This window comes from Lolium perenne, chromosome 4, assembly GCF_019359855.2.
Source record: "Lolium perenne isolate Kyuss_39 chromosome 4, Kyuss_2.0, whole genome shotgun sequence".
Lineage (NCBI taxonomy): Eukaryota > Viridiplantae > Streptophyta > Magnoliopsida > Poales > Poaceae > Lolium > Lolium perenne.
In genome coordinates this window covers 129,594,954-129,667,042 of record NC_067247.2, presented here as the reverse complement: position 1 = coordinate 129,667,042, position 72,089 = coordinate 129,594,954, and the positions used below count along the sequence as shown (strand labels likewise).

At 46.2% G+C, this 72,089-nt stretch overlaps 2 protein-coding genes, 1 long non-coding RNA gene and 1 pseudogene across 3 annotated transcripts; 3 read left to right on the top strand and 1 right to left on the bottom strand.

Annotated features, from left to right (window-relative positions):
• Positions 1-27,225: 27,225 nt before the first annotated feature.
• Positions 27,226-29,487, top strand: LOC127293890 (uncharacterized). Its single transcript, XR_007846216.2, has 2 exons — positions 27,226-29,159; positions 29,243-29,487. It is a non-coding gene; the product is annotated as an uncharacterized lncRNA (long non-coding RNA).
• A 7,014-nt stretch (positions 29,488-36,501) lies between these two features.
• LOC139839118 (F-box protein At5g49610-like) lies at positions 36,502-37,883 on the bottom strand. The gene is made up of 2 exons (XM_071829164.1): positions 37,164-37,883; positions 36,502-37,080 (listed from the first exon to the last, which is right to left on the bottom strand). Exons 1-2 carry the CDS (start codon positions 37,881-37,883, stop codon positions 36,502-36,504), a joined length of 1,299 nt encoding a protein of 432 aa, XP_071685265.1.
• A 6,997-nt stretch (positions 37,884-44,880) lies between these two features.
• On the top strand, positions 44,881-47,952 carry LOC127293889 (glycerophosphodiester phosphodiesterase GDPD6-like; annotated as a pseudogene).
• Positions 47,953-53,557: 5,605 nt separating this feature from the next.
• Positions 53,558-56,254, top strand: LOC127293888 (glycerophosphodiester phosphodiesterase GDPD6-like). Its single transcript, XM_051323597.2, has 7 exons — positions 53,558-53,746; positions 54,101-54,284; positions 54,407-54,481; positions 54,723-54,832; positions 54,957-55,175; positions 55,262-55,417; positions 55,487-56,254. The coding sequence occupies exons 1-7, from the start codon at positions 53,561-53,563 to the stop codon at positions 55,721-55,723; spliced, it is 1,167 nt and encodes a 388-aa protein (XP_051179557.2). The 5' UTR covers positions 53,558-53,560; the 3' UTR covers positions 55,724-56,254.
• The last annotated feature ends 15,835 nt before the right edge of the window (positions 56,255-72,089 follow it).

Genomic DNA, 72,089 nt, shown 5'->3' with positions numbered 1-72,089 from the left:
ATTCTTACATACATATGATAATGGTCACTTGTCACCAAAATATTTTCTTCACCACTTTACCCCTCTGGTTTTCTTATTTCTTAAACTAAACTTGGTCAACCAAAGCCATGTCATCCAAGACCATGTCAAGGTGAGTAACTTTGATGTTGACCACCATGGCTAGAGTTGACTAGGTTGACCAAAGATATCTGAGATGACAAGTAGGGATGCTGAAATAAAGTGAAGATCATGTCACATTTGCCATTTTGCAAAACAACTCCAAATTAAACCCCACCACCACCATTCTGACCCATAATTAATATGTTTAAGATTCCCCAAAAAGAAATTCGAAATTCAAAGGTTTTGTTCATGCGGCCATTGTGTCGAACAGGTGGCAGGCATGATTTCAGAATTGAGTTACACTCTATTATCCTCTGGTTTCTTCCCTAAACCCCTTTAACCTGTGATCATTACACTCTCCTACAGCCCCTGCATCATCCCAGTACCTGCCCTGGTCGATTAAAGTGAGAGAAGGGGGAAAAGAAACCCTAGACTATGCATGCCGTGGCCATGTCGGCCACCTTTGGCCACCATCTCTCTGGCCTCCCTCTCTCCTCAAATTCTTGTCCTGGAGCATCTACCCTGCACAAGGATGATGACCATGCACGGCCGAGCCTCGCGCACGCACAGCATTGGCCAGGAGAGCCGCGTCCAAAACCATGCCAGTACACGCCCGTGCACGCGGCGACCGCGCTCTGGCCGCGCCAGGACGCCACGCACTCGAGCAGCCTACGCCTCCCCTGCAAAGCCTACCGCTGCGTCGAGCACCGCCTCTGCGCCCTCTAGCTACTAGACGTGATCGATCGACTGCGGCCGCCTCGTCACCGTCGTCCTCGTCGAAATCTTACCGCAAGGACCGCCGCACTCGAATCGACCTCCTGAGCAATCCTTTCGTCCTCTCACTGCGCCAGCTAGTCCTCGAGCATCGCTAGGACGATGCCTACAAGATGCTGTCCTCGCCTTGCCCTTTCGATCGACGGAGAGGCCACGCCGTCGACGCGCCCTTGCAGCACCTCACGACCACCTTCGCCCGCTATAAATAGAGCACCTCAGCCCTCAAGTTCTTCACACCATCTGCTCTCCTCTCCTCACTGATCACTCTCCCCACCTCAATTTGACACCACCTCGTCGGAGCAGCAGCAATTGGAAGCTGAGGTCCGCCGGAGCCCGCGGAAGCCCTGCTTCGATTGGAGCCTCCCCGAGCGCCGCCGCTGCCCCAAGCTCTTCCTCATCTACTTCCACTTCTCCGCGCACCTTTGCCAGGACTCCTGCAACGGCCTGGTAGGCTCTCCCACCCCCTAGGCTCGCCGCCAGTGAGCCGTCGCTCGTCGGAGACGACGATGCTCCAGCACCGTCGGATCATGTTCTAATCCTACGGCCTAACGCGCGCGTACCGCTTCGGCGTTTAAAGAGCCGCTGACAGGTGGCCCCCACCTCGTCAGGGCAGCCCACCCGCACCAGTTGCTAGTTGGGCTGCGAAGTGAAATTTAAATCTGTTTCGGCCCGTTTAGCTTTCCCGCCTAGCCCATCAATTCAAATTCGGATTTAATCTTTATTCAAAATGTCCTGCTGATGGTTTAGTAAAATTTGAATATTTTGAAATCTGCCAAACCAAATGTAGCAAACTTTATACCGTTGGAAAGCCCATGAAATTATCTAACAAATGCCACTGGCCCCACCTCCAAATTCATAGTAGATTTAATTTGATAAAAAAGACAAGACAGGGACTTTTGAACATTCAAACTTTATTTAAAATTTAACCAGAATAGATTTTGAATTGATTCCAATTCTAATAAGTCACAAATGATGTCCTCTAATTGATTATGCAATAAAATAGACATGTTGTTTGTATGATCATGGACTAGATCAAATAAAATGGCTATGTAGTCAATTCTAGAGCATTTGAAAGTGGAATTCAAACTCAACACTAATATGAGAGCTACCTCTCATTTAAATTTTGATCCTAAGTAATATAACCAGGGGGGATGACTTAGGCTAATGAACCCTTGAGAATTATTACTTAGAGATTTTAATTCATTTAAATGTCAAGTATTAAAACTATGTGAAGTGTAGCACTTCAATTAAATTATACTCACATATAATAGATATGAAATGTTGACTTTGGGTCAACCTATATTTCATACCTTATTATTATATGAAGAGATTAAATCTTAATAAGATGTAATAAGAAGAAATGAATTCCTCTAAGGATCTACATACCAAATTTAAGAAATAGGAATAATAAGAGGAAATTATTTTCTTTCTAAATAAAGACTAAGCAAATAATCCACCATGCCATGTTTGATTGATGATAGGACTAGAGTGTGAACTCTTTTGAGTGTTTCTAGTTTAGTATGTGAGCTTGGTTTAGTATTTATACCTCGTATTCGTATATAGACGCTAGTAACGAGGAATACCAAGAGGAGGAGGCCTACTCTCAGGAAGAAGAAGAGAACTTCGATAACTACTCAGCTCAAGGCAAGCTAACCCTTGCTAAACACAAGTGCTTAGCTCTACAAGAGCAAAGGCACCATCACACTTTACTTTTATGTATTACCTATCCCATGTTTTTACTTACATTTACTTTTGCTTATTTATTTCAAAGTACTTTTTGATTTATGATTCACTTGGTCTAGAGTAGAACAATAATTGGAATAGATTAGCACAACTCAAAGCTAGATAGTACCCCTCATATAGTTGCTAGTGCTAATCAATTAAAATTGACTACTCTAGATGGGAACATGGTGAAGTGAAATGACTTTGAAAGAAAGTAAAGTGGAGGTGGATTTGAACAAGAGAAGATGGTGATTTTCGATAAAATTGATGATTGGGTCTGAATGCGATACCCTTCCAATTATACAAGTACCCCCACAATACCTGATTATGGGTAGGGCTTAACTAGAAACTTGTGTAGTTTAGTATGGGTTCCCTCTGAACAAACATCATAGGGGTTACGCTGCGGCTGCCTCCGTTAAGTGTGGAATGATGTTGAAATGAGGTGAATGTACGGCCCAAGCCCTGTGCAGTTCCCGGGTTGACTGCGGTTTTCACCGGGAGGCCAAGCTCATGGGGAGAGGTGCTCATACTAGCATATATAAGTGAAAGGTTATGGTTGATGATCCGCGTACTGTGTTACGATGATTCGGGGTTATCCTTGACGGATGTAATCAAAAGTTGTGGCACAAGAGTACAACCTCTGCAGAGTGTTAAACCTATTCGAATAGCCGTGTCCATGGTTACGGACGGTTGGAAAGGCCATACTATCTCCGTCATCACTAATAGGTTTTGATCTTAAAAATGAATGGTGAATTGAAAGGTGATATTGTGGTAAATCAATATGAGTTGTGGGAATGACACTAATGTTCCCACTTGAGTTAGTCTAGCACATGATAAGGCTTTACTAAATGTTTACTAAACTAAAACTTGGCTTTATGCAAATAAACCTAGAGCTTAGCACCCCCTTATTACACTTAATGAATAATTTTTGTAGAGTTAGTTTGCGAGTACTTTAAAAGTACTCATGGCTTTGCCCTGGCTATTCAAATGCCAGACTATGAAGGAGAGCACCAGTATCAGGAGGACGGACAACAGGACGTCTACGATAACTAGGATCGTCTTCTAACGTCAAGCGTTGCCTGTGGAATAGATAGTCCACTACTACTTCGCTTCCGCCACTATTTGTGATGTTGAACAATATATTCGTGTAATATTGGATCATGTGATCTATGGTTGTAAGACAATATGTGTTGTAATAAATGATGACTCTACGCTACTTACTATTATGTCTCGCAGAAACATTATTCCTGGGATTGCGATGTACGGCATAATAGGCATCTGGACTTAAAAATCCGGGTGTTGACACTCGGCCTCACGCTTCGGTCGAGCAGGTCATCTCTGCCGGGTTCTCTCTGCAGCCCCGCCTCACCACTGCTGCCGAGCGAGACTTGGTTGAGGTTCAGGGCATTGTGCGCGCCACCGCCCTCTCCGACGGTCAGGACCTCCGCCGCATCGACAGTCCGGCCGCTCCTCTCTTCAGCACTCGGGAGGCGTACCGTCTGTTGTCCCCCTCCCAGCCCCGAGACGCGTCGGCTTGCATTTCTTGGGGGCTCAGGCTGCCCTCGAAGGTTCGGATCTTCTCCTATCTCGCCGACATCGATAGGCTCAGCACGCGGGCCAACCTCTTCGCCAAGAACTACGCACCATCCGCCATCTGCGCCGCATGCCATCTCCCGGAGACAGGGAGACACCTCTTCTTCGACTGCGCCTTGGCTGGGGAGGTTTGGGACCGGATGGGTACTACCATACCCGAGAGGTCCTTCTCTCTCTGGGAGTTGCAACCTCCCGCCGGGGCGATGACTCATATCTGGCACTCCGGTCTTGCGACGATCCTGTGGTCGCTCTGGACGGCGTGAAACGACCTCGTCTTCAACGCCAAGTCCTCTACAGCGAGTGTGGTTCTTCGTCAGGCCGCTGATGACCTCACTCTTTGGAGATGGCGATATAACATCATCGATCGTGGGAGGCTCGACGCTCTTCGTAGCTTCCTCTTGTCCTCTGCCATGTAACTTGTATATGTCTCCCCCCCCCCCCCCCCCGTGTACCCTTTCTTCACCCTGTACTAACAGTTCCGGCTGCCAGCCGCGTCGAGTAATATAACAAGCGGTGGGGAGCAAAATCCCCCCCCCCCCCGTAATTCTCGAAAAAAAAAATTGCTGAAACTACTCCCTAGTAGTGTGGTTGGTAACTGAAGACTGAAGAAAGAACACATAATTTCTAAATCCGGCAGCCCACTGCCTGTTGGAACATATGAGTAATTTGCTCTATCGGTATTCTCTCTATCATAGTTTTCTTTATTTAGAATCTCGAAGCTAAATTGATTAGGCAGCTTTAGGTCCTGTAGCTAGCTTTGGGCTTGAGAGGTGGCAGTGGCGAGGTGCAGATTCAGCGAGCTGAACTCTAGCGTCAGCGTACTGTTGCACGTACTGTCAACAACAATAGAGAGCAGATAAAAACCAGGTATGTTTCTCAATGCCCCTGCCAATTTCCATCGAGTCGTTCTCAAGTTGCAATATAGTGGACTAAAACTCTAAGATCACAGGAGACCTGGACCACCGAGGTGGGGTTTTGCTGTCGATTCTTGGACATGGACCCGCTCATGCCTCGACGTTTGATGGCTTTGACAGTTTCACGGAGCTCTCGTCTCTGGTCCTTGCTTGGTGACAGTATCTCATCGTATTTCAGTGTTTAACCTGGGCAGCGGTTGATGCACATCTCACCTTCATCGCCTCCTGTGAATTTGGAGGCACCTGGTGATGTTTCTATTACTGATGGTAGTGATTGGTCTGACCGTTTGTCCTCCCTGTGTAAGTTTGGGTCCCTGTAACAAATGGAGACCATCAGGTGCTGACCACCTCTGAGCAGTCCTCCAGTTGACTATTTTGTACAAGAACTAATTTGATCTGTTTGTTTTCTCCACGTGTGACTGTAATTTTCTGTAACTCCCCCGTTAAATGCACTGTACCACATTTGTTTACCGGTATCTGTGATGTATTTTTGGTTTTTGCAAGGGATGGTACTCTTGGCTAGTACTACTGGCAGCTTATCGATACTGAAAAGTGCTCTTGGGTTAGCATTTACAATGTATTGAAAAGTACTCTACATTTTTAGCACAACTCGGTGACATGCTTGACTGTTTTCTGAAACTGTGGAATCACATTAGTACCAAGAGTGTTGTTTATTGTTCTTATTTTTCTTGAAGTGGCGCGAGACAACAAAATAGAGAACGAATATCTCCAGTCCATTCTCAAAGAAAATATTAGATTGAGGCTTGCCAATTACTAGGCATTATGCCTTCAATTCTACAAGAAATTCCAAACTAACAAAAATGACTTATGCCTTCAATTTGCAAGTCAGTTTTCACTTATTGTCTGCTGGACTGCTTTGGCGTAGTAATTCATTTATAAACTAGGACCGACCTAGTACAACTAAAAAAACACATAATCGTCGACGACAACCTGTATTCGTTCATGGCAAGCACACTATAATTCTAAAAGAAAAACACACATAATATTCCTTCATGGCAATGAAATATCTTCGTCCTTGCCACTCTGGCCGACATCGAGGTAGGCACCAAAAAGGGCATCATCATTCCAACCATCATCGTCGTCCTTGCCACTCTGGCCGACATCAAGGTAGGCACCAAAAGGGGCATCATCGTTTCGCCCATCATCACCATCCTGGCCAATAGCATAGTAAAGTATTGAAATTAATGTACAAGTAATGCATGCAAAAATACAAGATACAAAACGTTCAAGATTGGCAATATAACCTACCTTGCCACTTGTCTGATGTAACCATCATCTGGAAAACGATGATTTGTCACAAGGTAGAAATCACACTTTTTTGTATCTTGATGGGCTCTCACCATTTCATCTACATCCTCTTGATTTAAGAGGATGACCAATCCTTCCGGCATTTTCTTAGCATTTTCTTCAATTTTCAGTTGTTTTCACTTATTATTTGAGCGCTACTACTTCTAAGCAACTGTTATAGCTTAGAAAATCCTCGTGACCGTCAGCTATTATTTTTAAGCTTCCAATAAGTTTCAAGTTGCTCAAGGGTTCTCATATTATCGGTAAGATTGGTACCGCAGTTATCCTAAATAAAAGTTGACTATATCACAATTCACAAGCGCCAAATGCACAAGTTCCAACTTCATTAGAAGGCATTGTTATTGTTTCACGATACGGGCTTATGACAAAACCATGGAACCCTAGTTCTAAATACTGTGTCAAGTTAAGTTACCCACCTACAGGTTCCAAGTGCCTACAGGCAGATACGATGTCGAGCTAATTGATATAAGCATAGTAAGCTATTTGCTGCAATCACAGATGATCTTACAGGTTCCTTTAGCTAAAGTGATTTGGATGATTTTGCACCTTGGCCTCATAACAAGTTTGGTGTTTTCATGGTGATGTCTGCCTACAACTTGACTTGGCGTGTAACTAATCCTTTGCTGTTTTCCGAAGCAGGACTCGGTGTGGGATGTCGTCAGATTCAGTTTTTGGAGAAAAATATTGAAAACAAATGTGGAGTGTTAAAGCCCCAAGCAAGATGAAAATAACTTTGTGGCGTATTGCCCATGATTTTCCTGTCAAAGCTAACTGTCTTATGTCTGTAGCATCATCAGTTTCAGTAAATGTGGCTCGACATGGGTAGTTAGTTTCTACTGTTAGCAATGGTTTTGAATTTGCTATTGGAGAACGTCAATTCCAAAATACTTTCAGGAATTGGATCTTCCAAATTATGATGTAATTTGATTTGTTAGCTCAACACAATCCTTGACAGCACGTGTAACACATAAACATGTGATTATGATCAATTCAACAAAAAAAGCTAAAAAAATTGGAAATAGAAGAAAAACTAATTAACAGCACTAGAGCGCCATCGCCTACTGCAAGCGGACGCGGTAGCAGTACAGCGTGCTAGCCAGGAAGAGCTTCAGCCAGAGAAGAGGACATACTTACATGACTAGTAAGTTTGCACGTGCAGCGCACGTCAACTAATACAAATCAGAATAATAAAAAAATATAAACTAAAAAATGAAAAACTCCATAATATATATATTAGTTTGTACATGTTTCAAAGATGCAATCTTGTATTCCAAAGATGAAATCTTGCTTGAGGAAAGGATGCAACTAACGCATGGTTGCGAGGCTTGATTCATGAGCAGGGCTCATGCATATCTAGGAAATGACATCCACAAGATATATACAATTAAAATTCAGAATATTAAAAATCTTTTACTTCCAAGCGGTATATGTCATCATCAGCTCACTCAATTTAACTGAAAAACCATTCTAAGAATGTTAAACAATATATGGTAATTTCACAAAATATAGCCATGCTAAAACTTGCTCGTGGCAAGTGTGGCTCTTGTCTCTTGATATGTATCCAGGAGGATGACAACAAGAATGGGACACTCAACAATTTTTTGGAACCTTGACTCCTGGAGAAGGGAAATGCAAAACATTAAAGACAAAAGGAGATATTTCATATCCATCTGACCAGCTAACCACACTGTTAGAACCATAAAGCAGCGCAAACAAGTTAAAGTATTACTAAAGCCAAAAATTTATACGAACAATTTTCATGTAAAATAGCAATATATTAATATATAAAATTATAAGAACTATTGCATAAGCAGTTTGTATTGAGCAGAAAATTATAATGCTCAAGATGTACAAAGGATTGAGAATTTAATCCCTTATGATGGAGGGTGTGACTGTAATTTGAAGGGAAAACTGCAAGACATTCTTTTGTCAAATATGAATAACTCTTGTTGGGATGCTAGAAGGAACTATGAAGCATAATGCTGCCAAAATGTGGTTAATAAGTGGTGCTAAGAAAACCATTCGGCAACTTGTACCACTGCAATTAAAATGATTTGAATTAAGTACAGCGCAACACACATCCACCCCTGCATCTCCTAATAAGGAAAAAAGACTCGTTTGATAATCATGCCTGTACATATAACTTAATAAGTTAACAGTTTGTAGCATAAGAAGATGTAAGGAAAAATTATATTGAGGCAATACTATACCTTTAGCATTAGCAGAAACTAAGATGGAGAAAAAATGTGCACGTTCATCTTAATTGAGAGTCTGAGACAGCTCCCCTGGAGCAAGGGTGGATCCTGGAGGGTTTCCACTAAAATTCTCCTGCAAAGTATCAAAGTAAATCAAATTCATAATATAATTTAAGAAAAATCAAGCCGATGACACTGAAAGCTTCTTTTTGTTTTGATAGTTGCTAGATATACTTAAAGACAAGCACCCTTCCACAATCTGCAAACTGCAGAAGAAGCGTTTAAGCCCATCTCCCAAAAGTGTATATTAACTCTTCTAGGGCAGTATAACAGTGAGGCATGATATATCTATCTGATACATATGTACGGTTGTGAAGTTTCGGCAGCACCTCGTGTAAAACATAAGCTATGCTTCGAATATTCAGAAAAAGGTAACAATGTCATCTTCTTATTAGAGAACCTGGAAGTGATATCTTTTGAAAGCAATCTACATTACCACAAATATTAAAACAGAGAAGACATAGCTAGTAGCAAAAGAATTCTAGATACAACAGAGTCCGATGCCTAGTTGCGGGCATATTACGAAAGAAGTATATATCATTATTACTTAGGTTACAATTGTAATCATAGCGTAAACTTTGGTATTTCCATGGACAGTAAAATGTACAGAACAACAACAAGTATTTCTACAGATCAATCGCACTGACATAATTTTCTGAACCTAGTTTGCAGACATATTTTGGCTATTGGTACAGCACACATAAGTATTTAGGAAGTTATCAGAAAGGAACATATGTTTGTCAAATGCCCGCCATTCTTGGTCCTCAAATTACTTCCTTGCATTAACTAAGATGCCTAGAATGTATTAAAAAAGGAGCAGGACAGACCCATCGGGATGGCATGGACAGGAAATCCTTCACCATGGTGTTCGCTCATGGATCCCTCTTGATACGCTGCCCACCTATATCAGCACCAAATGCTTCATCACCATTAAGTGTGCCACCAAAGTGAGCAGGATGCCATCTACAGGAATCCAACGATCTCTTCCTTGTGAGCCTGCAATATTTTTTCGAAAACAAAAGGAGAGCAGAAATCCAGTGCCGTAGCACAGGTATTGGAGCAGGGCTTCACCTGGTAGATGAAGTGCCAGACGATAGAGGCAACAACATGTAGTGTGGCGGCGCCGCAGCCGATGCGGTCCGGAATAGCAAGGCGGCGGTACAGGCCGGGAAGCGCCGTAGGAGTCATGCGCGAGCGAGCTACATGTCATAGAACGCGACCAGCTCGAGGCTGGCGTGAGAAAGAATGGCGCCCGACGGCAACAACCTCGTCGGGGCACGCTTCGGCAGCTGCAGCTGACGCCCTCCTTCCGCAGCACCGCCGCCGCCTCTCCCACCGCCGTATGCTCTCTCCACCGACGTGGGGAATCCATCGTCTTATGGCAGGATCAGAAAAGGAGCAGCCACACAAAGGTGTGAGGAAGATAAAACTGGAAAGAGAGAGGATTTGATCCGGATTTATCAGCGTTAACCATCACTTCTATGATTCAGTGGGATTTGATCCATGAAATCAGGCCATGCGGGCGGGGATCCAAATCTTTGGAGGCGCGTCAGCGTGATTTGGGGAGGGAGGGGAGGGGGAGAACAAATGATTTCCGGTCGTTAGATGAAAGTCTACCTACGGTTCAGATTTAATTTTCCTACGGCACTTCGTGCCTTTATAAGTAGTAGAGATATGTGAAGTTGAGCCGCCGCGGCCGCCGCCCACTCCTCCTTCCTCGCCTAGCTTCGGCGGCTGAAACTCAGCCACCGCCGCCGACCTTTCCTCCCCTCGCCGGCCATGTCAGACGCCGCAACCGCCGTTCCTCCCCTTGCCGGGCGCCTCCACCGCTTCCCTCCGTCGACGCCCCCTCCACCCCGCGAGTCCCTCCGTAGTCCCTGCTCTCCGTCGCGGAGATCGCCAGGAGAGGCCCTCCGTGGACGCCTCCTCAGCAGCTTCACTCCGTCGCCGGGACAGATCGGTTCGTCGTCTTCCCCTCCCCTCCGTCTCCTTCCACTCCCCTCCGACGCGGCCAACTCCCCTCCATCCCGGGGCTCACCGGGAAAGACCCTCCGTGCCCTCCCCTCCGTTGCCGGGACTGTCGTTATGCAGAAAGTAAGAGCATGTCTAACAGGCCCCGTATTTCGCTGCCCCGTATAAGTCTCTTATTTCGCCCCGTATCGAAAAACTGCTCCATTTCGAGCCATTCCGTCTAGCAGACCCCGTATTTCGCCCCGTATTTTCAAAAATAAAAACCCCGGGAAGTTCATCTTCATTGATCATACTAGGGATCATACATACATATTGATCATACTACGGATCATACTACATCTAACTAAGCATCAACCTACGTCTAGTCGTCAAGGATGACGTAGGGGATGAAGGCGATCCTCGCCGCCTCCTCCCGCGCCTCCCGCGCCTGCCGCGCCTCGAACTCCTGGACGGCGGCGATGGCCGCCGCCTCCTCCTCTGCCTCCGCCCGAGCTTTCTCGGCGGCATCCGCCTCGGATAAGGCGACCGCACGGCGGTAGGCCGCCTCCTCTTCCGCCGCCTCCTCTTCCTCCTCGCCGCCTCCGCTTCCTCCGCCGCTGCTGCTGCCGATGGTCGCCCTCCATGCCACCAACGCCGCGCGGTCGCGCTGCCACTGCGCGCGCCATTTCTCGAACGCTTCGCCGCTCATCGGCTTGAGCGGCGGGTCCTGCTTGTACCACCGCCCACCCGCGGCGTACTCCCGGAGCGGCTCCGGCACGTACAGCGCGCCGGCGTACTTGCAGGCCGCGCGACGGCTCCCAGCGGCGGAAAGCTTGCACTTCAGCCGCCACGCTTCCTCTACGGTGTCCGGCGAGCGGGATCGCTTCGATCCGCTCGCCGGCGAGGCCCTACTGCGGCGGCGGGAGTCCATCCTAGCTTGGGGGTGGAATGCGGCGCGGGGGAGCGGCTAATTGCTCGCCGGAGCAGGTGGAGGAGGCGGCGGCGCGCGGCGGAGCTAGGGTTGCGAGTGAGGGGTTAACCCCTCACTCGCACCTGCGCCCACTATATGTACGGGGCGACGGGGCCGATTTCCTGGGCCCCGTATTCCGCCGAAACGGGGCGGCCCAAATACGGGGCCTGCTAGACGGCCCAAACCGCGCCTGCCCCGTATGTCGCCGGAATTTTACGGGGTGGGCGGGTTATACGGGGCCTGTTAGACATGCTCTAAGAGATGAGAGACGGGGATGATGAAGTAGACAGCATCGGTGAGAGATGTGTGCACGTGTGATTAAATTTTTTTGTTGCTTTAAGATTTGTAATCTCATCAGATGATTTGGCTGCTTAAAAGGATGTCCGTCTTTTATATTACTAGGAAACTTGTCCGTGCGTTGCACCGGGAGAAAAAAATTCACTTTTAAAGAAATATCGTTGGTACAACCCTAGCCTTAGTTTGCGCTTTCACCTTAATCTTAAATTTGTATTATTATCTTTTTATTTGATCTAGTCCTTTATTTTTTGTTTTTATTTGATCTACTATTATATACCTAGTTTTTAATTTCTTTCCAAATCTACAAATCACAATCTTAGGAGAAATCTTAAGATTCAAAAATGATAACTCACCTGAAAATGAAATCCCAATTAAAACAATCACAACGTAGAATATTTTTGTGTGCATCTGGCACCCCGGGTGGGTGGTGCAGAAGGCGGAAAAATGTGAATTCATATTTAGTCATCTAGCCTAATAACTTGTCACATTTTCAGAAAAAATGCAGGCAAAAATGTGTCTAGATTTATTGAATCTGTGACAAATATTTAGGACCATACGGAGTACCCTACAATTAAAAAGAATAACTAAGATTCAATCACTGCATGATTTTTTTTGCATAGCCGATATCTTAAGAAGAATCGTACAATTAGATTCAGGATTTTAATCCTCCAAATATGTCATGTAAACTGCCAAGGAAGCAATAAATCAAACGGGTATACTTTCAGTAAGGTTGGCTAATTATTATACATGTAACTGACGTGAAAGGCTATAGCGAAGGGCTCTCTCAATTTTTAATAAAACACTCATAAACACGAACCTTCCCTGAACCATGGCACGAATCTTGTATAATCGCTGGCTAATGACTATATACAACATATTTTATAGTCGCTATATCAGAAATTATAAGCTACTACTTTCACTTCACTGAAACCGTTGCATGTTCTATTCGTAAATTCTGAAGATTGCACAATGTTTTCAGAACGACTGCAAATTCAATAGCAAATCCACAAGACATTGCAATTCTCAGATGCTGGCTTATCTGGCTCTAGCTAGCTATGTAAAGATGGATCTTTTGCTTTTATGCCAAAGAGCTGCGTTGCTGAGTCAAATGTGAGCGAAACATGCAGCAGGTACAGTAATAACACAACTATTTTCTTTGCAGTTACTGGTAGTCTGAATCAGCGAGCCTGCACGGCGACCCGTCCAATGCTCACGGTGCCGAACTGCCGATGGATCCTACCATTGGCTGCGCTCAAGATTTAGTACGGCCACTGGGTGGACTGGCAGAAGCGGCACATGGACGAGATGCGTGGCGCACGCAGGTGACGTCGGAGCTGGAGCTTCTTATGCTCGGCGCACTGCCGCGGCGCGGGCTCAACGACGGGCTGATGCCCCGTAGGCTTAATCACCGGCGCCTCACCATCTGCTCGTGGCCATCGGCGAGTTCGTGACTGGCCGCTCCCTGTCCTGCTTTCTCTCTGTCGATTTGGATCTTTACGATGAGCACGACCATATCGATCACCAAAAAAAGAAGCGAACCGGTACACACGGTGGCATCAACAGTATTATGTGATTTGGTGGGAGGGCAAATCGGTCCAAAAAAGTGTTGGACCAAGGAAACAATCCTCCCTTTATTATTACTAGCACGAAACCCGTGCGTTGCCACGGCCTCACATCAAAATAAACAACTTTATATTCTACTACAGTTTAGTCCCTACTCATTGTGCATCTTTACGGGTTGTCTTCTTTTCGGGAACAAAATGAAAGTTGCAAAATTTTTGTTTTTCAAAGAAAAAACAGGAAAGTTACACTTTTTTACTAAAGTAAAGCCCTCAATTGTTGAAAAAAAACAAAAAGATGAAAGAAAATCTTTTTTCACATGATTGGAATGCATCCCCTTTGTTTTTAACTCGCGAAATATTACAGATGAGTTGCTCATGCGTCGATCCTTTGCTTTCCCAAATGTGCGATGAAGATGGTGTGAAGCATTTTTTCACTTAAAGAGTGACAGTGGCTATAATTTTAACTGAAAATATAGATAAAATAAAAGAGACGAACAAATGGGGAGAAGCAGTCCACTTTTTAATGTTAGGAGTATAGCAGTAAATATTGGCACATAAATGATTTAATAACCAATTTAGTCTTTCCAAATATGTAATTTAAATTTAATTTTCTAGCTTTGGTAAAACTGAGAATTGCAATCGTCAAAAATAATTTTTTTTTGCAAACAACATCAGCTAGGCCTAGCAAATTGGAAAGAGACCTCGTGCATGGGGAGTACGTGGATGCAGTGGTGCCGCACCTGAGCTGCCCGTTGTGGAAGATGGACAAGGCTCTTGGTAAGTGTGTGTGTGTCTCCGTCGCTCGCTACGAACGGATTAAAGGAATGTGTTATCTGTCTGACTCAATTTTTTTCTCCGAGAAGGCAATCTTGTTTAACTCGAGCTCTCTTTGCATATCCCCGATTAATTTAGGCGCTCCACTATTCCTTGCATGTAAAGGGTCCCCCGTTTAATTAGGCCATATAGGCCCCGCTCTCTCCCGTCGGCCAAACGACGGAGGCTTTGCTTCTCTTATTCCCAAGGCGGCTTGCACATTCCTGGCAACTTGCACTATATGAATCGGTGAAACTCGTTGCAACGATGCGATGTGGGACTATTTAAAACAAGTTAAACCAGTCAAGAAACCAATAGGAAGAGCCTAGTTAAGATGTGGTATGGTTCGCAGGCCATAAAAGAAGCCCAGTAGTGCAGAGATGTTAAAGGCTAGACGGATGGTTGTTGGGCTCTCCCTGGGTTGCTAAGCGATCGTTCGGCCCACCCCCAGCAGTCGTGTTGGGCCCCTGTGAGCAATCGGTGATGGAACCGTAACTACTGAAAGCATCGCGTGAATAGGTACGGTGATACGTCGAACCGGTACGTTGGTATTTAACGTATTATGTATTTTGGTGGGAGGGTAAAACGGTCCAAAAAAAGCGTTGACGAAACTTTTTGGCAGAAACCTTAGCTCCTTTATTATTAGGTATAGACTAGCAAAAGTGCCCGTGCGTTGCACCGGGAAGAACAAATAGTCAAACACTGCAATAAATCATCTATGTTGTGTATCCTAAATTCGATTGGTTCCAATAAATTTGTAGCCGTTATCTATACCATCTTCCCCCGTTGTTCTATGTAAAACCCACTCGTCTACCACTACTCTTTTCCTGATTTATGCATATTTGGGTGTTGTAGCTGTGCTCGTCTTCCCGGTCTCCGGTAGTAAGGTTCCGTCGCGTCAATCTCCTCCAATTTCTCGTCACGGTCCTCCACCGGTTCGTCACCATCTTTTCGTACATTTGGAGCTAATTACCCTCACGTCTCCGAGCCTCGATGCATTGTATGTGTGCTTTGAGCACACCACCTTTGATAATGGCTTCACACTCGGTTTTCGGAGTTGGCTAGCAAGGTACGCAGGCCAGAACTCATCTTGTTCAGATCATCGACGAAGAAACCTTAAAAAAATCATATTTTCATGACTCGCCGGCGAAGCTTCTAGTGATCGAGGAGTCAGTCCATCATACATGTTCTTCATTATATATATAGAAAAAATGCCCCTACGTTGCAACGGAAGATACATTGTTAAAATATTGTCATGGCAGTAAAAACAGGCTATGAAAAAACATGTACTAATATTTTTGTGCGTTTTGACTTGCTCACAACATCCTAGTCGACACCCTTCTTGCCCTTCATCGTGTAGAATGATGCGAAGGCGTATAGGCCATTGCCTATGATCCTGCAATGGAAACCTGACCGTTCACCGTTCGTGTGATGGGCCACAAGTGTGCGTATAGGCTCGCTAGATACACCTTCGAATAAAATAAAGCCATTGTAATCATCTTTATTCAGCTAGTGCATATAGGCAGCGCCAGACGAAGGAACTCCTGATTGTGGATGGCATGAGTATATCAGTATATCTTCAACACGGCTAGCAGAGGCTACGCACGGTGGGCATCGTGAAGGGGCGCTGGCACCCGGATGCCGGCGTGTAGGCTTTTTTCGATGGCGACCATCAGATCGATCGGATGGCGTCAGCTCTTCTCCTTCATGAAGAAGGAGGCTGGCCAGCTTGTCCGGAATACCCGGACGGGGTGGATCATGGTGGAGATCAGCCTCGACAAGAGGAATCCTCGCACGAGTTCGTCTTGTGCCCACGCAAACGTTCAGCGTTCAGTGCCTTGGAATCGACCGCGCGACAGCTGCGTCATCTACGGCGCAGCAACGCCTGTACTCATGCTGGAGACGATCGGTGCCAAGGAATCTACGTTGAAGACGGCTCTGAACGTAAGAGGAAAACCGGCATCACTACCAGCGCCTCGCCCTGTCACCGCGACGCTGTCTCGATGTCTCGCACCCATGATAACGCCAAACCACCGACGAGCTCGAGCTGGAAGCCGTCTCGGCAGACTACTTGTATCTACCGCGGCCGCCTGTTTATCCCCTTGCCGGCGCGCTGGGAGCTGTCTCGGGTCATAGATGTAATTAATCGGTCATCTCCTCGGATGCGATCTGACGAGCTGATCATGACGACCAACACAAGCACAATACATTGCTTCGCTGTTGTTCAGCCATTGGACGCGCGGGACGCAGTATCAGGAACTGGCCGCGGGAGGCAGCCGTAGTTGCGTCTACGCCGCCTCCTGGTTCTCCGCCGTGTGCCTGTATCCATGTTAGCTGCTCCGAGAGCTAGGGTTGAAGATCTAATTAATAGCTCTCTCTGGATGCGATGCAACGAGCTGACCAGGGCAGGTCGAGCACATATATAGAAACACACTGTTTTGGTTTGGATTGGACTCTGTTCATTGGACGTGTCGTGTAAGCTACGATGACTACGTACAGGCGGCGACTCTACTCGATGGACATACGCTGCAATGGCTCCATCGATCGGCCCACCCAGCGACGCGGCCACACAATGGAACAAAAGCCCACACCAAGCGAAGCCATCACCCAGCGGGAGAAGCGGATGGATCGGTCCATCCAGCGACGCGACTTAATTTTCCCAATCGGTACGGACGATGGCAAACCATGTATTATGCGGTTTGGTGGGAGGGCAAAACGGTCCAAAAAAAAGCGTTGACGAAACTTTTTGGCAGAAACCTTAGCTCCTTTATTATTAGGTATAGATATAGACTAGGAAACATACCCGTGCGTTGCACTGGGGCGGAAAACCAAGAAATACAATGGAACTCAAAATCGTAACATTAGCTCCTTTATTATTATAGGAAACGTGCCCGTATGTTGCACCGGGAGTGAACATACAACTTTTGGTCGGCACTATCTAAATTTGCCTCAAAGTCAATTAAATCTTCAGGTCCTGCCTTCGAAGTGAATCAGAACTCTAATAAAATGGTAGTAGCAATATTTTATATGTGATGAACTTTGAGAAATTTAAATTTTCAGTACTTTTATCTATTCTTTGTACTACCTATACCCGACGGGATATGTGGTGTCTGGTTCATTAACCCCCTTGTTTAGCTAATCTTGATTTCTACCTCACATTTCTGGTTGCTTCCTTTCTTATTTTTCTTTCATCTAGCCAACGAAATCATCGGAGTATTTCTCACAAATCGTGTAAGGATCAGAACATGGTCATCATCATAGGAAAGTCTCTCTTTTGAAGCCGGACTTGCACTTAGAATTGAGTTGGCCTGCAAATTCGGTAGGAGTGTCATCTCTCTTATTCCTCGAAACCCCCTCTTGCCGCCTAGTTATAGTACCCTTCAGGGCAACACCAAAACAATTTGTATTTTAATATTTAAGTTTATCTAAAATAATTTTGAAAAAACTTAGGCCGCGCTTAAAATAAAAATTATTATCTCCGTTCTAAAATATAAGCATTTTTAGAATCTTTCTAAAAAAAGGCTTGTATTTCAGGAGATAGTAATTACTAATTCGCAAGAACACTTCATGTTCGGACTTCAGAATTTAGAGAAACACTCATCTTAATTTTAACATTACATTATAGTTGCGTTTGCAAATATAAGCTCGCATCAGAGGTAAGTTGCATAAACCATGTTAACTTGAATAATATTTGAATTATACATATGTTATGTTTGAATTATACCTCGATTTTGGTTGCATCGATCATTATTGTTTTAGAAGTATGTTGCTTTCACCAGAATTTCAATTTTCTCAGATTTTCCACTACACAACAATATTGACAAAAGTCTATACTTAATATTAATAGGAGGAATACTTCTTCTCGTATCTATCTTGTTGCTCTGTCATATAAATTGTCAATCACCTCTATATTGAGCATAGAAAAATAAATAAACCAATACATTTACATTGCTTCCAATATCACCGTGGAAAAAATTAAAGGCAAGATGATGCATAGTGCTCACTAATTGCACTTGGGAATATTTGTTAATGAAGTAATGTTTTCATGATTATTCACGAAATGAAACATTTACAGAAATTTAGGACCAGCAGACAACGCATTTGTGCCGCCGCACATTGCATCCAGAGCCGAGTATGATTTTAGGCAGATAAAATGACCCTATGAACAATTGTGCAGACTTCAGGGGCAAGAGCTTAATCAACAGACTTTCGGTCATCCAGCCTTTTACAAATGAGACGGAAAAGTAATCCTTGCAATCGAAGAAGGAAAAAAAATTGTGACACATGAAGCTTACTACAGTCCAAGGTGGACTCGAAGGTATTGACTCGTTCCAGAAGGCGACCAGCAGCACTATCCGCGCGCCGCGCGAGCCCAATCCTGCGTCTGCGGCCACGGACTGCCACTCCATGGAGGCGTGCCGGCAGAACTAACACGGCCAGCACCACTATCCGCGCGCGGCGCGGCGCGAGGCTGTCCTGCTCCTGCGGCTGCGGCCACGGACTGCCACTGTTGAGGCACTGGCTGCCGGCAGCAGCCAGCAGCAGCAGCCTCCAAACCGGCCAGAGGACCCGGTCGAGGGAATGGGCCGCCGGCGAGGATAACCAGGTCTCCCGCGTCCTCGTGGCTCCGGTGGTCGAGCAGGTTGGGACAGCAGACCTACGGGCGGGTACAGTTTTGGGGCGCGGCGCACGATTCCGCCGCCGCCGTGAGGGGTTCCATCGCAACGTCGATTAAGGAGAAGGGACGGCCTACTCCACCTCCTCAGAAGCATACTCCCGTCTTCCTCCACGACTGCCTGGACAAGCGCAAGCCCGGCGCGTCGTCCGGGGTCATGTCCTCGAGCTGTTCCGGTTCCTGATGCAAAGCAACGACAATGTCCTCGAGCTGGACAAGAAGACCAAGTCGGCGCGCGTGTCCGCGTGAGCTGGAATCTCGACTCCTCCGACGGGGCTACGGGATGAGGAGCTGCAGATGTGACTGGGATCTCACTGGCCGGGAGGGTCCTAACCGGATTGGATCTTGGAGTTTGTCCCTCCGCCCCCGAGCAGCAGTACGGCGGTCCCTTCTCCTCGCACGGCCTCGCCAATGAACAGCAGCAAGAGAGGCGCATGGGAGCATTGAACCCACCGAGCAGCAGCAGGATCAGCGCATTGGAGCTGGGCCAGGAAAGCGGCGAGATGGGGAGAGCGGGGCCGGGGGCGGCGCAGCAGACGGTGAGAGAATCGTTCTTTTGATTTAACCTGGCGGCTGCAGGCGGTGTAGTATCCCTAACTGCAGGGCGGGAGCCGCGCAGGAAAGGCGCTGGCGGCGGGGCCTGGCCGGAGGCGGGAGGAGCGCGGCTCGTGTCGGTTGAGGCAGAGCTGTACTCTGCTCCAAGCCTATGCGGAGTAGAACAGTGAAAATAAAAGATAAAACGAACCGGTACATGGCATTTTGCTGTAATATGGAATTCGGTGGGAGGGTAAAATCGTCCAAAAAAAAGTTGGACGAAAATTTTGGCAGAAACCAACGGACCGAACCACGGAAACGTTAGCTCCTTTATTATTAGGTATAGATTAGGTACTAGGAAAATACCCGTGCGTTGCAACGGAAGAACGGATTTTTTTAATGAAAATCAGGCGCATCCCAAATTTAGCCTGCTTTGACTTGAAGAAGAAAGGTTATATAGTAAAATTGCTGGGAATTTCTTTTATTGGTGTAACATTGAACCACTACGAAAAAACAGTGGTTGATTCAATGCTTTAATCCATTTTCTCCAATCACGAAGAAAAATAAAGAATTACACATATAACAACAGTCCGCACCCATAACCAAAAGTTCCAGTGTAGAAGAAGACAGGGAAGTCACCTGAAAGCCTCATCTTATCAAATACGCTGAATAGTTGGGCAAGTGTTGCTGAAAATTAAATTGCTTAAAGTGGAGTAGTTTGCCTAATCAATGTGCTTCTCCAAAACTATTATGAACATGAGTACCTACTGTTTGCTGAGTGACACGCCGCCAAATCTCGAAATAGACACGCCAAACTTCTTAAATAAACCCATGCTCTCTTTGAACTCCTGAATCAAAAGAATGCATGTTAGAATACTATATATTATAGTAAGTTAGTAACCATGGTAAGATACATCAAATATTGTATGTGAGGGATCCTACATAGTGGATATTTAAAGCTAAATACAAAGTGATCTCGTGAAGCTAGCTGCTGCTATTGTCTCTCCGGCAAGACATTTTATCTTGAAATATTGGAGTACCTCTTGCATCAGATTTAGCATAGGCATGTCTTCGTGATTAAGGCACTGATTCATGTGACAACATGTTTTACTGATCAATTAGCAAAGGTAAGCCCTACAGAGTAGCACGTGTGATTGTTGGAGATTTGCATTCAGGTGATATTTCAGTCAAACTTGATTATACATTCTGAAGGTCACGGAGCTGCAGGTCGTCGTCATTGTCGCGGAACGGCATGCGTGGTATTCTACTTGACCCTGTGCTCATTCAAAAAACAAATGAACGCCTTTCTTCATTGCATATCTTGCAGATCAGGAACAATAAAAACGAAAACCGATCAAGGTAAAGAACATCCGTTCCTATGTTATCTGCAGCAAAATTTTCGGATCTGAGTATTTAATGTTAGAAAATTGAATCCAATTTCAGCCACCAATCAAGGGGGGACGCTGGGATTGAACACTATGGAGATGCTGGACTGAGGCCCCAAACTTCGATGCCGACCCAGGATAGAGGCGTCTCCGTTCAGCGACATGAAGATGGATGTGACGGCTGTGGAGAAAAGAAGTCGGCCATGGTTTGGAAAGATAATCGACTCCGGCGTCGACCTCTCGTCCATCCGCCGACCGCTAGTCCCTTCTTCCCTACCGGGGCGTGGAGTCCAGCGGTCACCGCGTCTCCAGGTTGAGGAAATCATCGTCCGCGCCATGCAGAACGCCTCCACGATTAACACGTCAAGTACGTCATGACGGCGAGGCCGCGTTGTCCAAAGTATCCACCTGCCCCGTGCGGCCTCTCCTTTGCGTCCGCCACGGATGTTGGTGGCGGCGGCGTGTTGCAACTTCGTGGTGATCGATTTGATTTGGCGTGACGATCGTGCCGAGCCCCAATGCCAGAGTTCCCTGCGCTGCTGCCATCCCGTCCGTGAGCCACCGCCCACCTACAAAGTCGAAATTGCCGCTTGATTCCGGCGATCTGTGTAGCGCCGCAGGAGGCACGACTCCTGCCGGCGAGATCGATCATGAGGTGAGACTCAGCGTGGCCAACATATTGTCTACTTATATACACATCACATAATGCTGAATCAGGTGGAAACTCTAAGCCCGGTCAAGAGTTGTACTCGGGTTGCATGCAACGTTAATTGGCTGGGCTGGGCCAAGGTGGAACCGGTTTTGTGAGCGATTGAGTACGACAAGGACGGACGACGGAGGAAGCAAGAAAGGACGGACGAAATAGACGGACCGAACCAACCGCCCACCTACAAAGTCGAAATTGCCGCTTGATTCCGGCGATCTGTGTAGCGCCGCAGGAGGCACGACTCCTGCCGGCGAGATCGATCATGAGGTGAGACTCAGCGTGGCCAACATATTGTCTACTTATATACACATCACATAATGCTGAATCAGGTGGAAACTCTAAGCCCGGTCAAGAGTTGTACTCGGGTTGCATGCAACGTTAATTGGCTGGGCTGGGCCAAGGTGGAACCGGTTTTGTGAGCGATTGAGTACGACAAGGACGGACGACGGAGGAAGCAAGAAAGGACGGACGAAATAGACGGACCGAACCAGAAACGCTTCTCCCTTTATTATTAGGTATAGATAGATTCGTAAAATATATTTAAGGTTCCGGTCCCGTAATTTTGGTTCCATCAGTTTGGTTCCATCTAATAACCACCGTTAGATCGGGACAAATTGACGGTTATTAAAAATGCCAATCACCCTAAAACTTATGCTTCATTATCTGTATTTTTCCTCTTTGGAATATTTACCCTTATCATCTGCATCACCTAGAAAATTTCTTGAACTTCCTCCGTCAATAGAACCATACGGATCAACATCAAAATCGCTTTTCTGGTCCGAATCTTCTTTCTCCTCCTGGTCAACCTCTTGAACCTCATCCTCCTTAACTCTCAGCTTCTACATACATCCAATAGATATTAATTATCTATTCTTCATAGAAAAAGAAAGATAATTTCGGAAAACATATAAATATTCGTGTATTACTGTGCCTTCTTTGCCACCACCTTCGGAAGAGCCCTGTCCAACAAAGATGTGCTCCTGATGGATCCGCAGTATCCATCTAGGGTCAAGCAACACTCTATTAAACAATAGAACACACACTTTCCAACTGATATAAATAAACACGTAAATGAATCATTCAAAACGAATTGATGCATATATACTAGTTCATCCTTGTTGAATGAATCAACAAATCCACCAAAAAGAGTTGATACAAATAAGCAACTAGAGGATGGATGGATGAATCTACCGAAAATAATCGATGCATACTACTTCACCCCTATTGGATGGATCATGGATGGATGAATCAACTAGAAATAACCGATTTATAGTCGGCATGCATCTATGATTATATAGCTAGGCAATCTCTACTAATAAGTTATGAATCGGTGATGTTGGTCGGTTAAAAAAATCAAAATAATTTTTTATCCATTAAAAAAACCGGCTTCATCCTCGTCCGTCAGCGCCACTCCTCGATGCCAGAGTCCCAATCAAACACTTGGTACGTAAAAAAAAAGCCATCTCCCATCGTTCCTTTGTTTCGTACCGCGAGAGAAAACCAGGAGTAATAAAAACCGGAAGCCATCCCGAACGAAGCCAATAAAACATGAAGCCAACTAACCCACGCCGCCCACGATCCCGCGCCGAGAGCCCCTGGGAGTCCACATGCAAATCCGTGCGCCAATCGATTTCAAAGCTTTTTATGACAACACGTATGTATCAGCATTTGTTTCAGCTCCGGTCTCCTGTCTCCAGAGTCCAGATCGACGCCTCTATGTAAACGCTGATACTACGATACTACCTTCGTTTCAAAGAATAAGACGCACATGTATTTCAAGATAAACTTTGACCATGAAAAATGAGCAGCAAAATCTTGATTATATTATATGTAATTAGTGTCGTTGGTTTTGTTTTGAAAAGCACTTTTTAATGATACCAATTTCATACAAACAATATTTCTCTGTTTGAAGTAATTCTTGGTCAAATAAAAAAAACACGTAAAACGAGGGCCATCGAACGCATCGATGCCGACGTCCAAGTCCACCGAGGAATTGTTGAGCATGTCCATGTACGATGTTGTGGACTCAACATCGAACACCTTGTCTACGTCCATGGAGGGTGGCGGCGGCGTGGGCGTCGCCGCGGACGGAACAGAGGGAGGAGAGGCCATGGCCTTGGAGGGCGGTGGAGGCGTGAGGCCGGTGCGGCTGACTGCCTTTGTCTTCACCTTGGACGGCGGGGCACCCCTCGGCCCGGCCGCCTTCGTCTTCGTCATGCCCCCCTTCTTGGCAGCTCCAGCAGTCACAGCCGGCGGAGCTGCGGCCGCCGCAGGGGCTTCACAGAATTGCTTCGGGATTCTCTTCCTCTACAACGGGATGGTGGCGGAGATCATGGCCGACACGTCACCGGCGTTTGGTGGACCTCCGACGGGGACATCAACCACCGCGGGCGAAGGTGGTGCACCGCTGGCGGTCGGCGGGCCTTGCGGGGGATCTATGGCAGGGAGATCCATCCGCGTCGTTGTCGGGAAGGGCGGGGCGGAGGTGATCGGCGGCGGTGGCGGCGGTTGGGTTTCGCTGAAACCCTTCGCGCGCAGTGGAGGGGTGAATAGTGGTTTGACCCTCTATTCCCCTTCCCACCCCGCACAAGTAGGGGGCGAAGAGCCGCCCCGTAGCCAAAACTGAAAAAATTCGATATGGGGGGCTGATTTACGGGGTCTGCTAGACGGCCGGGTAGAGCTCTACTCCGTATATCAGCGGTTATTTTACGGGGTTGGACCTTTTAGGGGGTCTGTTAGACATGCTCTTCACCTAGCAAAAGAAAATAGAGTTACTCATCTACGGACTGTCTGCTGCTTTGAGTTCCGGACTACCACGCGTCTAGCATTGGAGATGGTTCACGCAGATTAGGTTGTGGGCCTGGTCCGATAGGTTTTTTTCTCCATCGGTGATGTCTCCGTGCACTAGCCGGTGCCTTCGCGGAGTTTCCCCCTTCGTCCAGAGCCCAGATCGAACAACGCAGCAAATCGAAACCGGATTGTATATGACGTGCAGCGCACGGCCCAAAATTATTACACATGATATAAACCAACGAAAAGAACTCGCGTAGCAGAAGAAATCAGAGAGACAAAGCAGAGCCGGCTCGAAGAGACAGAAACCCTAAACCCGCGGATTCCCAAAACCCTTCTATCCGACCCGATCGACGATGGCGCCTACACCGCTGCAGATGCTCAAGAGACTCTGGGACTCCCAGGTCATGGATGAGGGGCAGCGGATGTTCAACTATGTATGCACCCCCTCTCCCCGCTCCCCTTAACCTCTTCGTTTTCCAGTGTTTTTCGCGTGCGATTGCGCTGGTACTTGAAATTGCTTTGCTTGGTGCGTTCGACGTCCTGCTCCTGCACGTAGATCTTAGTCTGTCACAGAGCGATTACATTGCTCATGGCTAATCTTAGACTCGTTTAGTTCCTTCCTTTCCTTTGTGTTTTCTTCAAACTGGAAAGAAGATTATTACTTATTGCTGATGCTAGAGGATTTTTTTAGTCATAATTGGCTCATCATAATCACGTCTTCATCATAATTATTTGTTACTCCTATTTTCTGTTCCATATTAATTGACTTAGATTTATCTAGATTCGCATGTGTCTACTCACTAAAACAAGTTTAGATACATGCATATATATATAGACAAGTCTACGTTAATATTATAATTTGAAACGGCGAGTAGCAGTGATTGTAACACCTATGTGTAGGAAGATCGTACAAAAGGGGGGCAGCTGTCTATAAATAGCCTATGTTTTAAGTAATCTTCTTTCATGCTTCATGAACATTGTATGCTAATTATACTATTTTTTTTGTTGCTTTGGATTTACAGAGATTGCTAAAGGCTGCGGGCGTGTTTGCTGGATCAGCCCTCCTGATGTACAACTTTGGTGACATGATGACACCTGAAGGCTTTGCGGAATTTTTGTCCCAAGACTTTTGATATTTGGAGCATTTGCTGTATTTCTAGCTAGGGTATGAGAAAAGAGAATAGGAGTACTTGTTTTTGGTTACGTATGGAGCACTGCTTGTGTCTTATAAAATTATAAAAAGAAAAATAATAGATCTTCATAGCACAACTCAATCACTTGGACAAGTTTTTTTATATTAGCAGGAAAGCTGTTAAATTCATTGATTAGATAGAATGTCTGTTACAAGCATTAAAAACCGAAAGAGGGGTGAGGTGGAAAAACAAAGGCAGAGGCCCCAAGTCACCCCAAGAGACTCTCATTGAACTAGAGCAAGAATATTAGAGCAACACGGACGAAACACCTCTCTCCAGCCATCAGATGAAAAACGAAGCATTCAAAGGGGCATCCTGCGGTGGTGAAAAGAAGTTATGTCGAACAAGGCTTTGCTTGATGCTATGTGTAGGTAACAGCGTTGGTCCAAAATTGTAGAGGACAAACACATCCCTCTGCTCGTGGACAACCACACCACATCCCGACTCTCATGCACCCTGATTTCTGCCACCGGCAATTTGACATGGTATTTATGGGACCAGACCTCGCTATCATAGTCCTGCATCACTCAGATATCAACGGTTGTCATGCTATCATTACAGCTGTAGATGCCGAGTGCGTCATCCAACTCATACAGATATGCTCTGCTTGTCTCCATGATTGGAGTGCTCATCAGGGGGAATGACTCGGTTGTGGTGTCGAACACCGTTATTGTCTTGCCACTCTGATCCTTCTTCACAGGATGCGGCCACCAACTCCAATGCAGGTTGCCACTGACCAGGACAGCTGGTGCGTCGAAGAAGCCCGCAAGCTCAGCGGACAGCCGATGCACCTCTGCTGTAGCAGACGGTGCTCGCCTGTAGGCGGATGCCGGTATAGCCCCGTGGCTCTGAAGCCGTGTATCTCCGGGATGTGACCAATCTGGCGCGTAGTTGGGTTACAGATGAAGTAACGTTGGGTATTAAGGCGTGAATGTACGAACCGATAGGAGGAGGAGGCCATCGCAGGACGCATCCACCATGATGGCAGTAGAGTCGTCGATCCGGGCGAGGGGCTGGAGCCGGACCTCACCGGCGTTGGCGGCCAGGGACGAAGCTAGAAATTTGATCTTATGGTGTCAGAAATAAATAGTGATTAGTGTAGATTTAGTGACAGATTTGTAAAAATCACTGGTGTCAGATTTTTTCGATAAAGTCACTGGTGTCAGATGACGTACACCAGTTCCAATGAAGCAGATCCGTCCCTGGTGGCAGCCCGATGGTTGAAGGCGCGGAGGTCACCCCATTGCAGCGGTGTTGGGCGAGGAGGACGAGGGCTGCTGGCGTTGGTGTGCCAGGAGGTAGTCGCGGGTGGAGGCGAGGCGGCGCCAGGAGCGGCAGACGGCCCCGCAGCGCATGAGGTCCTTGGGGGGCAGGCGCACGAGGATCTCCTTGGGGAGGCCGATGCATAGTGGATTTGGTCCAATTCTTGGGTGTCCCGCGATGGTAGCCGGATGGATGTGGAACCTGAACTGATCTTAGATCAAGGGCTCAAGGCCAACAGCCTCAGGCCTTGTTTACTTGTCTGGTATTTTTGGGGTTGGGAGGGGGAAATACCGGCCCACGACCAAATTCCGAAAGTTCCCGGATGGGCTGTTTACTTGTCTGGTTTATTTCACGAATTTCCCGGCCCATCCCAGATCTTCCCGATCCAGTAAGCTTCACGCCCAGGTTTTCTCACCCACGAGGTCAACCCCGTGTTTTTGGTCGTGGAAAGCCGACAGAGGGAGGCGACGCGACGGCGGCGACAGACGGCGGGGAAAGGAGACGGCGGCGACGAGATCCTGCTCTGGCGACTGTCCCCTGTAATTCCTCGCGCCCCCTCCCCTTTTCCCCTCTTCCCTAGCTAAGTTTCTTGGTGTCGCTGCCGTCCGCAACGGAGCTCTGGGAGCTCGCCGTCGCCTCCCTCGAGATGGATAACCTCTGCCACCGGTGAGTCCGTGCCAGATCGACGCGCAGCAGCTCTTCGTCGAGGCTTTCCTCGGCAAGCACCCGCACCACAAAAGGGGCAAGCTCGCCTCCTCCTCGGCCGCTGCCATGTAGCAGGATTGATAGCTTCAGCTCCGGTCATTCAGCTCACTGCCTTTTTCTAGTTCGAACCTTGTACTGGTCCAACCTTATTTTGTTCTGTTTCTTCTACGGTGGCTGTTCTAAACATGGATGTTTAAGTTATACTCACGGCCTGTCCGGAAGTGAGTACACAAGGGAGCACAATCGGTGGATAAAACTAGGTGGGAAATAATCTTGGCAGGGATTGTGGAGGCCTGAATGATCTTACTAAAGTTACTTTGTGAGCCAAGTAAAATATGGAGGATTCAATCAGCTACTCTTGAAATAAGACTAATCCCTGACGAGATATTTTGTAGAAGGATAAAGCAAGATATCCTGCTCTTGCTGCATACTAATGTCATTTGCAACCTCCTGTTTAATTTATTGGAAAGGGTAAATTTCAAGTTTGTAACACTTTATTTGTGAAGTTGGTTCTCAAATAAGTGCAGTATTCTTGTAGCTCAGATCATCCTTACCTGACCAATTTCATTGCATATGTCAATTAAATTACAAATTATTTGTGTGAATTTGTTGTACGTTGCTCAGAAGAATCTCCACACAAGTTCAATTACTGTTTTCAGTAGTTTGGCATACTCTCATGCACTAATAATTCCCCAAATTCAGAACCAACCTTTATAATTCTGTTCAAGATAGCACATTTTGTTTTGTGACATGATATATTGAATTGGCTGACCATAATACAGTTAGATTTACTTGGCTGCATCGACAACACTATCTTCTCGGCTTTTGAACTGAAGTCTTATATATTCATGCTTTATTTGGCAGCTGTGCTTGCCTTTGCATATACTGAGCTATGAAGAACATGAGTGCAATTATCACAGAATTACAAAAAGAAACAACTGATTAACTTAATCTCTGCCCCTGTGTTTTTAATTTAGAGGGTCCTTTAGACTTTTGATTAAGTACGGAGTAGCTTTTTTTTTTTTTGATAGATACCTACAACCAGTATGTTCAATGATTTACTGAATTGTCCGGTGATCCTTTCGGATCCACCTGCTATTCTGTTAAGCATTAGTAGTTGCTGCTTTATTCTATCATTGTACCATTTTACCTTCCTGTGTTTGACATGCTCTGTATTCGAAAATGCTCTGTATTAGATTTTTTTTATTTGGAATGCTAGTGATTTCTGGAATGATAATGAGCTTGTAACCCTTGCACAGAATGCTTTCTTAGAGGCAGACTTCTGTGAGAATGAGGTCAAGGGTGCAGTCTACTGAAGGTGCTCCAGGGTCTGATGGTTTATCTTTTATTTTCTATCAGAAGTTCTCGGATCTTATTAGTTCAGTATAACTGGGCATAGACAAGCGTACTGAACTGGGATCTTTTTGATTTAAGTTATATTCTGCTATAGGTTGACTGTTGTAGTCTAGGTCTCCCTTCTTGGCTGGCCTTGAGCAACATCTAAAAACTGATTTTTGCATCTTATTTGACCACTGGCAGACCATTTTGGCTATGATGTGCAATAACATTTGAATGATTTTCGACCGGTAAATAGCATGAGCGATGGGGAGCCTGAAGCCAACTTTTGGTGTGTATGTAAATTATAAGGATGCTCCCTAGTTGCAGTTGCTATGTATCAGTACTAAATGTTATCTCTGCGTGTATTTCTAGATGGAGGTCCTTTGATGGTGGTTTCTGGCGTTCGGCGGCGAGCGCGCCATGACTTCTAATGTTCTTCAAACTGCTTGATGCTGAGTTTATGGCGGCGGTTGCTCATCTGTTGAGTTGAACATTTATTTATATATGTGTTCTTGTTCGAGAAAATTGCATGACATTGAGTTTATGTAAAAATAGAGTTTTTAATTTACTGATTGTCCATTATCATGTTCTGGGATGCAAAGATTGAGTTTTTATTATCTGATCTCAATCCTCTTATATCCCCTCTCATCCCCCAAAAACAAAGTAACTAGAGGCTGTGGGGAGGGTATGGGAAATGAGGGGAAATTAGGGGGAAAGTGGGGATTGGGTGAAATGGGGGTTTCACCCAATCCCTTCTCATCCCCAAACTCCTAGGGGGTGGAAATACCCTAGGAGTAAACAAGGCCTCAGCGGGCGACCTTGTGCGGAGGCGGGGGAGGCGCGCGCGGGGGGAAGCCGCACGGGATGAGAGCCGAGGCAGGCGCGGAGGCGATACGGGAGTCCAGGAGGAGGCACAGGAGGCCGGGGACGCACATGTAAAGCCCAGCCCGCCACACCGGCGGCCACTGTACGGCCGCACCGGTCAGCTTCTGCGCAGCTAGGGTTTGCTGCGGGGTTGCGTTCTGTGGCCGTACAGCACAAACGCGACCATCGGACGGGGGTGAGCGAAGGAGACCGACAAAATCGCGCCGGTAATCGACAGAACCAGGAATCTGTGGAGGACAAGAAACAGAAATCGGGAGAGACACGGCAGGGAGAGACTGTGAGAGATAGAAATTGAGTGGGATTTTTCCGGGAAATGAGAGAATTGAATTGTCGAGTTGCAGCCTTGCCCACACCACGACAACCATTGTCATTTTGTAGTGTCTATGTTCTGGTTGTCGTCGTGTCCACCCTAGCTGTTGTCATTTCCGGGTTGCGGACGGTGAAGTTCACCGTTGAGCCTATGATGAAAGTATGTGGATTCATGTATGCCATGAGGACGCTCATAGGCAAGCATATGGGATTAGACCTCATGAGTGTGAGATCAAGCTTGTGTAGCTACGTCCATGTCACGTGATCGTCGCGCCTTCAAAAGAGATGGAAAAGGGAGTAAGTGAGTAGTGGGTCGTGCTGTTTAGGGGATTTGAAAAAGCACAAGACCCTATATATCCTTTAAATTGGGTTTAGAAGATATTCTAAGGGTGTGTTTGGTTGGGATTCTACAGCCATATTCGCGGCAAGAAAGCTGAAATCTCAACCAAAGGCATTCCAGCTCAACCCAGATTCTACAAACGCAGCAGATTCTCGTAGTGCAAAAGGCAAAGCTGGGCCGACCCTGCTTCCACAGCTTCGCGTTGAGCCAAAAGAATGAAATTACCTGCCGATGCCATTCCTAAGTGAAACTGACCGGTTCGTTTTCTTTCTTTTCTCCTCCCGTACATCTCTTCTTCCCCGTGACTCACACCAGGAAGCAAACAGCCCAAGCTAGGGTTCCTGATGCTTGACTATTCCAGCCTTCGGCGGCGCGCCGGCCAGGAAACGAGCGCCACGAGGCTATCGATCCTTTTCACCTGTTGTATCGGCCCGAAGGTCGACCCTACAATAAGCGCCAGCCCCTAGCCAACTCCGCCTCCATAGCTTGGTCTGTCGAGCCGCCAACAAGGCCCGACGTCGGCCGGCCGAAGATCATCTACTGCGGCTCCTGGAGTTGTCTTTCTCCCCGCTTCTCTCCCCCCTTCACATCTCCTTCCTCTTCCCTCCCGTGCCATGTATGATATATTGATATAGCATTTTCTTATTTTATCTGATTTTCTGACATTGCTTCTTTGCGATCATTCTGTGCAAACGGTCGCTAAATTGGTCTGTGCAATATAGCATTGATTATTGACTAATTGTGTAATTAGTTCGTGCAATGGTTTCTATAGAACGTGGTCTGAAGTTTGCGTGCAAGGTGTATGTCAAAATGCTTCTGTAAAGAGAGATACTTCTACTTGGTAGAAGAAATGAAAGAATCATTCCCAAAATGATCATTTTAATGTATATCGGTGTATAAATAATCTCTAAGCGACTCGTAGCATTAAAATATTACTATCAAATCCACAGTTCACAGTTGCTCCAACCAAACAACTTTCAACTTCCTCACAGTTCAGCTTTTCCACAGCAGAATTTTCACAGCTGATTTTTAGGAATCTACAGCTCATCTTAAAGGTTCGTTTTAGGATCATCTGGAATTTCTCTCAAGCCTGTCACAATTATTCAATAGTTCAGTCTAGCACAATTGCATAGATGGTGTGTAACTCTATATGAAGAAGAAAAATCCATCTGTAGCATGCATATTACTCATCCATGTGCTTAATTGTCATTAGCAAAATTTCACGGGTGGGCCTGCAACTTTTTTGTGCAGCATGTAAATGTCTCCAAAGTTTTACATCTCATTAAAGTCAGTAATATATCACATTGCGGGTATGAGAGGCTTGATTATTCATAGTAGGTAGGGTCATGTAGTATTGACATCGCGGGACTATCTCTACCCTAATATCACATGTGTGTTTTACTATATATGTGCATGAGTTTGGACCAATGTCACCGCCAACAACAACAATTGCACATCATACATCTTCACTCGTGGATCTCACTTCATCTACTATTTCATCCCCCTCTACGTGTGAGCAACACATCTAGCTAGAAACTAGTGGATCTTTATTTTTCTACGGGAATTTATTTAGGAATGAAAGGTGTTAGGAATACTTTACACCCTTGAAGGATAAACAGAACATAAAGCAGCATTACAGATTGCTTAGGACAGTCTCTATGCATCAGTTAGTACGATAAAAAAGACTACAAGATACTCATGAGAAGCTCCCAAAGAAAACAACAAAGTAATCATAGTTAGCATTGTGCTCCGAAATTACAGTGTTGTTCTACGGGTTAGTCCACCTTTAGCTAGCTCCGTCACAAGGTTAACCACATTGAACTGTTTACGCCAAGCGTTCAGAGTCTAGTGATAGCTAATTAGTTTGTTATGTTTACTTTTTGTCATCTCTTGATTGCTGGACAAATCTAGAAAAAACAAACACGATTTTCTGAACCTTGAGCAACCAATTCGGTTGCTTTCGATTTGCAGAGTGCTAAAGGCTGCGGGCTGGTTGCTGGGTCAGTCTTCCTGATGCACAATTTTGGTCACATGATGACATCTGAAGCTTTTTCTGGATTAACATTGTCTGCCTTGTCATCAGGCTTATGGATTTTTTATGGTAAAAGTTGACACTTTTGTGGTACCAAACGTGCCCTAAGTATTTTGGCACCCGCAAGCAACCATAACTTGGATTCCTCAAGAATGCAATGGACTAGCTCAAGGCGGTTTGGAGTGGCATTATCGTTGAAGACGCAATGGCATAGTTGAAGAGATCAAGAAGACGCTGAAGCAACCATAACTTGATGTTCCTTTTATCTAAAAGAAGATTTGACCTTTAAAATTCTTAAGTAGTATGCATTCATCAGAATATCCAACGAATTTGTGTTCAATTGTTTATTTTCTCTAGAAAAAAAAGTCAGTATCTATGAAGGACCCAGATCATGGCACAACCTAATGTTTATGTTGGTCATTCATTCTTCTGCCATAGGTAAGTGTACGTGTTTTTAGTCTTTCTTATCGGAACAAGATGTCTTACCATGTGCAATAACAACTGTTATCTTTGTAGTGGCTAATGTATGGATTTTTGTTCTCCGTTGTACTATTTGTTGCAATTATTACCGTTCTCGTTTACCATGTGATGGTGGTATTGAAAGCATGTTTATTATTGTTATTATTTTATTCAGCATGCTGTTGTTGTACCGGTTTTCATCCAGTTTTACGATATCAATGAAAATGAAAAATCTTTTACCTTGTTTCAAAAAAAACATCAGTGAAAGTTCACGGGTGGGCCTGCAAATTTTTTTGCTTGGAGGGCGTCATATGCAACATGTAAATGCAGTCTCCAAAGTTCTACCTCTCATTGAAGACAGAATATCACATTGCGGGTACTCGATGAGAGGCTTGATTATTCATAGTAGTAGGTAGGATCAGGTAGGTTAACATCGCGGGACTATCTCTACCCTAATATCACATGTGTGTTTCACTATGCATGTGCATGAGTTTGGATAAATGTCGCTGCCACCAACAACAATTGCACATCATATATATATTCGCTCATGGATCTCACTTCCTCTATTCATCCCTCTCTACGTGTGAGCAACACATCTAGCTAGAACCTAGTGGATCTTTCTTTTTCTACGGGCTAAATTTATTTAGGAATGAAAGGTGTTAGGAATACATCCCACCCTTGGAGGTTAAAGGCGGTCTCTATGCATCAGTTAGTACAACGAAAGAGGCTCCATAATACTCATGAGAAACTCCCAAAGAAAACCATCTAAGTAATCATAGTTAGCATTGTGCTCCGAAATTCCAGCGTCGTTCTGCGGGTTAGTATATCTTAGCTAGCCCCGTTACAAGGTTAACCACATTGAACCGTTTACGCCAGTCTAATGATAGCTCACTAGTTTGTCATGTTTACTTTTTGTCATCTCTTGTTTGGTGGACAAATCTAGAAAATACAAACACCATTTTATGTACCTTGAGCAACCAATTGAGTTGCTTTTGGTTTACATAGCGCTAAAGGCTGCGGGGCTGTTTGCTGAATCAGTCTTCCTGATGGCGCCTAAACCCTTTTTTTGATTGACATTATCTGTATTGTTATCAGGCTTGTGGATTATTTGTACTAAGACTTGTGGTATAAGTTAACATTTAAAGCATTTCTTGGTAGGTATGAGAATAAAGTACTCCGTAGTTCTTTTTGGTATACATATTGAGCAGTTTGTCTTTTATAAAACGAAAATCATATATATTCCTAGCACAACTCAATCACTTGGACAAGCAATTAATGAGTCATGATTTTTTTAGCCTAATTCCAGAGGCAATTCCAACAGTTGCCATGCTGAAATGTCCCGCCAAGTAAGAAGCGTCTTTCAATTGTACAATCTCCATCAGGCATTCAGGATCATTAGTAGCATTTCAATGGGTGTGAGCGTGGTTCTATATATGATATGCCTGGAGTTGATTCAGTGTTGTCATGACCGCTGCAAGTTTTGACTACCACGTCACAACACTTTCTTGTACAACTGATAACAATTGCATACAGGTTGATGCGAAAAAGGAAGATGATCAGTGGAAATTGCAAATCCCACAAAGTTCGTTCTCCATCACATAATACTTTCCTTTCTGAAAAATAAAAAAATCAAACAATTTTGGTAAAAAATAACAAAATTAATTCTGCTACCATGAATTAGGCCAAGTAGTTTGCATATGTCCACGAAAGAAGACTTGCGGGCAGACCGAGAACAGCCCCCCTGCATAAAGGCCTCGCCTCGGCAACCCTTCTAACGCCTTGGATGATCTGAAATATGCGCAATGACTGTGTTTGAAGGTGCTCAGCCATCAATAAGCATGCTGACCTTGCGCATCAAAGAGGAAGCCAAGCTTTGGGCTAGGGCAGGCGCCAAAGGGCCTTAGGTTAATGCTGCCACATACTAGGGATGTACACTAGTTCACTATCATGTAAACATAACCATGGATAACTAGAAGGCAAAGGCGTAGCAGACAGGTCACCGATCTGGCCGCGTGGCTGGGTTACATATTTTACTAATCGTACTTTCCAAAAATTACCTATGAAGAATTGGTACAGGTTTGCAGGTTTCCAAAAAAAACTGTCCTAATATTTCAGTGAACATTTGCAGTTGAAGCATTTCAAGTGTTTACACAATTTCAAAAATGAAGTCAATATCAATTCATCTTAAAAATATGGTTCTAGAAGCGCCGTAAGGAAACGAATTTCTAGATTTTGTTCATGGGATTATATTGGCAGTAAATCAGCATCTACCAGCAGTAAACACATCATCAACAGCGTCAACAACCTGAGCCCCTTTGTTTATAGAATATGCAGTACTTGTACTTTTCATCGGGATGTGCTAGATTTTTCATCCGAGAACAGAGTATACAAATAACATGCTACCAAATAACACTTGTAGATTCATGATCAGTACTTCTACAACCAAAAATCTGGCCAAATAGTTTGCATGCATATATCTACAAAAGAAAACTTGTGAGCACAAACTTCATGAAGTTCATGGAGATTACACTTATATATGATGCAGCAGAGCAAGAACAGCAAGGTTGGTAATGAAGCACCAACCATCTGACTCAACAGTGCATCAGATGTTGAGGCTCCAAAGTCCAATGCAAATCAGCAGGGACAAGGACATGTGTGGAGTTGAAGCATTTCATAGTGTTTACACGATTTCAAAAATGAAGTCAATATCAATTCATCAATTAACAGATGGTTCTAGAAACACCATCAGGAAACGAATTTCTAGATTTTGTTCATGGGACTATATTGGCAGTAAGCACCATCAACCAGCAGTCAACACATAATACATGGTCAAAAGAGAAAAAACAAAAACTTGTGGGAATAAACTAACATATACAGAAGTACAGAAGCACACTAGAGCCACAAACTCACAGTAGAGTCATAAGATGAAGCATTCAGAACACCTGTAGCTGGAAAAGAGGGCACGTGGAACAAGGTTTTGTTTGGATCAATCTTTATATATGTTAAGAGACTATGGCCATCACAAATTCACAATGGGAGTTCCCCCAGCAACTTGCCCTGCCTGCCTTTTAGTATAAAAGCCTAACGGTGAGCTTACTCCTTATACTAACCAAAGAAAATGGACTTATTATACTACATAACAGAACAATGATACGACTCTTCAGTAAATAGTTGTCTAAAGCCAACCATTTCATGGAGCATGTGTGGAGAGGCAACACAGAATCTAAAGTCCAAGAAAACATAATCCTAAGCAAGATTAGATCATCTAAAATCATCTGGCAACGGCATAAAAAAAAGTCTACAAATTTGACATAGTGGCGGTAAAGCATTCGTCACTCCGAAATTGAGCAACATCAACAATCAGAGTATCTACCTCAGAGTATTGCAGACATGCACAATACTGGCTTTACTCGAGATGTAGTAGAATTTGCATATTTATTATATATTTGAGACCACGCAGAGAATGGACAAGTTGCTGCCAATACTTTCCTGAGCATAACTCCTGCAACCATTTACATCAAGAAAGAGTAGATGAGAGGACAAACTTCATCCAGTTCATAGACAAGACAACTAGAGCAACAAGGAATAAACAACTCTCTCCAGCCATCAGATGAAAGACCAAGCATTCAAAGGGGCATCCTGCAGTGCTGAAAAGAAGCTATGTTGAACAAGGCTTTGCTTGATCCTATGTGTAGCTGGAATGATGATGCCATCGTCCAACTGCAAACTTGTCAGCAATTTCCCATCAGTGTCAACAAGAAACAGAGTTCTTCCAGAATTGTAGAGCACAAACACATCCCTCTCCTCATGTACAACCAGCACATCCCGGCGCCCATGCCTCGTTATCTCTGCCACTGGCAATTGGACATGGTATCTATGGGACCAGACCTCACTATCATAGTCCTCCATCGACCAGATATCAACAGTCGCGATGGTATCGTTGCAGCTGTAGATGCCAAGTGCGCCATCCACCTCATACAGATAAGCTGTGCTTGTCTGAACGACTGGACCGCGCATCAGCCGGAACAACTCGGATGTGGTGTCGAACACCGTTATGGTCTTCTCACTCTGATCCTTCTTCACAGGGAGCGGCCACCAACTCCAATGCAGGTTACCACTGACCAGGACAGATGCGTCGAAGAAGGCCGCCTGCTCTGGCGGACGCCCTACCCTCCTCGGCCGCACCTGGTTGCAGCCCAATGCGAAGACGTAGCAGGGTTCTTTCTCACGGCACAAGCCCCTCATGCGCAGTAGCAGCCGGTACTCACCGGTAGGAGGATGCCGATATAGCCCCGTGACATGGAAGTCTTGGGGTCTGTTTGGATCGTAGCCGGCCACTGCCAAGCCAAAATTTTGGCGTTGACTGCGGGCGTGGGCTCTCGTTTGGATTGACGCCAACTTCTTAGATCCCTGCCAAAATTTTGGTTCCTGCGTTCACTTTTCAGCCAGCTCCTGGGCGAAACAGCGGCGGCAAAAAGCTTCGCCAAATAATTGGCGCGCCCCAGTTTTGGTAAGGCTGACCCGGGCACCATCCAAACAGGCCCTTGAATCTCCGGGACTTGACCAATCTGGCGCGTGGTTGGGTTACAGATGAAGCCACGCTCGATATAAGGGGAGAACGTACAAACTGAGAGGAGGAGGAGGCCATCGCGGGAGGTCTGCACTGTGATGGCAGTGGAGTCGTCAATCTGGACGACGGGCTGGAGCTGGGCCTCGGGGGCGGCAGCCCGGTGGTGAAAGGCGCGGAGGTCGCCCCATGTGCAACCGCGTTGGCGTCTGCTGAGGAGGACGAGGGGGAGGGAGGGCTGGTGGAGGTGGTTTTCCAGGAGGAAGTCGCGGGTGGAGGCGAGGCGGCGCCAAGGGCGGCAGACTGCGCGGCAACGCACGACGTCCTTGGCCGGCAGGCGCACCAGGATCTCCCAGCCGAAGATCTCCTCGGGAAGACCGAGGCATGCCGGATTTGGTTCTATTCTCGGGAGGCCCGCCATGGTCGCCGGCCGAATGCTCAGCGATCAATTCTCCGGAAGAAGATGAATGGATGTGTGACCATGGACGGTGGATTAAGATCAAGGCTAACGGCAACAGCCGGCCACCGCGCACGGAGTCTGGCGACAAGAGCCGATGGGAAGCCGCACGGAAGGTGCGGAGGCGACACAAGAATTTAAGAGGAGGCCGGTGAAGCACATGGAAAGCGCAGCCGGCGACGCCGACGGTCACTCTGTGCGCATCTAGGGTTTGACACAGGGGCGCGTGCGGGGGAGCAGAGCACAACAGCGGCCGGGAATCGGCGGAGGAGACCGATACCAAGTGGCAACGGTGAGCGGCAGCAGCAGGAGGTGGCGGAAACGGCCGGGATCGGCGGAGGCGGCGGCCTTTCCGTTGTGGAGCAGAGACAAAATGGATCGGGAGAGATGAGGCAGAGCCAGAGCAAGAGATTGTGTGCGAGAGGAGGTTGAGACTTGAGACCGAGGCATTGAAAATAGAGAAAAAAACAATAGAGAAAAAAAAAATTGCTCTGAAATATAGATATTGAATCGTTGTGTTTTCTTACTTTTCTTTTAGAAAAGAATTTTTTTTGACAGTTTTGGCAAAGAAGTTTGAGACCAGGCTTGCCATCGAAACCGCCATGGCGTCAGACATCGCCCCAACTAAGCCATGTTACCGAGACCCGCCGCCATCGATGTGGTAGAATCCATGCCGCTCCACCTCAGAACCCCTCCCGTCTACTCCAAAACGATGCCCCTAGGAGGGACCAGACAACGGCATCGGGTGTCGCCAACGTTCGATCGTGGAGACCTAGCTCTATGGTTTCCCCCGGAGCAAGCGCCCCTTTATGCATTGTGCGCAGCGGCCAGATGTCCCCACGCCTCTTAGTCTTCATCTCTCCGAAGTACGAGCTCCAAGACAATACCTCCATTAAAGTAAGTGGCGTCAAACGCCGCCATATTTTGGTTTGGCTAGCCTGATGCAAGGTTTACCTCGGAGCTCATCGGGATCCCCACTATGACGATGCCCTCAAACGAGATTAGCATTGCCTGCATATGTCGCCGCATTATCCACATCGAAAGAGTCGGCCAAAGGATTTCTCTCCAGTGGTAGTCTTCCAAACAAGGAGATGTTGAGGCACATGGTTTCTACTCATCAGCGACTCCCATCAACACAGTGAATCCGTCCAACCAACCTAATTAGAGATGCCACCAATGGCAACGAGAAGATCCTGATGCACCTGCCTGGGATCCGATCGTTGGGTCGTCCTCCATGGACACAACCGGCCGCCGTGCCATCAAAGCCACTCGGACCTGCCACTCATCTCAGATCTCCGCTGCTCTGGCAAGAAGTAGCGCGAGGCCCCTGCCGCCCTTAGGTTTTTGCTTGTTGATGATAACTTCATATTTGATTAATTTTTCCCTAACTTTTTCATTTTAGTATCACGTTATATGCTCTTTGGCATTACAACAAAATATAAATATATAGATATTTGCTAAACAAAATTGATAAAATATAAATACGTGGAATTTGGAGATTGAAATTTAGGGAGACCTTCAACTAGCAACTAGCCCAATCATGGCACAATTTCATTGAGCATAACGACTCAAGGCTCTTGTTAGCAGGTAGCACTGTGGCATGTTTGTCTCATGGTGAAACAACCACTGGCTAAAAAGGGAAACATCCGGATGCAAAGTGGACACATCCACGGACTTGCCCACATTACCTGCATCAGGCGCAAATGCAATGTGCGGGCTTTGCAGGTGCATGCGTCCGCTACTGCAGCTTCCTGCAAAGCCCGGCATGTTTTGAAGGTTAGGGAGGCCCCAGTGAATTAAACTGCATCTAGCGAGTGCACACACTACACAACGTGAACTCACGCTTGCTGGTGCGCAGCTGCATGGGCGACCTTGATGCCAGAACCACGGGGTCACTTAACGCAAAATATGAAACTCATGCACGAAGCAAAACATATGGGAGTTAAAACTAGCACAAACACAGAAACACCAGAAAGGTTTCATAAAAGACAAACCTAACATGCATGTTGCAACATTCCCTTTCACTGGTAGAAAATAGGGCTTATGTTTGAAGCTGTCTGGAGCTTTAGCACCGGTTGTGCTACGAATCCAGACTAAACGGTGCATTAGCACCGGTTCGAGCGGCCAGAACTTTAGCACCGGTTCATGCGGGACCTTTAGCACCGGTTCGTGCCACGAACAGTTGCTAAAGGGTTGAGGTCAGCCGTGTGGCCTTTAGCACTGGTTCGTGGAACGCACCGGTGTAAAAGGTCGAACCGGTGTAAAAGGCTTTCTGGGTTTTTTGCTCCCCACGCATCCCACCACCCCCCGTGGATCATCTTTTTTTAGCTTTGTAAAATACAAAAGAAAATGATAAAAAAATTCAAAAAATAAACCTAATATTAGGGGAAATTAAAAAATTTGAATTTTGCTTTTTGTTGCAAATTTTTTTTAGAAAAAGGTAAAATGGCATTAACTTTTGCATACAACATCGGGAAAAAATTATAATATATCAAAATGATCGTGGGAGAAAGTTACATCCGAATGAAAATATGAAAACATGAAGATATTAGTTTTTGCCAGAAATTCAGGATTTTTTATTTTTTATTTTTAAATAAATTTAAATTAATAATTCCTTCCTGCATAAAGATTACTATTACTTAACCATAAAGGTTAGCCAATTTTTAGATTTACAAATTTTCAGGTTTTTGCATCAAAATTATTGTTTATTTATTTATTCAAGATTATTATTACATCATTACTTTTATTTATTAAAAGAATTATTTAGAATTCAAACAATAAAGAAGTGCGATATCATGACCAACTTGTTAATGGGATTGATATGATAGTAATATAAATAACATGCGCGTGAAGCACTTGGAAGTCGGATGGGAAGAAACTCGGAAGTTAAGCGTGCTAGTGTTGGAGTAATTTGACTAGAGATTAAGTGTTGTTTGAGACTAAACTTGTCAAATAACTAAAATACTAGAAAAGGAAAAAAATAGAAAAAAAGAGGGAGTGGGAAATAATTAGAAAAAATGGCACCGGTAGCGGGTTCTGCCGCGGCAGACCCTTTAGTACCGGGCGGGCGCTTGGCAGCCGCCACGTGGTACCCCTTTAGCACCGGTTTGCAACACAACCGGTGCTAAAGGGGGAGCCTTTAGCTCCGATTGCGTTGCATCGGTTGTGCAACCGGTGCAAAAGCCCCTTACATACCGGTGCTATAGGCACGTTTTCCACTAGTGTTTCTATGGTAAGTGTTGGACCAAATCACTATACCACACAAGTACTCCAGCGTTCATAGACACTGCCAATAAACCGACACGTCTCACTGGCAGCAGTTTCTCCTTGAATAGGCAATGGACTCCGATCGGTGATGGTGACAAGGCTACTTCCTCTTGTTCATCGAGTTCTCCTTTGCCACCGATGAGTGTAAGTTGTGGTGGTAGGTTGACAACATAGTTGTAGTGGCGGGATGAAGTTGTAATCCACTTTTGGTAATGATCATGCTTGCTCCTCTTAGTTACTGATTTGGTCCGAACTTGTAATGCTTTCTTACGACTTCGTTGATAATTACGAATGTTTCTTACTTGTTCTTCTTGTGGCATGTTAATGGTATGTTGTGTTCAAAGGGAGGCATCCATGAATCTACAATTCATGGAAACTCTGCCAAGAGCAAGTCAAATGGTTTCTTCGACAACAGCTACAGAGGATATGATACTTTCGATGAGACACAAGAGGAGTACTAGACCTTCTTGGCTGATAAGGATATGACTCATCAACCAATGCATCCTGCCAATGGCTCATTAGCCAATGCCTATTCTAGCTAAGCATTTAGAATAAGAAGCACCTCGGGTACGATAGAGTAGGGTGAAAGATTTCATCATCGTCGAACTGATCATGGTGATCATTAAGTTCTTGTTCTTCTGATTCATCTATGATCAGATGTATATGCAATGGCATGGCAAAATCACCGTATTTGAACCATGGAAAGATTATGAGAGTCTCATGTGTGCATCCAAACAGGAGTGTATTAGCAGAGGTAAAATAGGCTTTGTGCATGCCACCATACAAAGGGGAGTTTAGTTGCCCACCCTTAGCAGAAAAACCTTCGCATGCCACCAAAAGAAGTGCCAAAAGTGGCCCCAAACTCGTTTGCAACGGGCTAACATTTATTAAGCCTGCCACACGAAACGCAAAATTTCGCCTAGGCTACAAAATGCTCCCCAAGTATTTTGGCACCCGCAATCGACCATAACTTGGCTTCCTCAAGAATGCAATGGATTAGTGGAAGACACAATGACATCGTTGAAGACGTCAAGAAGACCTTGAAGCAACCATAACTTGATGTTCCCTTTATGTTATTCCATAGTTTAGTTTCTATATGAAAGAAGATCTAACCTTTAAAATTCGTAAGTAGTATGCATTCATCAGAATATCTAACCAATTTGTATTTAATAGTTTATTTTCTCTAGAGGAAAAGGTCAGTACGCAGGTCATGACACAACCTAATGTTTATGTTGGTCATTCATTCTTCCGCCATAGGTAAGGGTACGTGTTTCTAATCTTTCTTATTGGAACAAGATGTCTTACCATGTGCAATAACAAATGTTATCCTTGTAGCGACTAATGTGTGCACAAACTTCTCCGTCATACTATGTGTTGCAATTATTACCGTTCTCATTTACCGTGTGATGGTTGTTTACAACATAAACTTCGTCGATCATGCCAATGGCACTAACATGGTGCCAGACAGCTCATCTTCCTCGTCCTCCCTGCGCTCGCACCTCAGCACGCGTCCTCCATCAAGACTCCGCGGCTCCGCACCACCGAGACCCACCGTTGTCGATGCGGTAAGAACCAGACGGCTCCACCTTAGAGCCCCACCAGTCAACATATGCTCCAAAGATGATGCCCCAAGGGGAGAATGGCGCAGCGCATCGCCATCGTCCGATCTAGGAGGCCTGGATCTAATGTTTCCTCCGGAGCAGCCCGAGTGAGAAGATGATGGTTGTGTCGACGATGCCTTAAAAAAGGTAACGACGCATAGACGCCACCATCACCCTCCATGACCGAAGTTTGAACTCGGTTTTCACCAGCAGTCATGCCTTCCTAACTGACAACCAGTTGGATCCGTGTGAGGCGCACACATCTGCCGGAACGCCAACGAGGCTCCAACAACCCATCACCGCCCCCTCCATGCATTGTCGACCACCATGGATCAAGTCAACGACGGATCTGAGCGGGAGTCGGATCCACGGCCGCCACCTCCATCATCGCCAGACAGCATATGCCACCGGCCATGGGGAGGACCGCAATCGCCGGCGGCATAACCCATATACAACACACCAAAATATTAAAATTGAAGGGTGTGCATACCGGTCTCTTGGATTTATCGTCGCGTCGGTGTCGTGGCCATGGTCCTGGTCGTGTTACGCTAGACGTTGGAGAAGGTGTCCGCCTCGAAACCAATTCACAACAGCGACGCTAGGAATGGATCAATGGCGATGCCGCTGGTCGGTGGCCGCACTGGTCGCATGAGACTGGCCGTTAGGAACGACGGAGAGGAGAGAGGTGGTGGATTAGCTTCGAAGACTCAGAGCAAGAGATCGTGGGGTAGGGGAACCACATCGAACGGGTCTAGACTTGGGCTTTGGGTCCAATGGTTTAGTTACTAATTTGCGCTAAGTGTACAGTTACGCTTTAAGATCTGTGCAAATTTTTTTTGGAAAAGCACAGAAGCACATTGCTTCACAAAATAATTATGTTTCAATTATGTTTTATTTTTATTTCATTTTTGATAAAGGGAATATATTAATATTAGAAGATACCAATTACACATAGCCTCTGCAACAACGCAATACCCTAATGACAAATACGGATACACACAACCCAAAAAGAGAAAGGGAATACTAAGAAATTATTATTTTTATTTCATAATTTTGTGAGAGGATTGAGTCAGTCACACTTCACTGTTGTAGGTACCGGCAACTGCAAAAAGAGGTTTTCCATGGATGCCGTGGTCGTAGAGTGTGTGCTTCTGCGGGCCTTCTTTCCAGTGTGTGTCTAGAATCTTCCCTGTGTCACTAGCGCAACCTGCGTGTTATGTGTAATGTGTCAGTCATGAGATAAGTCCTTGTCTCTCATACCAGTGAATGCGCCTGTAGACAGTTGAGTATGGTGTATATGCTAGCTTCCTTGGGAATGGTACTATTGGAGTTCGTTGTCACCTCTTCTCTTACAATATTGACCTGACCTCCTGGGCAGATTTTGAGCTTTTTTTGTCGAAAAGGAGGAAAAGCCCAAAATGATCTGTTTAGATCACCACAATTGGCGATCTACATACATCCTTTAGACGGAGCATTTCTGTTCAGCTCTAGTTGCAATTTGTCTTCCAAACTCTAGCCTGGAAGAATGGTCCATGTGGTGATCAGTCTGGGAACTTTGATATAAATCAAAATGAAAATCATTGATATTCGTAGCATGACTCCTACGCTTGGATATCCGATTGATGAGACGGATATGCTTGGGCGTAATTCCAGCAGTTGGCATGTTGCATTGTCTCGCCAACTATCATGCAATGAAGTCACGAAGTCAGAAGTATCTTTCCCCTGTACAGTCTCCGTCAGGCCCAGCCTAGTCCACTCGGCAGCATTACAACCAGTGTGGGTGTGACCTATGGACGCTCAGAGTCGATTCAATGGTCTTCATTGACGGCTGAAATTCTTGACCAGTGCATCGCATCATTTTGTACAACTGATAACAACCTACCTGCATAGAGACACTGTCGATGCCGAAGAGGAAGATGACTTGTTTGTGCTTTTCCAGCAAATTGCTACTGCGGTCAGCTTCATTCTCCAACCCTTTCTGAAAAGAAAAGAAAGCATACTGTCTTGGCAAAAAAAAAAAAAAAGTCGAACTAACACGAGGTGGAGTATTGCTGTCAAATGGGAAAAAAAATAGAACACGAGGTGGGGTCTTATATATATAGGAGAAGTCTAGCGAGAAATAGCGTTGCGAATTACAAGAAGAAAGGCCTGCCTCCTAGGCAGCCCTGTGGTTCTTAAAGGCTCATCGACGAGGAAGCGGCAGAAGGGGAAGGAAGGAAGGAGGCAGCAGAAGCGCCATGGCTTCGCTCTGTAAGCACAAATACCTCACTCTTTTTAGTCCTGTACACCCCCATTTTCTTTGCTCTCCAACCCCGCATCTCTCTCTCATCGTGAAAAAAAAATCTTTTCTGGCGTTTAGCCTGTTTTCAGTTCTCACTGCTCTGTCTTTTTTGTGAGATAACAATTGTCGCTGCTCTTCTTGGCAAGAATAAGAATAAAAAAAACTACTCTTTAGCTTTTTACGGGATAACTGCTATATTTTCCCGAGGTGCGACTGAAATTACAGAATTCATCTTTCTGTTTTATCATTAAGGCATACTCAGTATTCAAATCAGCTTTCTCTGATCCTATACGGTTTACTTGTGCATTCTTCAGCTTCTTTGTTGTTGTTGGTAGACCGAGAATACAAATGTTGCCTTTCTGTTTAACTGAATCAGAACCTCGCCAAGGGGTTCATCTGTCGTGAATAGTTAGTCAGTTTCAAGATAAAGTTGATTGAATGCCATCTTTGATGACAGGGCACGTTTCTGTTGTTGTTTTTGTTGTCCTTGTACTTCTTGGAGGATCTGATGCCAATCCAGCTTCCCCTCACCGTAGTCAGCTTGATGTGAACCACAAGAAGCCGCTACAGACATTCAGACCTTTCAACATTGCCCACAGGGGTTCCAATGGCGAAATTCCTGAAGAGACTGCGGCAGCCTATTTGGTAACTATCGATTTAGTCCTCAATTACCAGCATCCAAATATTTCTCAATCTTTTTATATAAAGATATATTTTCAAGTGGCCCATGAAACTCGGTTGTATTTAGTGTTGACCCTATTAGTTTACAGTATAATATCAATCTATGACTAGGCAGTCACATGTCCAACCATATTAAAATTACTTGTATGCTGAAACAATATCTTGGATACCATGTTCAGTTATTATTAGCATACGATAGAGATTCTCAAAGATTGAAATCCAATATATTAATGCAAACCTGAATGTATGAATTGGTACGTTCTCACAGAGGGCTATCGAGGAAGGTGCAGACTTCATAGAGACTGACATACTTGCGTCAAAGGATGGGCATCTGATATGCTTTCATGATGTAACCCTCGATGCCACGACTGACATCGCTGACCGTGCAGAGTTTGCTGGCAGGAAGAGAACCTATGAAGTTGAGAGAGCAAATGTGACCGGATGGTTTGTTGGTATGGAAATTGTGAACAGCTTGTTCTATTGCTATTTCTAGCTCATTTTGTTGCTGTGAATCTACTCTTGACTCTTGGAGTTCCCTTTGCTTACAGTGGATTTTACTCTAAGCGAACTGAAATCACTGAGGGTGAAGCAACGCTACACATTCAGGGATCAACAGTACAATTGTATGCTTTGTCTTTTCTATTTATTTATTTTTAATTTTCGAATACTACTGCCTTGTACACTGCTCATGTTCATAGCAATAGTCGAATAAATTATGTTAATGTCAGATCTCATTCACATTTCTTGATCTTCATTGAACACAACCCCATTTCTTTACCTAAGAAAGGAACCACATCTCTATCTGTTGCACTTGCTAATATTTTTCTCATACTATATTGCAGGGAAGTACAAGATCATTACATTCGATGAGTTTATCCTGATTGCACTTTATGCTGAGAGGGTAGTTGGAATATACCCAGAGATCAAAAGTCCTATTTTCATTAACCAATATGTAGGTGACTTCAACCTCACCAACTCCTGAGAGCAGTTTGTTCGCTTAAGGATGAACCGACTTTATTCTAGAGATTTTTTCATGGAATTAACTGCATGACTATATTGGATGATCATTTAGGTAAAGTGGTCTGGTGGCAAAAAGTTTGAGGACAAGTTCGTGGAGACACTTCAAAAGTATGGCTACAAAGGCGAATACATGTCTGAAGATTGGCTCAAGAAGCCATTATTCATCCAATCATTTGCTCCAACTTCACTCATTTACATCTCAAACATGACAAACTCTCCGAAACTGCTTCTAATAGATGACACCACAGCTCGGACTCAAGATACCAACCAGGTATTCAAAATCATCAAAAGGCAGTGTATTTTTTTTCCTACATTTCAAAAATATTTTTCCAACGTGCAGTCATACTCTGAGATAACTTCGAATGGTTATCTCACATTCATAAGGAACTATGTAATTGGGATTGGTCCATGGAAGGATACAGTTATTTCAGCAGTAAGTAACCATTTAGGACATCTGACTGATCTTGTGGCACGAGCGCATGCTCTGAATCTTCAGGTGAGTTGTCTGAACTGTCAAGTGTTTTATCTTAGATTACATACGATGCTAAATTAATAAAAATATCCGTATGCATCTTTTCGATGCAGAGGCTGGGAGTCTTAACTTCCATTTTGAAAAAAAATACGATGCTGAATTAATGATGCATTGCAGGTCCATCCATACACATTCCGAAACGAGAACTCATTCTTGCACTTCAACTTCCACCAAGACCCTTATGCCGAATATGAGTACTGGATCAGCATAATTGGCGTTGACGGCCTGTTCACCGATTTCACCGGAAGTCTTCACAGGTATCAGCGGTGGACAGCTCCGCACCAAATGAAATGAAAGACTGCCCAGGCACTCCTTCGTGAGATCTCCTACATGCTAAAGGATGATGGATACTAATCTTAGGTTGGCAAGCCTGTATACAGCACCCTTATGAGATTGGTATCATTGTTTCAACCACCGAGAAAAAGGATTGGTGTAATGACCACCGAGAAGAAGGAAGTACATGAAAGATAGCCTAATGTACTTCCTTTTTTGTGAAGCCAACACTTGAAACACTATTTTCTTCTTAAAACAATTGCGGTATATCATCAATATGATTCTCGTTCAAAGAGAAATTGTTTTGTGCTGGTGACCTAAACAAGTTCTTATAGTACTCAGTTATATATATAAACCTTCAAATTTTTGTCTTGATCAGGTTGAAGAATCCTTTTTCTTTCAATGTTTTCAATTAGCTATTAGATGAAAATATTTTTTATTATTTCCCCTTGTACATATTTAACTTTAGAGCGTTGAACCCACTTAGTCTCTTCATCACGTCTAAGTTTTGATAAGATGAAATTGGAATTCCTCAGTGTATCCAACTCTTTAATTTTTTTCTAAAATGGGAAGCCCCAGCCTCTCCATCAATCGATGTATATTGCCTTATCTAACTCAATAACAGTAAAGTGTAGTCGTTCTTCCCCATTTCTATAAACATCGATGTGGTTACGAGCCCATCCTCTGATAGAATGGCTCACAAGTCTAATCTTATTTTGCCATCTCTCACTTGGGCTTGCCCCGTATTAATAGAATTCCATTCAACTGCAATTAAATCATAACCATCTTGTTGTAACCACGATAATTTGAATGAAAAATGTGATTATTCCCCGGGTGAGCCTGATCATCTGAATCATTTTACAATGGTGTTTGATCCGATCCCAACCTATTTAGAATATTAAACATCACCAATGGAAGTTTTTTGTTCTCACTTACACTAGCTAGAACTCTGTCTAGCGTCCCGTATGTGTCAGAGGGTATCTATGTGGCTGGCCCAAGTTGAGTTGCCTTCCCAAGAGAACTATCGCTCTTATGAATATATAATTTGAGCATAGTATGCAATTTTTATTTGCAAAAGTGAGCTCAGGCTCCAGGGATTTGTCGAAAATCCAAAAAGGGAATTTCAAAACTTCATACAATTCTTTTCTGAAATAAGCTAATTCTGAAAGATGACCGGAGGGGAAGCCTCAAAAACAGGCCAGGGTTTGCGATCACAATTCCAGTAGTTGCCATGTTGTAATATCCCTTCAACTACCATGCAATAAACTCAGAATTACTCTTTTTTAGGAAAATATCACGTGATCTCAAGCTATACATGATACCACCCTCAAAATTCAAAATTATAAGGTTTTATTTTTTTAAAGACATTGTGAGTGTTGACAAGATTTGTGTTTACAGTCCCTAAAATTTTCTAAACCAAATTCGAAATACACACAGAGAAACAAAAAATAGAGATTGATTGTGAATAGTGTCATTTGTGCTTTTGTCTTTTTGCGGACACTATTCATGTTGGATTTGTCTTTTTCGTTGCTCTCTTTCCATTGCGAATTTGGTTCTGAAAATTTTAGGGATCGTAAACATACATCTTTTGAACACAATTTTAAGAAGGTGTATCATGGTATCCCTGTGTAGCTTGGGATCATTTGATGCTTTCCCCACTTTCAAGGGTACAGTACGTCTCCATCAGGCAGTACTAGTATACTACCCTCATCTATTCAGCATTTCAATCAGTGCGGGCGTGGTCCTATTATACGCACGGAGATTTATTCAGTGTTGTTCATTGACCGATGACAATATTGTACTAAAACTGACAGCATGTTGTACAACTGACAGAAAGAAATCAAGCTGTGTTGGCGAAATAAAAGAAAAAGATATCAAACTAACACGGCCTGGAAGACGAGCTGGAGTATTAGATAAGGCCACTGCTTCCATACACCCCCAAACTCACAATCACATAAACGTACCGAGCCGAGCTGATCCGATTATTTTTTGTAAGCCAATTCGGCTCGGCTCGAGAGCCGCAGACAAGACCTTACCTGACCGAGCTAAAAACGAAATTTGAGCAGGACAGGATTCGAACCTCCGGACGCCAAAATACTGCGATAGCCAACTTGGCTGCGGAATGTTCGTGTCATAGGTCTACAAGAATTGGTTAAATACTTTAGTTTGTCGAACAGATTATTAATAATTGTCCACTATAAAAAAATTAGAAAATATGTGGCTGAAGGGATTCGAAGCTACATCTTCCAGGCAAGAGACAAGGAGCAAAGCCACTGAGCCACATATCAATTTGTCATTGGAGCATAATGAGAGCTCATAGAAACTTAGCGGGAGACGTTAATTAAATTTCAAACGGAAAGCTTCATACTACAGGCGGTACGCGACGGTGACAAAGTTTTCAACCGTTTTTTGACCCTAAAATTTAGGACAAGATTATTCAAAACTAATTCTAAAAAATTACCAACATGAAATTGAAATACTGGTGTGTGCGTCGGGGTGTTGGGTGCAGAGCAAGGTGCTATCATATGATGGCTGAAGTGGAAGAGTCGAGAAGAGAAGCAGGACGACATGAGATCGAGCCGGAGGTCGGGGGCGAGCGCGACCATCGGAGTTTGAGTACCCTCGTATTATGCATCTTTAATATATTTTACGTGGAGCTGAGTGCACAACACGGAACAAATAGAACAACACGCCATAGTTTAAAATTGAGCATCAAATCATTAAAAATTAATTTTAAAAAATTAGCAACAAGAAATTGGAATATAGAGGAAATCATTTAAAAAACAATTTTAAAAACCGCCGCAGCCGCATCCCTGGGCGCCTCCATCGCCGCCACAGCCGCATCCCTGGGCGCCTCCACCGCCGCCACAGCCACAGCCCTGGACGCCTCCACCTCCAGCACCACCGACGCGTCCGGCGTACGCTCCCCCGGATGGCAACTGGCCGTGGGCGGTACCGGAGCTCATCGTGCTCGACAGGGACGACGAGCAGCATTAGGCGCACGCGTTTAGGTTTTTTTTTTCATGTGTTAAACTATGTAAATTATGTTTTCATATTAAAAAAATGTTTCGGCCAAAAAATGCGTCGTGCCGCTGGAGCCACCCCGACGCAAACGGACGCGCGGTCAATTTCGACCATTTCGGCTTACGCAAACGGACGCGCGCGGACATTTCCGGACGCTAAAATACGTCGCGCCGCTGGAGATGCCCTTAGCACTCTTGGGACATGTGGATCCACATATGTCTACCCTACCACCTTTGGAATATGTGGATCAACATGCACCACTCCTATTTGACCCGCTAGGTCTACCCTTACCACCTTCGACACATGTGTAGACCCACATGCAACCCTCCTTACGAGATATATAGGTTTGCCCATGCAACCCTCCGTAGTTTTGTTCATCGGTTAAACCGCCGGTTCACTCTTTTTATTTGCCGGTTTTTAATAAATAGAATAGTATAGAAATATTAATAGTCTATGAGAAAATTCAACCTATTTAATCCCTACGTGTAAGTACGATAGAAAGCAATATCGTGTCAGCTGGATAACGCAAACGCCCTGCCCTGCTGCCTGCTGGGAGGTCGGAAGTTCGAATCCTGCCCCTGGAATTTATTTATCTTTTGCGTGAGTCATTTGTTAAAATGCTCAGTTTGGTGCGTTTATATAGGCTTTTCTTCTTCTATAAACATAAATCTAGATATAGCTCATTGGCTATGCTTCATGTGTGTCTCCTGGGATACCCTGGGTCGAATCCTGGCAGCCACGCATTTCCGTATTTTTTACCACTATGATACCCTTTCGCTCTTGGGGGTGTATGGAAGCAGAATTCTAGGTAGAAATAGCGTATCTTCCGAGGCAGGGCAGCCAGCCATGCGCTATTTAAGGGCATCTCCAACCGGGAGACCCATCCCGCGCCCGCGCGTCCGGATGGGTCCAGCTGGACAAAAACCCGGCCCAGCGCGCGGACCCATCCCTAAAACGGATGCCCGCGGCGTCCGGATCGACGCAAACCCGGCCCAAATCTTGGCCGGGTTTGCGTGGCTGCGGACGCGAAAGGCTGGTCGCTCGCGTCCGCCCCTTGTCCGCCCCTGGTCCGCGTGTCATAGGCATAAACAATATTTTTCATTAAAAAGAACTCATTACATTTTTTTGTAGCTACTACTTCTATCCTAAATACGTACGGGGCCGGCGGGCTCGCCGGCGACTCCTCGCCGGCGAGCCGTCGGGGCCGTGCATTTCACTCGACGCGGGCGGCCTGTACGCGTGAGAATTCCACTCCAGCTTACGGGCTGGGTGGCGTGTCGGCGGCGGCGCGGGCGGTGGCGCGGGCGGCGGCGGCGCGGCGGCTTGGGCGGAGGCCATCATCCTCCTCCTTTCCGTCCGCGCACCTCGGGCGCGCTCGCGCTCCGCCTCTGCGGCGGAATCATCCGCTTCCCGCATAGCTCCACCTCCTGCAGAGCGGCGCGTTCCACGGCGGTGCGCGCCTCCCGAGCGGACGCGGGCGGGGGCACGGGCCTCGTGGTTCTCCTGCCGCCGGCGCATGCGCTCTTGCCGGCCGCGCTCCGCCGACTCAGCATCCTCCCGGGCGTGCCGCTCGGGCGACGACATCTGGATGAGGTGACGGGCTGCTCGCATAGCGAGCAGCTCGTTCTTCTGGCCGAGGAGGTCGCCTAAGCGGCGGCGGCCGGCCCGCGAATGCCCTCGTGCTCCTTCGTCACGCGCGTGAGGTCGGCGAGACGCTCCTCGATGGCGGCGTTGATGTTCGCCGGCGCGAGGTCCTCCTCGTCGACGGGCTCCTCCGCGGCGGCCGCCCTCCTCCGCGGCCTCGTACCGGCCCGTCCGCGGTCTCGTGCCAGCCCTCGCGGCCGCCTCCACCATCTCCGCGTCACCGGCCTTCTTTGCCGCCGCCTCGGCAGCGACGCGGAGCGCCTCGTCGTCGGCGACCCACCGCGAGTCCGCGCGCTCCTCCTCCTCCGTCCGCGGGAACCTGGCCCGGGCGGCGAGGGAGAGCTTGGCCCATGTGGCCTGCAGGGTGCGCGGCATGGTGCCGGAGAAAGGTGGAGGGGAGATGATGGTGTTGCGGTCTGTGTGAGACCGCCGCCGTCTTTTATAGCCGGCGGCCTGGCGGGAAACTTGGGCGCTCGCGCGCGCCAACGGCGTTTTCGCGCGCGCGGGAACCTTGGTGCGCGCGGGAACTTTCCCGCGCGTTCCACCGCCCACCATGGCTGTCCCGTCGAGGCCTGCCATGGCGCAGCGCCGCGCAAGGAAGACGAACCACGTGGCGTCTCTTTGGGTCGCCGCGTTGGGCGCCGCGTGCGACCCAAATGGATACGCGGACGCGGGCCGCTGTCCGCGTGTCCGCGCGGCGACCCAAACGGCCCAAAACGGACGGCCCAGCGCGTCCGTTTGGGTCGCGCGGTTGGAGATGCCATAATAGCTCATCGCCGAGGAAACAACTAAGGGCATGCAGCAGGTGGGAGGGCAAGCGGAAGCGCATGGCTTCGCTCTGTGAGTACAAACAGTTACAGTACCTCTCTTTCGGTCTTGTACTGTTGTACATCCCATTTTCTTTGCTCATCTGTCTCTCTCGCTCGCTCTCTCAAAACTTCTCTGTAGCTCCGTCCTTCTCTTTTTCGAGGTTCTGTGGCTCCTTTCTCACTTCTCACATGTCGTTTCTTTGAGATAATTAACCATTATCACTGCTCTTCTGCGAAACATCAATTTTATGTGAGTGTATTCTTATGATAGTGCTCAGTATTAAATCAGATTTATATGATCCTCTACTATACTTGTATGTGAATTCGATATATAATGCATATGTTTTCCCCAAGTACTGATGCATTATTCAGCTTCTTTGTTGTTTTTGCTAGACCAAGAATACAAATTTTGTCTTTCTGTTTAACTGGATCAGAAACTCGTCATGTAGTTCATCTACCTCTAATAGTTAATTATTTTGAAGATGCTGGTTGATTGAATGTCACTTTTGATGACAGGGCATGTCTCTTTCATTGTCCTTGTACTCCTTGGAGGATCCGATGCCAATCCAGTTGCCCCTCACCAGAGTCAGCTGGATGTAAACCACAAGAAGCCACTACAGACATTCAGACCTTACAACATTGCCCACAGGGGTTCCAATGGCGAAATACCCGAAGAGACCGCAGCAGCTTATTCGGTAACTAACAATGCAGTCCCCAACTACGGGGATCAAAATGTCGCTCTGCTATTTTATATATAAATATATATTGCTCGTATCTGCAAAAGAATGAGAGTCATATAGATATGATTTTAAGTGAACCATGAAACTTAGCTGTAGTAGTATTAAGTATTAAACCTATTAGTTCTGAATATAATATAAAGAAATATATGATACCAGTCACATGCCCAACCATAATAAAATGAGTTTTATGCTATAGCGATATCTTTGGAGATCATGTTCAGATTATGATTAGCGTACTGATAGAGCTTCTCTGAAGACTGAAATCCAATATCTTAATGTAAACCTGAATGTACGCATTGGTTGTTGCAGAGGGCGATTGAGGAAGGTGCAGACTTCATCGAGACTGATATACTTGCGTCAAAGGACGGGCATCTCATATGCTTTCATGATGTAACCCTCGATACAACGACTGACATCGCTGACCGTGCGGAGTTTGCTGGCAGGAGGAGAACCTATGAAGTCGAGAGAGCAAATGTAACTGGATGGTTTGTTGGTATGTGAAACTCTGACCACCTTGTCCAGTTTTCCTGTTGCTATTTTTTTGGACAGAAGTTATGTTGCTATTTCTGTGGCTGTGAATCTAGTTTTGACATTTGGAGTCCTGTTTGCTTACAGTGGATTTTACTCTAAGTGAACTGAAATCTCTGAGGGTGAAGCAACGCTACATATTCAGGGATCAGCAGTACAATTGTATGGTTCGTTTTCTCTAATTATTGCTTTCTTAGTTTTTGTGTGCTACTGCCTTATATACACTGCTCATGTTCAATAAAACCCTGTTAATGTTACCAGTATGCCAATTGGATTTCTTCCGTCATTTATTTACCCTATTTTCTTAGGGAACACACAACCATATTTTCCATTTTACTTAAGAAAAGAACTCTATCTCTTTTCCTTTGCACTGGTTAATAATATTTCTCCTTCTGTACTGCAGGGAAGTACAAGATCATTAGATTTGATGAGTTCATCATGATTGCACTATATGCTGACAGGGTTGTTGGGATATACCCAGAGATGAAGAATCCTATTTTCATTAACGAGCATGTAGGCGACTTCGACCTCACGAACTCATGAGAACAGTTTGTTTACATAAAGAAGGAACCAACTTTAACGTAGAGAAAATTCTTCTTGAAACTTCACTATATGACTATATTGGATAATCATGTAGGTGAAGTGGTCAGGTGGCAAAAAGTTTGAGGATAAGTTTGTGGAGACACTTATGAAGTATGGCTACAAAGGCGAATACATGTCTGAAGATTGGCTCAAGCAGCCACTATTCATCCAATGTTATGCTCCAACTTCACTCATTTACATCTCAAACATGACAAAGTCCCCAAAACTGCTTCTCATCGATGACACCACGGTTCGGACTCAAGATACCAACCAGGTAATAAAAATCAGCAGCAAGCAGTGGCGTTATTCTTTTCTACGGAAAAACCTAGTTTTCAAACAAAATTTTGCCAAAACGTGCAGTCCTACTATGATATTACTTCGGATGATTATCTCAAATTCATAAGGAAGTATGTAACTGGGATTGGGCCATGGAAGGATACAGTTGTTCCCCCAGAAAATAACTATTTAGGGCGACCGACTGATCTTGTGGCACGAGCGCATGCTCTGAATCTTCAGGTGAGTTTTCTGAGATGTCAACTGATTGGTCTTAAATTGCATACCATGCTAAAGCATGATGCATTGCAGGTCCATCCATACACATTCAGAAACGAGAACTCATTCTTGCACTTCAACTTCCACCAAGACCCTTATGCTGAATATGAGTACTGGCTCAGCAAGATCGGTGTTGACGGTCTGTTCACCGATTTCACCGGCAGCTTACACAAGTACCAGGATTGGACAGCTCCACACCAAATGAAGGCAAAGAATGCAGAGGCACTCCTGTATCAGATCTCCTACATGCTGAAGGACGATGGATACTAAGCTTTGGTTGGCAAGTCTGTATACAAACCCCGTTATGAGATTGGTTTCGTTGTATCGATCACTGAGAAAAAGGACTGGTACTGTCACTCTCTGTAATTGTTACCTTTATATCATCACAGGAATGCTCACTACGGGAGAAACGCCGTGTGCCGACGGCCAGGCCATGTGCCGACGGCCAAATGTCGGGGCCGTCGGCACAGAAGCGTTCGTCGACCGGCGACGGAGCTGCCCGTCGGCGCACAGTCACCGTCGGCACACCGCGTGCGACACCGACGGTCACCGTCGGCGCCAAATGGACCGTCGGCACAGGAAGCTAGTGCCCGAAGGTCACCGTCGGCACTGTGACGGCCGTCGGTACATGCGCTGACACGGTGGGCCCAGCCGTTAACTGTCACGGAGCCGTCTGAACTGTGCCGACGGTAGCCCTCGGCGCAACGGTGGCCGTCGGCACATAGACTGACAGGTGGGTCTTTCTAATGTTGTGCCGACGGTGACCCTCGGCGCAACGCTGGCCGTCGGCACATAGAATGATATGCACATTTTTGTTTTTCCATTTTTTTGCATCAAGAGATAATTATTACCCATATAATTATTAATCCCAATCATTTTTTTTGTTTATTTATTTCTCACTGCTATTTTGGCGAACCCTTTTGCGGGAAACCTATATATATGTATAAGGGCGGTATAGAACCCCTTCGCCAGAAATCGAACCTCGGAGGGGGTGAATGGCCCCAAAACTTGTGTGTGTACACATGGCATGCATAAAAGTGATACATTTAAGAACTTAAGACCCACACACGATACAAAATACTTAAATAACTAGACTCACACACATACCAAAGCGCTTACAGAACTAGACCCACACACGAACCGAAACAGTTAAAGAACTACACCCACACAGAGGAAGCAAAACACTTAAAGAAACTACACCCACACACATGAACCAAAACACTTAAAGAACTAGATCCACACACAAACCAAAGCATTTAAAGAACTATACCCACACACGAACAAAGCACTTAACACTGGGTCGACACATGACCCGCTAGACACACGGACTCGACACACACATATTAATCAGAGAAGTCGAAATCTTCATCCTCGCTGGGGGTGTCCTCTGAAGCGGTGGTTGTGAGGTTCCACAACCACCGTTCATCATTCTCCCCCCATGTCGACGCCTCTCCTTTGGCGTACTCTGCTTCAACCTCGGCCTTCCTCTGCCGCTTTCCCGCCCTCCTCTCTCTCCTGTACGTCTGCTTCTCCTTCCAGAATGCGCGCGTTGCCTCGACGTCTCCGGGATGGTCTCTGCGCCACTGTGCCATGAACTGCTCGTCCGCCTCGGTGGTATCAATCCGCCGCTGGCCAGCCCTGTACCGCCGCGCTTCACCCTGTGAGCGAAGTAGTGGCTCAGTAGAGAGACTCTGAGCTTCCGTCAGAGACCTGACCTCCGGGAAGTTCATTTCGTGGCGCGGCCGACCAAACCTCCAAGCCGCAACGTCGTATGCGCGGGCAGCAACCTCCTTCGTGTAGAAGGTGCCGAGCCACACACGCGTACCACCGGCGGTGATTTCAGCCGCGAAATGTCCCGCAGGCCGCAGGCGAACGCCGATGAAGCCCGTGTTGCTACGGCGACGAGGAGCCATCTCAGTGGCAGCTCAGCTCAGAGGATTTTGTGGTTCTATTGGATGAGAGAAGTGATGAAGGGAGAAATGTTGCTGGTGCTGTTAGTGGAGAAGCCATGGCTATATATAGGCCGACGAGGGGCTGAAACGGCGGGAAAACATGGCGGGAGAGAATGGGCGGGAAAGGGTGGGCGGGAAAAAAGGGTGGGAGAGAAGCAGCGGGAAAGGGTGGGCGGGAAAAAAGGGCGGGAGAGAAGGAGCGGGAAAGGGTGGGCGGGAAAAAAGGGCGGGAGAGAAGCAGCGGGAAAAGGGTGGGCGGGAAAAAAAGGGCAGGAGAGATTCTGCATGTATAGGGGGGAACTCCCTCGGAGGTGAACCGGAGAGAACCTTGGGATCATAGGGTATGATCCTTGTTTCCACATGTACCTATGACCTAACCAAGCTCAAACGTAGGCATACGCCCACCGGGGGACCCCCGATGGGATGCAGTCAAAGGGGTAGACGGCGCGGTCAACAGAACTAGGGTTTCGTCAGAAATGGAGCATCGGACCTAGGGAATGGCCCCAAAAGTTGTGTGTGTCCACATGGCATGCACAAAAGTGATTTGAGATGGTTCTATATCCAATGCTACCCCCTCCGGGTGTGCCGGGATCCTCGTTCATGGGTTTAATAGACTTTGGCAGATTCTGCATGTATAGGGGGGTACTCCCTCGGAGGTGAACCGGAGAGAACCTTGGGATCATAGGGTATGATCCTTGTTTCCACATGTACCTATGACCTAACCAAGCTCAAACGTAGGCATACGCCCACCGGGGACCCCGATGGGATGCGATCAAAGGGGTAGACGACGCGGTCAACGTAACAAGGGTTTCGTCGAAATCGAGCATCGGACCTAGGGAATGGCCCCAAAAGTTGTGTGTGTCCACATGGCATGCACAAAAGTGATTTGAGATGGTTCTATATCCAATGCTACCCCCTCCGGTGTGCCCGCTTCTCGGACATGGGGTTCCTACACTTAGGCGGATTCTCGCATGTATAGGGGGAACTCCCTCGGAGGTGTACGGAGAGAACCTTGGGATCATAGGGTATGATCCTTGTTTCCACATGTACCTATGACCTAACCAAGCTCAAACGTAGGTATACGCCACCGGGGGACCCCGATGGGATGCGGTCAAAGGGGTAGACGGCGCGGTCAACGTAACTAGGGTTTCGTCGAAATCGAGCATCGGACCTAGGGAATGGCCCCAAAAGTTGTGTGTGTCCACATGGCATGCACAAAAGTGATTTGAGATGGTTCTATATCCAATGCTACCCCCTCCGGGTGTGCCGGCTCCTCGGACATGGGGTTCCTACACTTAGGCGGTCTGCATGTATAGGGGGACTCCTCGGAGGTGAACCGGAGAGAACCTTGGGATCATAGGGTATGATCCTTGTTTCCACATGTACCTATGACCTAACCAAGCTCAAACGTAGGCATACGCCCACCGGGGGACCCCCGATGGGATGCAGTCAAAGGGGTAGACGGCGCGGTCAACAGAACTAGGGTTTCGTCAGAAATCGAGCATCGGACCTAGGGAATGGCCCCAAAAGTTGTGTGTGTCCACATGGCATGCACAAAAGTGATTTGAGATGGTTCTATATCCAATGCTACCCCCTCCGGGTGTGCCCGGCTTCTCGGACATGGGGTTCCTACACTTAGGCAGATTCTGCATGTATAGGGGGGAACTCCCTCGGAGGTGAACCGGAGAGAGAACCTTGGGATCATAGGGTATGATCCTTGTTTCCACATGTACCTATGACATAACCAAGCTCAAACGTAGGCATACGCCCACCGGGGGACCCCCGATGGGATGCAGTCAAAGGGGTAGACGGCGCGGTCAACAGAACTAGGGTTTCGTCATAAATCGAGCATCGGACCTAGGGAATGGCCCCAAAAGTTGTGTGTGTCCACATGGCATGCACAAAAGTGATTTGAGATGGTTCTATATCCAATGCTACCCCCTCCGGGTGTGCCCGGCTTCTCGGACATGGGGTTCCTACACTTAGGCAGATTCTGCATGTATAGGGGGGAACTCCCTCGGAGGTGAACCGGAGAGAGAACCTTGGGATCATAGGGGATGATCCTTGTTTCCACATGTACCTATGACCTAACCAAGCTCAAACGTAGGCATACGCCCACCGGGGGACCCCCGATGGGATGCAGTCAAAGGGGTAGACGGCGCGGTCAACAGAACTAGGGTTTTGTCAGAAATCGAGCATCGGACCTAGGGAATGACCCCAAAAGTTGTGTGTGTCCACATGGCATGCACATAAGTGATTTGAGATGGTTCTATATCCAATGCTACCCCCTCCGGGTGTGCCCGGCTTCTCGGACATGGGGTTCCTACACTTAGAGCGGTCTGCATGTATAGGGGGGAACTCCCTCGGAGGTGAACCGGAGAGAACCTTGGGATCATAGGGTATGATCCTTGTTTCCACATGTACCTATGACCTAACCAAGCTCAAACGTAGGCATACGCCCACCGGGGGAACCCCGATGGGATGCAGTCAAAGGGGTAGACGGCGCGGTCAACAGAACTAGGGTTTCGTCAGAAATCGAGCATCGGACCTAGGGAATGGCCCCAAAAGTTGTGTGTGTCCACATGGCATGCACAAAAGTGATTTGAGATGGTTCTATATCCAATGCTACCCCCTCCGGGTGTGCCCGGCTCCTCGGACATGGGGTTCCTACACTTAGGCAGATTCTGCATGTATAGGGGGGAACTCCCTCGGAGGTGAACCGGAGAGAACCTTGGGATCATAGGGTATGATCCTTGTTTCCACATGTACCTATGACCTAACCAAGCTCAAACGTAGGCATACGCCCACCGGGGGACCCCCGATGGGATGCAGTCAAAGGGGTAGACGGCGCGGTCAACATAACTAGGGTTTCGTCAGAAATCGAGCATCGGACCTAGGGAATGGCCCCAAAAGTTGTGTGTGTCCACATGGCATGCACAAAAGTGATTTGAGATGGTTCTATATCCAATGCTACCCCCTCCGGGTGTGCCCGGCTTCTCGGACATGGGGTTCCTACACTTAGGCAGATTCTGCATGTATAGGGGGGAACTCCCTCGGAGGTGAACCGGAGAGAGAACCTTGGGATCATAGGGTATGATCCTTGTTTCCACATGTTCGAGGAGACTGCCAAGCAGATGACATGGCATAAGACCGGGATAAGATTGCAGGACGAGAAGAAACGGGTACCCATGGTACATCCATCTGATGGTCAATCATGGAAGCACTTCGATGAAAAGCACCCAAATGAGGCAAGTGAGGCTCGGAATGTTAGAATTGCGATAGCAACCGATGGATTCAACCCATATGGTATGTCGACTGCCGCGTACAGCTGCTGGCCCGTGTTTGTTATTCCGCTCAATCTCCCTCCTGGAGTCGTAATGCAAAGGAAGAACATATTCTTGTCGATGATCCTTCCAGGGCCTGAATATCCAGGGAAGAAATTGAGTGTCTTAATGCAACCACTTGTGGATGATTTGCACCACTCGTGGCATCACGGTACATTGACATACGACCGAGCATCAAAGAGAAACTTCATCATGAAAGTTTGGTTCCACTATTCGATGCATGACCTACCCGGGTACGCCCTATTCTGTGGGCATAGTACAGCTAGTAAGTTTCCATGCCCAGTGTGCAGGCACGAACTAGAATTCAGGCACCTAAAAGCTGGACACAAATATGTTGCCTTTGACAAACACCGCAAGTTCCTCAGTCCAGGGCATCGGTTCAGATCTGACAAGAAAAACTTCACGAAAGGCGTAGTTGTGCTTGAACATAAAGAAATACCAAAGTTCAATGGTGCAACTGTTGATGCTGAGCTACGTGCTCTCCAGCCTAGTAAGGAACCCGGCCACCAATTTGAGGGATATGGTAAAACGCACAACTGGACTCACATAGCAGGCATAACAGAGCTCGAGTATTACAAGGACCTTGAACTTCCCCATAATATCGATATGATGCACACCGAAAAGAATTGTGTGGAGGCATTCCTTAACATCTGCTGCAACATACCAGGCAAGTCAAGGGATAATGTTTCAGCTAGAGTCGATATTGAGGAGATATGTGACAGGGTGGCTCTACACATGCAGCCTCCTGAGGGCAATCGAAAAGGTTGGTTAAAGCCGCATGCCAAGTACTGTCTTGATAGCGCCGACAAGAAGGAGGCATTTACGTGGCTCAAATATGACGTGATGTTCCCTGATGGTTATTGTTCGAATATGAGTAAGGGAGTCAATCTTGCTACAGGAAAAATAAACGGGCTCAAGAGTCACGACTATCATATATGGATTGAGCGGCTGATGCCGGTGATGCTTCGAGGGTATCTCCCCGATCATGTATGGCGAGTGCTTGCGGAGGTGAGCCATTTTTTCTGCACAGTCTGTGCTAAGCAGATATGTACCGAGGTGATTGAGAAGCTGCAGGAGCAAGTGCCGGACATGCTATGCAAGTTAGAGATGATATTCCCCCCAGGCTTCTTCACTCCGATGTTACATCTCATCGTGCATCTCGCCAACGAGGCACTCTTGGGGGGACCGGTGCAGTATCGGTGGCAGTTTTGTATTGAGAGGGAGTTCAAATATATTCGGTACAAATGTGGAAACAAAAATAAGATTGAAGCATGCATAGCTGAGGCAACTCTCCTCCATGAGATGGCAGACGCCACGACAATGTACTATGCCAATGATGTGCCCACTAAGCATAACCCGGTCGCTCGGTACAATTCCGATGAGCCCAAGCGTGACCCAAAGCTCTTGCTCTTCAAATATCCCGGTGGCAAGGCCGGTGCCTCAAAAGTGGAGAACATTTCGCCAGAAGAGAAGGATTGCATAATGCTTTACGTGCTTATGAACATGGAGGAAGTGGTCGATTTCATGAGGTAAAATGATGAACCAATTACTTTGCAACCAGTAACTTGGTTTTGGTCTAATACGTATTTTCTCCTTTCAGCCAATTCCATGATGAAATGTGGTCAGGAAGAAATGGTCCCACTCCCACGCAGTGGTACACTCTTCTGAAAGAGGGTGCCCCGCCCTTAAATAAAAGCTTCGTGAACTGGTTCCATGAAAAAGTAATTTCTCAAATGTTCCTCTTACTTTGCAATCCGTGACTTGTCTTATTACACGTAACTAATGCACAAAATATTCTGAACTGAACTTGTAGGGAGCTGATCCCAACGTTGAGATGACAGATGAGTTGAGATGCGTTTCCCAGGGTTTTAACCGTAGAGTCCATACGCATGAGAAGTATGATGTAAATGGGTATCGCTTCCATACGGAGTTTCACCAGAAGAACCGGCCTAATGCAAAAACAATAAATACTGGGGTCTACACCCGCGGAGCCGATGATCTTGATTACTATGGAAGGTTACAAAAGGTATACGAGTTGACGTTCAACAATGCAAACATAGAACTCAAGCTCTTTGTGTTCAAATGCCACTGGTTTGACCCACACGGTGGAATGAGAAGCACCCCCTCCATTGGTTTAGTTGAAGTTAGGCCTACAACCACCTACAGCGGATCCGACGTCTATGTTGTGGCTCACCAAAGCAAGCAAGTTTATTATTTGTCCTACCCATGTCAGAATGAGGAACTCATGGGCTGGGAAGTCGTGTTCCAGGTATCGCCACATGGTAAGCTACCCATCCCCTCCGAGGACGATTACAACAACACTGACCCGGTAACATATGAGGGAATTTTCTATCAAGAGGAAGAGCAGGTCGGGGCTCTTCAAATAGACATAGGTCTTCAGGATCTCCACAACGATGTACAAATGCGTGGTGACACCGTGGTGGACCTGAAGGACATAGCTATGCTCACCAAGCGCCATGCGAACAAAGACAACATTGTCGAGACTCAACCGGAACCCAATGCCGACCATGAATACTCATATGATACTGATTTTGATAGTGAGGCTGAGAACCCAATGCCTAGAGATGAGAGTGGTGATGAATGGTGAGGGTCTTTTATGCTTAGTACCTACATTATCATTATGCTTAATACATACATTTGTCATTATGCTTAATACCTACATTTTTCATTATGCTTAGTACCTATATTTGTCATTATGCTTAGTGTTTACTCATTTTCAACATGCTTATTAATTATTTTCTCTTTTCTTATGCAGGTAATTGCCCAATATGAGCGGACGGAAGGCATCATCGAGCTCCTTGCTTGATCAGATGCATCAGCGGAAGCCAGGGCCGGGTGCTTCCAGACGGAGTGGAAGACCCATTGTTCCCACCCGGCGTTACGAAGACGCAGACGGAGGACGGGGAGGACGAGGGGGAGGACGAGCTGGAGGACGAGCTGGGGGAGGACGAGCTGGAGGACGAGGGGGAGGACGAGCTGGAGGACGAGGGGGGGATGCACAGCTCCTTCTAGCTGACATTCCCTCTGCTTCTGGCTCAGTGGCTTCACAGTCTATGGACGAGGAGGAGGACACTAGGAAGGAGGAGGAGGACACTAGGGAGGAGGAGGAGGAGTCTAGGGACGAGGAGGCTTTGACGGAGATGGCTCCGAAGAAGTTGCGGATTCGTGGGGAAGCGCAGGTTCCCGATGAGAGTAAGGAACCTGCTACGGAGGATGAGAAGTGGCTCCTTGTCCCAGGAAAGATAGAGTAAGTAGTAAGGTGATTTCATTTTCGTTATGACACTTAGCATTTTCTAATGTTTGATAATTGTGCAGGAATTTCACATACACGGGGAAGAATGTCCGCGTGCCAGGGAGTCTGATTGGAGCTGCTATTAGGAAGTACTGGCCGGGGATGTACACTCCGGTCCTTGGGGGCGAGTCCAAGCTAGCCTACACTTGGGAAGACTTTGAGATAGCGCCTTACCCTGGCTTTACTTCCGCCGCCGACGCTGTGATCAAGAAGTTTTGGGTACGTAATGCATACTCTTTGGGTTTCGTTCATATGTAGTTGATAACCCCACCGTGATAACTCATGCCTCTCACACTTTCTGTTATGTTTGATTGCAGCGCAATTATAGGGTGGCGACTGAGCATAAGGAGAGGGTGGACGTGGTGCTCCGTAACATGTGTCAGAAGTTGACACGGCAGCAGTGGTACAACCAGAGGATCACGTGCATCGGCCACTTCTATGCTGAGCAGGGCGTAAGGTACACAAAGCCTGAGATTGTGCAGGGACTCGCCCCGGCTATGACGATAGAGGACTTCATGTCGGTAAGTAATTGTCAATGCGATTCTATGTACTGCGGCTAACTTGCAACTATATTGTTTGTTCTTCAAATGAGTTTTGATTTTGCAGGTTGTACCACATTGGGCTGATAATAATAAGAGGGCCGCCTTCATGGAGTTGGTCAAGAATTGGGTCGGCGAAAACCCCGATTTCAAGGCCGTGAGCGACCGGAACAAGGCAACCGTGGGAATCAGGGAACACACACTGCGGGGAGCAGCAGCACCGATCGCTATCGGGAGCGTCTGGTACATATAAAAATGGAACAAGCTGCATTTTTTTGATTTTCGATGATATGCATAACATTTGTTTTGTGATGCAGGGGAAGAAGCTCGGGAGGGAACTTGGTGAGATGGAAGCGTGGACGCACATGAAGCCGGTGACGCCCGTCCGAACGAGCCTCGGCCCGCGCACGAGATGTACTACGGCAAGGCCAAAGAGAACAAGGAAAGATACTGCGAGGAGTACGCCAAGCTCCATCCAGAGGTGGAGGACCCTATGACCGAGCCGGTCGACGAGGTGGCGATGATGCTGGCGGGGTCCGGCCAGCCGCATGGACGTCCTGCCTGCCTTGCTGGGGGTTTCAAGCCTCAGAGGAACTTCACGCAGATCAAGGCTACCCTCCCCTCCGGCAGCTACGCTACCTCCTCGCGGACTACATGCCGTTCTCGGGTAGAGGTAGATGTAAGTCATCCACACTTTCATCCTCTGTTTTGACTCTTGTTCCTGAATGGCTATGTTGATGAGACGCATTATTTCTGAAATTGTAGATTCAGCTCGAGGAGGCCTATGCAGTAGCTTACGAGGAGTATCTCGAGAAGATTAAGGAGCATGACCTTGTGAAAGATGCCTATGTCCAGTGGACGAGCAACCAGATGGCGGTAAGTTTCAATCTCTATGGTTGCAAAACATCATAAGTCCCCATGTTTGAATCTGAGCTATCTCTCCCGTTTCTTGCAGAGTTTCACTCGGTTCATGATGACCTGAGTGCGAGAGGAACCACTCCCGAGAGCCACCTCATCCGGGGCCGACGCCAGTATTCCCGTCCAAGGAGGAGTTCTATATCATGTACAAGCGTCAGCGTCAGTTGACCCCGGTAAGTTGCTAACTTGGCTAAGTTGCTAACTTGGTGTGACATGGCTAAGTTGCTAACTCCCTCCAACATGTAGGGATTGGGAGAATCCGGGAACGACACTCCTTGTGGTACGCCGATGCACCCCGGTCGCCATTCTCCTGGTGCTTCTGCCGAACCTCGGCATGGTTCTGCTTCCGGTGGCTCTCGTCGTGGTTCTACCTCCCCGAGCACCGTCGAAGTAGTGCGGCCTCGCTTCACCCAGTCGGAGCTAGATCAGTACTCGGGTCCGCCGGGTGGTGCACCACCATAGTTTCTACATTGTACTAGCACATGATGACACGCTCCATCTTTGTAGTGGATCCCGTGTATGTACCATGGTCTTGTATGCTATATTTGTGCTATTTGTGAGATTTGATGCTATATTTGTGAGATTTGGTGCTATACGGTGATATCTTTGTGCTATATGGTGCTATATATGTTACTGGATATTCAATGTTATAATATGTGCATTTTGTGCGATTTTCTGAGCAAATTGAGCCAAAATGGCAAAAATCTGAAAAAAAACTGGGCCGGCTGTGCCGACGGTGTCGACACAGGCCCATAGCTGCGCCAAATGGCAGGGTCTGTGCCGACGGTGACACCGTCGGCACAGCCGGCCCAGTTCGCGCGGTTTTTTCCAGCTCGAATGGCCACGTGTTTGGCGCCAAATCTGGAGAAAAAAAAAGAAACGGTGCCGACGGTAACACCGTCGGCACAGCGTGGCAGCTAACGGCCGGAGCGTCACGGCGAGATGTCCAGTGCCGACGCTGGTAACGGCCGACGGCCACCGTCCAGCCGTCGGTACACGTGTGTGCCGACGGTGCCGTCCTGTGCCGACGGTGGGTGCCCCGTCCCCGACGCGAACTGTGCCGACGCTCAGACGCCGACGGTCACCGTCGGCAGAGAAGGTGCCGACGGTGGAAGAACCTGTGCCGACGGTGCGGGGCCGTCGGCCGACAGCGTCTCTCCCGTAGTGGCTTATTGTGCAGCATCATGGAGTGCAGACGTTCTTAAATTTGGATGTACTGCACTGTCTAAAATGAATTTTATCCAGAAACACTACGGAAAAAAGGGACTGCCGTGCTGCGCGTTGTTGCTATGCGCCTGCGCACGGTAAAGAAGTCTTTGCCGTGCGATGGCACGAAACTACACGGCAAAAAATGGCGGCATGGCAAAGAATGAAGAAAACGCACGCCCCTCTGGACGACAAAGACCCCTTAGGACGCATGGTAAAGAAAATGTCGACAGCAAAGCCGTATCAAGGCGCACGTCAAAGCCGCCAAACACGGCAAAGCACAAAAGGCATCGGCGTATACGCCTTTGCCTAGTGTTTTTAACAAAACTACGGCAACGTAAGCCTTTGCCTAGTTTTTTTAACAAACGCACGGTAAAGAAATCTTTGCCTAGTGTAAGCGCACGGCAAAGATGTAAAAACTTGATTTATTCTCAACTCAAAAGGCGTGGCGTGGTATAGTTATCAACAAACGAACACTTGGCAAGGTTGCACGCTTTCCCTACTCTGTGATCTAGGTTTGAATCCCAAACCAGCCAGTTTGGGACTTTTTTTTAGATAAAACATGTTTGGCACACGACAAAGAAGCGAACTTTGCCGTGCGACATCGCACGACAAAGCTTTTGCCGTGCATATAGGTGAAAGTGCACTTTTAAATGAGTATCATGTTTGGTGGCATTTGTTCTCAACTCCAACTAACAAGAGCACGATGGAGGATATGGTTTCGTGCAATCTTGTTAACCGGACTCGAATCAAGGATATAATTGTTGTGAATGAGCAATCAGTATTCACAGGGGGCCAAAGGCCAGTACATGTACATCTGTTACAATATGCAGGGAAGCCCCTCATACATTGGGGATATACAGTAAAGGGGTCTATGCATCACTAACACCCCCCTTAAATTCATGGTGGATCAACAACACCGAGTTTGGAGAGAAAGAACCCATGATGTGCTCTAGTCTGGGCCTTCGTGAAGAAGTCAGCTAGCTGTAGCTCGGAAGGCAACTGTAGAGCCATAACCTGATCCTGCACAACATTACACACAAAGAAGGCATCGACACCAATGTTTCTGGTGAGCTCGTGCTACACCGGATTATGCGCAATGCTGATGGCACTAGTACTGTCAGACATGAGAGGAGTCGGTGCGTCAGCAGAAACACCAAAGTCCTCCAATAACCGGCGTAACCAAGTCACCTCTGCCGTCAAGAGAGCCATCGCTCGCAACTCAGCCTCGACATTCGAACGAAAGACTACAATCTGCTTCTTGGTCTTCCAAGCAATGAGAGAACCACCAGGAAAGACACAGTAGGCAGAAAGAGACTTGCGATCTGATGGATCACTAGCCCAGGTAGCATCTGAGTAGGTATGTAGCTATAAGGAGCTAGAACTAGGAAAGAAGAGACGACCGGAGATAGTGCCACGAAGATAGCGGAGGACACGAAAGGAGATGACTATAGTGGACACTAGTGGGAGCAGACATAAACTGACTCAGAATGTGGACCATGTAGGAGATGTCAGGATGGGTGACAGCAGGGTTATTGCCGGCGGTTATTGCTGTAGACATGGGGACTAATACCGTTGACACAACCCTATGTCGACTGTGGCCATCAGCACAAAACCGTCGGAAAATCGACTCGCCGACGTAGACAAAACACCGTCGGCACAATGAAACCGTTGGCATAGAGGCTCTATGCCGACCGTGTTTCTTGCCCGTCGGCACCACTACGGCCGTCATGCACAAGCTTCTAACGGAAGGGAGTAATGGCGCAGTAAGTATGCCGACGGTTTAACCATCGTGATACCTATGCCACGCATCAATTTCTGGAGTGCCAACGCCTCCAGGTGCATGAGTTATGGCGAAGGTTTTACCGTCCGCATAGCCTTGCCACGCGTCAAGCTCTGGAGCACATCCCCAAAGCCTCTTTGCGCATGTTAACCGTCAGCATAGCTCCACGTGCCTGATTCTGGTACTCCCCCTGATGGGTTGCTGCATGGGAAACAAAAAATTTCTACCGTGAACATGAACAAAAACCAAGATCCAATCTAGGAAGAAGCAAAATCTAATCTATGAAGATCGAAGCAACGAGATGTATGAGAGACTAACCATCGAAGAGCCAAAGCCTTACGCGATCAGATCTCGTTGTTGATGTAGTCGATCGTCCGGTGTTGGAATCCGCCAGCACTTCCGTACTCGGTCGTGCGTACGATGTCGATGAAGTCCATCATCTCCCCATTCCAGCGGGCAGCGGAGGTGTCGTAGCTCTCCTCGGAATCCCAGCAGCACGACGTGGTGGTGGACGAGAAAATTTGCAGGGCTTCGCCAAGCCAGAGCAGACTAGCGGTGGAGGAGAGAGATCGACGGCTAGGGTTTTTGGGAGAGGGAGCCTTCGGTGGCCGGCCAGCCTCCTCACCACTGTATATAGAGGGAGGGGTGGCTAGGGCTGGCCCCACCTCTCTCCAAGTCGCACCAAGAAGGGGGGAGGAGATAAACCTCCCCCAAACCTTTATCTCTTATTTGAACCATTCAAATCTAGAGATAGATCTTATCTCTAATTTAAATCATTTAAATCTTATATCTAAGGGGCTGGCTGACTCGAGCCCACATGTCATAGTGTGCCTGGCCCACTAGGCCATGTAGCACTCATGTGACCCCTCCCGGGGTGGTGGGCCCACCGGTGGCCCTCTAGAACCTTCTAGAAGCTCCTGTCAAACACCGAAACTTCCATTATATGAATCTTATTCTCTGGACCATTCCGGGCCTCCTCGTGATGTCCTGGATCCCATTCGAGACTCCGAACAACATTCGGTCTCCATCTCATATTCCGAAGCTACTATACAACATCGAACCTTAAGCACGTCACCCTACGGTTCGTGAACTTGCGGACATGATCGAGACTCCTCTCTGACCAATAACCAATAGCGGGACCTGGAGATACATAATGGCTCCCACACATTCAACGCTAACTTAATGATCGATTGAACCATTAACATACGATACTGATTCCCTTTGTCATATGATACTTTACTTATCCGAGGTTCGATCATCGGTATCTCCATACCTAGTTCAACCTCGTTACCGGCAAGTACTCTTTACTCGTACCATGATATGTCATCTTTTGTGACCTTATCACATGCTTGCAAGCTAAATAGACGACATTCCACCGAGAGGGTCCATAGTATATCTATCCATCATCGGGATGGACAAATCCCACTCTCGATCCATATGCCTCAACTCATACTTTCCGAATACTCAATCCCATCTTTATAACCACCCATTTACGCAGTGGCGTTTGATGTAATCAAAGTACCCTTCCAGTGTAAGTGATTTACATGATCTCATGGTCGAAGGACTAGGTTACTATGTATCGAAAGCTTATAGCAAGATGAACTTAATGACTTGATCTTATGGTACACTTATTATGGGTGTGTGTCCATTACATCATTCACCCAATGACATAACCTTGTTATTAACAACATCCAATGTTCATGATCAGGAAACCATGATCATCTATTAATGAACAAGCTAGTTTATTAAGAGGCTTACTAGGGACTCTGGTTGTTTACACAACACACATGTATTAATTTTTCTGGTTAATACAATTATAGCATGTGGTGTAAACATTTATCATGAACACTAAGATATAACAATAACTACTTTATTATTGCCTCTCAGGCATATCTCCAACAGTCTCCCACTTGAACTAGAGTCAATAATCTAGTTTACATTTGTAAAGATATAACACCTTGGCCTTCTGGTGCTTATCATGTTTTGCTCACGGGAGAGGTTTCAGTCAACGAATCTGACGCGCTCAGAAACGTATGTATTTTGCAATTCATTTGCGTCTCCACGCATCACTCATTCAAATGAGTCGGCATTAATCATATATGTTCAGTCTTCTAGTGGAACCTTAATTCCGCGGTCTGAAACAAGTCACTAATATTGTCACATACAATATAGCTTCAAAGTTCTGACACTATCGGAACTGCACCAAGTTCTCAAAGAACTCCTCGACTTACTCTGCCTTTGTTTGTAGAATCCATCACAATATTTAGAACTCATCTAAATCTAGCATAGACTTCTTCTAGCCCATTGTGCTACCTTTTAATGAACACTTAGCCTAATTGTGATTGAAATTTATTTTTATATGTGACCAAACTAATATCGGTGCAACACCTTACAGGAATTTGTTTGTCATTATCCCATATAAAACTATATATATCCTTGGTTCTTATAAAGTACTCAAGGATATTCTTACTGTCATCCAATGATCATCACATGAATCATTCTGGTATATGCTCGTAACACTTTAGAGTACAGGACATCTGATTGTGTACATATTCTTCGTGATCTAAAATCATTTCATGTGTTTTTACTCATTGAGTGTAAAATATACTCAATTCTTGTTAAAACTTCACATGGAAAATAACACCTTCTTAATATTTTCGTGTTGAACTATTTCAATATTCATTCTATGTACTTTGACTTAAACTTACTATGCGTTTCAATCTATCTTCATAGATCTTGACGCTAAATATGTTTTAGTCCATATCCTTTCATTGAAACTAATTCTCAATGAAACCTTTTAATCATATCAAGTAAATAATTACATCTTTTATAACCAATGATATGTCATCCACATATAATATTATAACTATGTCTCAGCACTCCCACTTAATTTCTTGCAAATGCAAGCATCTTCATCGTTTCTGATGAAATCAAAAACTCTTTGACTATTTTATCCGGTGAAGATTCCAACTCCGCGATACTCACTTCATCGAATTGAAGTTTGTATACCTATCTAGTATTACACTGACCAGCAAAACTCTTGGTTGTATCAAGTATACATCCTTAATACACACTTCTGGTAAGGAATGTATTTCTACCATCCTACTAACATATCTCATAAAAGAAACATGTAGTGATTACTAGAATAATCCACATAGACTATAAGCATCGCTACGGAAGATATAATCTTATCGTAGTCAACTCTTTGAAGTTTGTAGTGAACAACTTTTTGACAATCGAGCTTCTTCAAGGACATTGCATCCAAGTCCATCAATTTTATAGATTCATTTACTTTCAAAAAGTATTCACCTATCTTGGATTTAATGGCACATAGCCATTTTTCACGGAGTCAGGGCCCATCATAATTCTTTGTATGTAGTTGGTTTATTATTGTTCAAAATCAATCCTTTGTCCACAAATCATTTATTTGATCACAAAGTAAACCATACCTACAAGGTTCAACAGGTACTTCGATCTCCATGAGTATAACACTTTGTAGACATGGGAGCCATGATCATCGTGGCCGCTTCCGGAACCATTTTCGATGTTGCGCTACTCTGATCATCATGCTTAGGTTCTTA

Coding starts and splice junctions, on each gene's coding strand:
- LOC139839118 (XM_071829164.1), bottom strand. CDS start 37,883: ATGGCGGGCCTCCCGAGAATAGAACCAAATCCGGCATGCCTCGGTCTT. Junction 37,081..37,163: donor ATATCGGCATCCTCCTACCG/GTGAGTACCGGC, acceptor GGCTGCAACCAG/GTGCGGCCGAGGAGGGTAGG.
- LOC127293888 (XM_051323597.2), top strand. CDS start 53,561: ATGACAGGGCATGTCTCTTTCATTGTCCTTGTACTCCTTGGAGGATCC. Junction 54,285..54,406: donor TGTAACTGGATGGTTTGTTG/GTATGTGAAACT, acceptor GTTTGCTTACAG/TGGATTTTACTCTAAGTGAA. Junction 55,176..55,261: donor GGACTCAAGATACCAACCAG/GTAATAAAAATC, acceptor CAAAACGTGCAG/TCCTACTATGATATTACTTC.